The sequence below is a fragment of the Silene latifolia genome, chromosome X (assembly GCF_048544455.1).
Source record: "Silene latifolia isolate original U9 population chromosome X, ASM4854445v1, whole genome shotgun sequence".
In the NCBI taxonomy this organism is placed as follows: domain Eukaryota; kingdom Viridiplantae; phylum Streptophyta; class Magnoliopsida; order Caryophyllales; family Caryophyllaceae; genus Silene; species Silene latifolia.
In genome coordinates this window covers 343,492,439-343,564,180 of record NC_133537.1, presented here as the reverse complement: position 1 = coordinate 343,564,180, position 71,742 = coordinate 343,492,439, and the positions used below count along the sequence as shown (strand labels likewise).

Here is a 71,742-nt window from a genome sequence, read left to right as displayed (position 1 = left end):
TTTGGTTTGTGGCACACCGGCACCCCCAAATGTCTTCCGTTGGTGCTCAAACTTTGCGTGGCTGCTTTATCTGACCCGAGGAACTTTCTATGTGATTTCCCGATAATTTTATTCCGGACCCCGAAATTCAAAACCGTTTATTATACACTTCAATTTCACCGTTCGAAAGGTCGTAAATCTGAACTGTTTCTTTTTCTTCTTGTTTTTCAATTACGCGTCCGAGCTCAATTCAGGAATCAACCTGTTCGATTTCAGGAATCAACCTGTTCGATTTCAGCCTCAAATAACGAGCTTTAACACATTTTTCACGATAATCCGAGTTTCGGCGAATGCTGGTTTGTGGCACACCGGCACCCCCAAATGTCTTCCGTTGGTGCTCAAACTTTACTTGGTCGCTTTATCGGCCCGAGGAACTTTCTATGTGATTTCGGGAGAATTTTATTCCGGACTCAAAAATCCCGAAAAACCGTGTATTATACACTTAAATTTCAAATTGTTCGGAGGGTCGTCATCGAACTGTTTCTTTTTCTCCCTGTTTTTCAATCACGCGTCCGAGCTCATTTCAGAATCAACCTGTTCGATTTCAGAATCAACCTGTTCGATTTCAACCTCAAATAACGTGCTTTAACACATTTTTCACGATAATCCGAGTTTTGGCGAATCTTTGGTTTGTACACACGCACCCCCAAATGTCTTCCGTTGGTGCTCAAACTTTGCGTGGCTGCTTTATCTGACCCGAGGAACTTTCTATGTGATTTCCGGAGAATTTTCTCCGGGACCCCATTAACCCGAAAAATCGTGTATTATATACTTCAATTTCAGCCGTTCGGAAGGTCGTACCGGAACCTGTTTCTTTTTCTCCCTGTTTTTCAATCACGCGTCCGAGCTCATTTCAGGAATCAACCTGTTCGATTTCAGCCTCAAATAACGTGCTTTAACACATTTTTCACGATAATCCGAGTTTCGGCGAATCTTGGTTTGTGGCACACCGCACCCCCAAATGTCTTCCGTTGGTGCTCAAACTTTGCGTGGCTGCTTTATCGACCCGAGGAACTTTCTATGTGATTTCCGAGAATTTTATTCCGGGACCCGGAAACCCGAAAATCGTGTATTATATACTTCAATTACAAATCGTTCGGAAGGTCGTCACGAACCTGTTTCTTTTTCTCCTCGTTTTTCAATCACGCGTCCGAGCTCATTTCAGGAATCAACCTGTTCGATTTCAGGAATCAACTTGTTCGATTTCAACCTCAAATAACGAGCTTTAACACATTTTTCACGATAATCCGAGTTTCGCGAATCTTGGTTTGGTACACCGGCACCCCCAAATGTCTTCCGTTGGTGCTCAAACTTTGCGTGGCTCGCTTTATCGACCCGAGCAACTTTCTATGTGATTTCCCGATAATTTTATTCCGACCCCAAATTCAAAACCGTTTATTATACACTTCAATTTCAAATGTTCGAAAGGTCGACTCGAACCTGTTTTTTTTCTTCTTGTTTTTTTCAATTACGCGTCCGAGCTCAATTCAGAATCAACCCTCGTTTCGATTTTCCTCAAATAACGTGCTTTAACACATTTTTCACGATAATCCGAGTTTCGGCGAATCTTTGGTTTGGTACACCCACACCCCCAAATGTCTTCCGTTGGTGCTCAAACTTTACTTGGTCGCTTTATCTGACCCGAGGAACTTTCTATGTGATTTCGAAAATTTTATTCCGGACTCAAATCCCGAAAACCGTGTATTATACACTTCAATTTCACCGTTCTCGAAGGTCGTACTCGAACCTGTTTCTTTTTTTTTCCCTGTTTTTCAATCACGCGTCCGAGCTCATTTCAGGAATCAACCTGTTCGATTTCAGAATCAACCTGTTCGATTTCAACCTCAAATAACGTGCTTTAACACATTTTTCACGATAATCCGAGTTTCGCGAATCTTTGGTTTGTGGCACACCGGCACCCCCAAATGTCTTCCGTTGGTGCTCAAACTTTGCGTGGCTGCTTTATCTCGACCCGAGGAACTTTCTATGTGATTTCCGAGAATTTTATTCCGGGACCGGAAACCCGAAAAATCGTGTATTATATACTTCAATTCTGTACTGTTCGGAAGGTCGTACCCGAACCTTTTTCTTTTTCTCCCTGTTTTTCAATCACGCGTCCGAGCTCATTTCAGAATCAACCTGTTCGATTTCGAAAACAACCTGTTCGATTTCACCAAATAACGTGCTTTAACACATTTTTCACGATCCGAGTTTCGCGAATCTTTGGTTTGTGGCACACCGGCACCCCCAAATGTCTTCCGTTGGTGCTCAAACTTTACTTGGTCGCTTTATCTGACCCGAGGAACTTTCTATGTGATTTCCGGAGAATTTTATTCCGGTACTCCGAAATCCCGAAAAACCGTGTATATACACTTCAATTTCAGCCGTTCGGAAGGTCGTACCAGAACCTGTTTCTTTTTCTCCCTGTTTTTCAATCACGCGTCCGAGCTCATTTCAGAAATCAACCTGTTCGATTTCAGGAATCAACCTGTTCGATTTCAGCCTCAAATAACGTGCTTTAACACATTTTTCACGATAATCCGAGTTTCGCGAATCTTTGGTTTGTGGCACACCGGCACCCCCAAATGTCTTCCGTTGGTGCTCAAACTTTGCGTGGCTGCTTTATCTGACCTGAGGAACTTTCTATGTGATTTCCGAGAGAATTTTATTCGGGACCCCTAAACCCGAAAACCGTGTATTATACACTTCAATTACAAATAGTTCGGAAGGTCGTCACCGGAACCCGTTTCTTTTTTTCTCCCTGTTTTTCAATCACGCGTCCGAGCTCATTTCAGAATCAACCTGTTCGATTTCAGAATCAACTTGTTCGATTTCACCTCAAATAACGAGTTTTAACACATTTTTCACGATAATCCGAGTTTCGGCGAATCTTTGGTTTGGGCACACCTACCCCCAAATGTCTTCCGTTGGTGCTCAAACTTTGCGTGGCTGCTTTATCTGACCTGAGGAACTTTCTATGTGATTTCCCGATAATTTTATTCCGGACCCAAATTCAAAACCGTTTATTATACACTTCAATTTCACCGTTCGAAAGGTCGTCACGGAACTCGTTTCTTTTTCTCCTTGTTTTTCAATTACGCGTCCGAGCTCAATTCAGGAATCAACCTGTTCGATTTCAGGAATCAACCTGTTCGATTTCAGCCTCAAATAACGAGCTTTAACACATTTTTCACGATAATCCGAGTTTCGCGAATCTTTGGTTTGTGGCACACCGACACCCCCAAATATCTTCCGTTGGTGCTCAAACTTTGCGTGGTCGATCGCTTAATCTGACCCGAGGAACTTTCCATGTGATTTCCGGAGAATTTTATTCCGGGACCCCGGAATCCCGAAAAATCGTGTATTACACTTCAATTTCAGCCGTTCGGAAGGTTGTACCGGAACCTGTTTCTTTTTCTCCCTGTTTTTCAATCACGCGTCCGAGCTCATTTCAGGAATCAACCTGTTCGATTTCAGGAATCCACCTGTTCGATTTCAGCCTCAAATAACGTGCTTTAACACATTTTTCACGATAATCCGAGTTTCGGCGAATGCTGGTTTGTGGCACACCGCCACCCCCAAATATCTTCCGTTGGTGCTCAAACTATGCGTGGCCGCTTTATCTGACCCGAGGAACTTTCTATGTGATTTCCCTATAATTTTATTCCGGACCCCGGAATTCCGAAAAACCGTGTATTATACACTTCAATTTCAGCCGTTCGGAAGGTCGTACCGGAACCTGTTTCTTTTTCTCCCTGTTTTTCAATTACGCGTCCGAGCTCAATTCAGAATAAACCCGTTCGATTTCGATTCAACCTGTTCGATTTCACCTCAAATAACGAGCTTTAACACATTTTTCACGATAATCCGAGTTTCGGCAAATCTTTGGTTTGTGTACACCGCACCCCCAAATATCTTCCGTTGGTGCTCAAACTTTGCGTGGTCGCTTTATCTGACCCGAGGAACTTTCTATGTGATTTCCGGAGAATTTTATTCCGGAAACCCGAAAAATCGTGTATTATACACTTCAATTACAGCCGTTCGGAAGGTCGTACCGGAACCTGTTTCTTTTTCTCTCTGTTTTTCAATCACGCGTCCGAGCTCATTTCAAATATCAACCTGTTCGATTTCAGGAATCAACCTGTTCGATTTCAGCCTCAAATAACGTGCTTTAACACATTTTTCACGATAATCCGAGTTTCGGCGAATGCTGGTTTGTGGCACACCGGCACCCCCAAATGTCTTCCGTTGGTGCTCAAACTTTGCGTGGCTGCTTTATCTGACCCGAGGAACTTTCTATGTGATTTCCGGAGAATTTTATTCCGGGACCCCGGAAACCCGAAAAACCGTGTATTATATACACTTCAATTACAAATTTCGGAAGGTCGTGCGAACCTGTTTCTTTTTCTCCCTGTTTTTCAATCACGCGTCCGAGCTCATTTCAGAATCAACCTGTTCGATTTCAGGAATCAACTTGTTCGATTTCACCTCAAATAACGAGCTTTAACACATTTTTCACGATAATCCGAGTTTCGCGAATCTTTGGTTTGTGGCACACCGGCACCCCCAAATGTCTTCCGTTGGTGCTCAAACTTTGCGTGGCTGCTTTATCTGACCCGAGGAACTTTCTATGTGATTTCCCGATAATTTTATTCCGGACCCCGAAATTCCGAAAAACCGTTTATTATACACTTCAATTTCAGTTCGAAAGGTCGTCTGAACCTGTTTCTTTTTCTCCTTGTTTTTCAATTACGCGTCCGAGCTCAATTCAGGAATCAACCTGTTCGATTTCATGAATCAACTCGTTCGATTTCAGCCTCAAATAACGAGCTTTAACACATTTCTCACGATAATCCGAGTTTCGCGAATCTTTGGTTTGTGGCACACCGGCACCCCCAAATATCTTCCGTTGGTGCTCAAACTTTGCGTGGTCGATCGCTTTATCTCGACCCGAGGAACTTTCCATGTGATTTCCGAGAATTTTATTCGGGACCCCGGATCCCGAAAAATCGTGTATTACACTTCAATTTCACCGTTCGGAAGGTTGTACCGAACCTGTTTCTTTTTTCCCTGTTTTTCAATCACGCGTCCGAGCTCATTTCAGAATCAACCTTGTTCGATTTCAAAATCCACCTGTTCGATTTCACCTCAAATAACGAGCTTTAACACATTTTTCACGATAATCCGAGTTTCGCGAATCTTTGGTTTGTGGCACACCGCCACCCCCAAATATCTTCCGTTGGTGCTCAAACTATGCGTGGCCGCTTTATCTGACCCGAGGAACTTTCTATGTGATTTCCCTATAATTTTATTCCGGACCCCGGAATTCCGAAAAACCGTGTATTATACACTTCAATTTCAAATTTCGGAAGGTCGTCTGGAACCTGTTTTTTTTCTCCTGTTTTTCAATTACGCGTCCGAGCTCATTTCAGGAATCAACCTGTTCGATTTCAGGAATCAACCTGTTCGATTTCACCTCAAATAACGAGCTTTAACACATTTTTCACGATAATCCGAGTTTCGAGCGAATCTTTGGTTTGTGGCACACCGGCACCCCCAAATATCTTCCGTTGGTGATCAAACTTTGCGTGGTCGCTTTATCTCGACCCGAGGAACTTTCTATGTGATTTCCGGAGAATTTTATTCCTAAAACCCAAAAATCGTGTATTATACACTTCAATTACAAATGCTCGGGAAGGTCGTAATCGGAACTGTTTCTTTTTCTCCCTGTTTTTCAATCACGCGTCCGAGCTCATTTCAGAATCAACCTGTTCGATTTCAGAATCAACCTGTCGATTTCACCTCAAATAACGTGCTTTAACACATTTTTCACGATAATCCGAGTTTCATCGAATGCTGGTTTGTGGCACACCGGCACCCCCAAATGTCTTCCGTTGGTGCTCAAACTTTGCGTGGCTGCTTTATCTGACCCGAGGAACTTTCTATGTGATTTCCGGAGAATTTTATTCCGGGACCCCGGAAACCCGAAAAACCGTGTATTATACACTTCAATTACTGAAATAGTTCGGAAGGTCGTATTCGAACCTGTTTCTTTTTCTCCCTGTTTTTCAATCACGCGTCCGAGATCATTTCAAGAATCAACCTGTTCGATTTCAGAATCAACTTGTTCGATTTCAAATTTCAAATAACGAGCTTTAACACATTTTTCACGATACCGAGTTTGTGAATGCTGGTTTGTGGCACACCGGCACCCCCAAATATATTTCGTTGGTGTTCAAACTTTGCGTGGTCGCTTTATCTGACCCGATGAACTCTCTATGTGATTTCCGGAGAATTTTATTCCGGGACTCCTGAAACCCGAAAACCGTGTATTATATACTTCAATTTCAAATAGTTCGGAAGGTCGTACTAACCTTTTTTTTCTCCCTATTTTTCAATCACGCGTCCGAGCTCAATTCAAGAATCAACCTGTTCGATTTCGTGAATCAACCTGTTCGATTTCACCTCAAATAACGAGCTTTAACACATTTTTCACGATAATCCGAGTTTCGCGAATCTTTGGTTTGTGGCACACCGGCACCCCCAAATGTCTTCCGTTGGTGCTCAAACTTTGCGTGGCGCTTTATCTGACCCGAGGAACTTTCTATGTGATTTCCGGAAAATTTTGTTCCGGACCTCGAATCCCGAAAACCGTGTATTATACACTTAAATTTCAAATGTTCGGAAGGTCGTACGACCCTGTTTTTTTTCTCCCCGTTTTTCAATCACACGTCCGAGCTCATTTCAGAATCAACGTGTTCGATTTCACCTCAAATAACGAGCTTTAACACATTTTTCACGATAATCCGAGTTTCGCGAATCTTTGGTTTGGCACACCGGCACCCCCAAATTTCTTCCGTTGGTGCTCAAACTTTGCGTGGCTCCTTTATCTGACCCGAGGAACTTTCTATATGATTTCCGGAGAATTTTGTTCCAGACCCCGAAATCCCGAAAAACCGTGTATTATACACTTCAATTTCACCGTTCGGAAGGTCGTATCGAACTCGTTTCTTTTTCTCCCGTTTTTCAATCACGCGTCCGAGCTCAATTCAGGAATCAACCTGTTCGATTTCAGCCTCAAATAACGAGCTTTAACACATTTTTCACGATAATCCGAGTTTCGGCGAATGCTGGTTTGTGGCACACCGGCACCCCCAAATGTCTTCCGTTGGTGCTCAAACTTTACTTGGTCGCTTTATCTGACCCGAGGAACTTTCTATGTGATTTCGGGAGAATTTTATTCCGGTACTCCGAAATCCCGAAAAACCGTGTATTATACACTTCAATTTCAGCCGTTCGGAAGGTCGTACCGGAACCTGTTTCTTTTTCTCCCTGTTTTTCAATCACGCGTCCGAGCTCATTTCAGAATCAACCTCGTTCGATTTCGAATCAACCTTGTTCGATTTCACCTCAAATAACGTGCTTTAACACATTTTTCACGATAATCCGAGTTTCGGCGAATGCTGGTTTGTGGCACACCGGCACCCCCAAATGTCTTCCGTTGGTGCTCAAACTTTGCGTGGCTGCTTTATCTGACCCGAGGAACTTTCTATGTGATTTCCGGAGAATTTTATTCCGGAACCCAAAAATCGTGTATTATACACTTCAATTACAAATGTGTTCGGAAGGTCGTACCGGAACCTGTTTCTTTTTCTCCCGGTTTTTCAATCACGCGTCCGAGATCATTTCAGGAATCAACCTGTTCGATTTCAAGAATCAACCTGTTCGATTTCAGCCTCAAATAACGTGCTTTAACACATTTTTCACGATAATCCGAGTTTCATCGAATCTTTGGTTTGGCACACCGGCACCCCCAAATGTCTTCCGTTGGTGCTCAAACTTTGCGTGGCTGCTTTATCTGACCCGAGGAACTTTCTATGTGATTTCCGGAGAATTTTATTCCGAAACCCGAAAACCGTGTATTATACACTTCAATTACTACTGTTCGGAAGGTCGTACGAACCTGTTTCTTTTTCTCCTGTTTTTCAATTACGCGTCCGAGCTCAATTCAGAATCAACCTGTTCGATTTCGTGAATCAACCCGTTCGATTTCAACCTCAAATAACGAGCTTTAACACATTTTTCACGATAATCCGAGTTTCGCGAATCTTTGGTTTGTGGTACACCTAAGCACCCCCAAATGTCTTCCGTTGGTGCTCAAACTTTGCATGGCTGCTTTATCTGACCCGAGGAACTTTCTATGTGATTTCCGAGAATTTTATTCCGGGACCCCGAAACCCGAAAAACCGTGTATTATACACTTCAATTACAAGTTCGAAGGTCGACTCTAACCTGTTTCTTTTTCTCCCTGTTTTTCAATCACGCGTCCGAGCTCATTTCAGAATCAACCTGTTCGATTTCAGGAATCAACTTGTTCGATTTCAACCTCAAATAACGAGCTTTAACACATTTTTCACGATAATCCGAGTTTCTGGCGAATGCTTTGGTTTGTGGCACACCGGCACCCCAAATGTCTTCCGTTGGTGCTCAAACTTTGCGTGGCCGCTTTATCTGACCCGAGAACTTTCTATGTGATTTCCCGATAATTTTATTCCGGACCAAAATTCGAAAACCGTTTATTATACACTTCAATTTCACCGTTCAAAGGTCGTGACGAACCTGTTTCTTTTTCTCCCTGTTTTTCAATCACGCGTCCGAGCTCATTTCAGGAATAAACCTGTTCGATTTCAGAAATCAACCTGTTCGATTTCAGCCTCAAATAACGTGCTTTAACACATTTTTCACGATAATCCGAGTTTCATCGAATCTTTGGTTTGGTGGCACACCGCACCCCCAAATGTCTTCCGTTGGTGCTCAAACTTTGCGTGGCTGCTTTATCTGACCCGAGGAACTTTCTATGTGATTTCCGGAGAATTTTATTCCGGGACCCCTTAAACCCGAAAACCGTGTATTATACACTTCAATTCAAATAGTTCGGAAGGTCGTATCGAACCTCGTTTCTTTTTCTCCCTGTTTTTCAATTACGCGTCCGAGCTCAATTCAGGAATCAACCTGTTCGATTTCAGGAATCAACCTGTTCGATTTCACCTCAAATAACGAGCTTTAACACATTTTTCACGATAATCCCGGTTTGCGAATCTTTGGTTTGTGGTACACCGGCACCCCCAAATGTCTTCCGTTGGTGCTCAAACTTTGCATGGCTGCTTTATCTGACCCGAGGAACTTTCTATGTGATTTCCGGAGAATTTTATTCCGGGACCCCGAAACCCGAAAACCGTGTATTATACACTTCAATTACAAATTAGTTCGGAAGGTCGTGACGAACCTGTTTCTTTTTCTCCCTGTTTTTCAATCACGCGTCCGAGCTCATTTCAGAATCAACCTGTTCGATTTCAGGAATCAACTTGTTCGATTTCGCCTCAAATAACGAGCTTTAACACATTTTTCACGATAATCCGAGTTTTCGCGAATCTTTGGTTTGTGGCACACCGGCACCCCCAAATGTCTTCCGTTGGTGCTCAAACTTTGCGTGGCTGCTTTATCTGACCCGAGGAACTTTCTATGTGATTTCCCGAATATTTTATTCCGGACCCCGAAATTCCGAAAAACCGTTTATTATACACTTCAATTTCAGCCGTTCGAAAGGTCGTACCGGAACCTGTTTCTTTTTCTCTTTGTTTTTCAATTACGCGTCCGAGCTCAATTCAGGAATCAACCTGTTCGATTTCAGGAATCAACCTGTTCGATTTCAGCCTCAAATAACGAGCTTTAACACATTTTTCACGATAATCCGAGTTTCGGCGAATCTTTGGTTTGTGCACACCGGCACCCCCAAATATCTTTCGTTGGTGCTCAAACTTTGCGTGGTCGCTTTATCCGACCCGAGGAACTTTCCATGTGATTTCCGAGAATTTTATTCCGGACCCCTAATCCCGAAAAATCGTGTATTACACTTCAATTTCACCGTTCGGAAGGTTGTACTTAACCCGTTTCTTTTTCTCCCTGTTTTTCAATCACGCGTCCGAGCTCATTTCAGAATCAACCTGTTCGATTTCAGAATCAACCTGTTCGATTTCAACCTCAAATAACGTGCTTTAACACATTTTTCACGATAATCCGAGTTTCGGCGAATCTTTGGTTTGGGCACACCGCCACCCCCAAATATCTTCCGTTGGTGCTCAAACTATGCGTGGCCGCTTTATCGACCCGAGGAACTTTCTATGTGATTTCCTATAATTTTATTCCTGGACCCCGAATTCCGAAACCGTGTATTATACACTTCAATTTCAAATGTTCGGAAGGTCGTACTCGGAACCTGTTTTTTTTCTCCATGTTTTTCAATTACGCGTCCGAGCTCAATTCAGAATCAACCTGTTCGATTTCGTGGATTCAACCTGTTCGATTTCAGCCTCAAATAACGAGCTTTAACACATTTTTCACGATAATCCGAGTTTCGGCGAATGCTGGTTTGTGGCACACCGGCACCCCCAAATATCTTCCGTTGGTGCTCAAACTTTGCGTGGTCGCTTTATCTGACCCGAGGAACTTTCTATGTGATTTCCGGAGAATTTTATTCCGGAAACCCGAAAAATCATGTATTATACACTTCAATTACAGCCGTTCGGAAGGTCGTACCGGAACCTGTTTCTTTTTCTCCCTGTTTTTCAATCACGCGTCCGAGCTCATTTCAGGAATCAACCTGTTCGATTTCAGAATCAACCTGTTCGATTTCAAATCAAATAACGTGCTTTAACACATTTTTCACGATAATCCGAGTTTCATCGAATGCTGGTTTGTGGCACACCGGCACCCCCAAATGTCTTCCGTTGGTGCTCAAACTTTGCGTGGCTGCTTTATCTGACCCGAGGAACTTTCTATGTGATTTCCGGAGAATTTTATTCCGGACCCCCTAAACCGAAAAACCGTGTATTATACACTTCAATTACAAATGTGTTCGGAAGGTCGTACCAGAACCTGTTTCTTTTTCTCCCTGTTTTTCAATCACGCGTCCGAGATCATTTCAGGAATCAACCTGTTCGATTTCAGGAATCAACTTGTTCGATTTCAGCCTCAAATAACGAGCTTTAACACATTTTTCACGATACCGAGTTTCGGCGAATGCTAGTTTGTGGCACACCGGCACCCCCAAATATATTTCGTTGGTGTTCAAACTTTGCGTGGTCGCTTTATCTGACCCGATGAACTCTCTATGTGATTTCCGGAGAATTTTATTCCGGGACTCCGGAAACCCGAAAAACCGTGTATTATATACTTCAATTTCAGACGTTCGGAAGGTCGTACCGGAACCTGTTTTTTTTCTCCCTATTTTTCAATCACGCGTCCGAGCTCAATTCAAGAATCAACCTGTTCGATTTCAGGAATCAACCTGTTCGATTTCAGCCTCAAATAACGTGCTTTAACACATTTTTCACGATAATCCGAGTTTCATCGAATGCTGGTTTGTGGCACACCGGCACCCCCAAATGTCTTCCGTTGGTGCTCAAACTTTGCGTGGCTGCTTTATCTGACCCGAGGAACTTTCTATGTGATTTCCTGAGAATTTTATTCCGGGACCCCGGAATCCCGAAAAACCGTGTATTATACACTTCAATTTCAGCCGTTCGGAAGGTCGTACCGGAACCTGTTTCTTTTTCTCCCTGTTTTTCAATTACGCGTCCGAGCTCAATTCAGGAATCAACCTGTTCGATTTCAGGATTCAACCTGTTCGATTTCAGCCTCAAATAACGAGCTTTAACACATTTTTCACGATAATCCGAGTTTCGGCGAATGCTGGTTTGTGGCACACCGGCACCCCCAAATATCTTCCGTTGGTGCTCAAACTTTGCGTGGTCGCTTTATCTGACCCGAAGAACTTTCTATGTGATTTCCGGAGATTTTATTCCGGAAACCCGAAAAATCGTGTATTATACACTTCAATTACAAACTTCTCAAGGTCGCATCTGAACTGTTTCTTTTTCTCCCTGTTTTTCAATCACGCGTCCGAGCTCATTTCAGGAATCAACCTGTTCGATTTCAGGAATCAACTTGTTCGATTTCAGCCTCAAATAACGTGCTTTAACACATTTTTCACGATAATCCGAGTTTCATCGAATCTTTGGTTTTGGCACACCGACCCCCAAATGTCTTCCGTTGGTGCTCAAACTTTGCGTGGCTGCTTTATCGACCCGAGGAACTTTCTATGTGATTTCCGAGAATTTTATTCCGGGACCCCGAAACCCGAAAAACCGTGTATTATACACTTCAATTACAAAATAGCTTCGGAAGGTCGTATCGAACCTGTTTCTTTTTTCCCTGTTTTTCAATCACGCGTCCGAGCTCATTTCAGAATCAACCTGTTCGATTTCAGGAATCAACTTGTTCGATTTCGCCTCAAATAACGAGCTTTAACACATTTTTCACGATACCGAGTTTTGCGAATGCTAGTTTGTGGCACACCGGCACCCCCAAATATATTTCGTTGGTGTTCAAACTTTGCGTGGTCGCTTTATCTGACCCGATGAACTTTCTATGTGATTTCCGGAGAATTTTATTCCGGGACTCCGGAAACCCGAAAAATCGTGTATTATATACTTCAATTTCAGCCGTTCGGAAGGTCGTAACTCGAACCTCGTTTTTTTCTCCCTATTTTTCAATCACGCGTCCGAGCTCAATTCAGAATCAACCTGTTCGATTTCAGAATCAACCTGTTTCGATTTCAGAATCAACCTGTTCGATTTCAGGAATCAACCTGTTCGATTTCAGCCTCAAATAACGAGCTTTAACACATTTTTCACGATAATCCGAGTTTCGGCGAATGCTGGTTTGTGGCACACCGGCACCCCCAAATATCTTCCGTTGGTGCTCCAACTTTGCGTGGCCGCTTTATCTGACCCAATGAACTTTCTATGTGATTTCCGGAAAATTTTGTTCCGGGACCTCGGAATCCCGAAAAACCGTGTATTATACACTTTAATTTCAGCCGTTCGGAAGGTCGTACCGGACCCTGTTTCTTTTTCTCCCTGTTTTTCAATCACACGTCCGAGCTCATTTCAGGAATCAACGTGTTCGATTTCAGCCTCAAATAACGAGCTTTAACACATTTTTCACGATAATCCGAGTTTCGGCGAATGCTGGTTTGTGGCACACTGGCACCCCCAAATTTCTTCCGTTGATGCTCAAACTTTTCGTGGCTCCTTTATCTGACCCGAGGAACTTTCTATATGATTTCCGGATAATTTTATTCCAGGACCCCGGAAACCCGAAAAACCGTGTATTATACACTTCAATTTCAAATTGTCGGAAGGTCGATCGAACCTGTTTCTTTTTCTCCCTGTTTTTCAATCACGCGTCCGAGCTCATTTCAGGAATCAACCTGTTCGATTTTCACGATTATCCAAACTTCGACGAATGCTGGTTTACGGCATACTGGCACTCCCAAATCTCTTCATTTGCTACTCAAATTTTGCGTGGCCGCTTTATCTGACCCGAGGAACTTTCTATGTGATTTCCGGAGAATTTTGTTCCGGGACTCTGGAATCCCGAAAAACCGTGTAATATACACTTCAATTTGAGCCATTCGGGAAGTCATTCCGGACCCAGTTTCTTTTTCTCCCGGTTTTTCAATCACGCGTCCGAGGTCATTTTGGGAGTTAACCTATTCGATTCGGCCTCAAATAACGAGCATTAATCCATTTTTCACGATTATCTGAGGTTCGACGAATGCTGTTTATGGCATACTAGCACTCCCAAATGTCTTCCGTTGCTACTCAAATTTAGCATGGACGCTTTATCTGACCCGAGCAACTTTCTATGTGATTTCCGGACAATTTTGTTTCGGGACCCAGGAATCCCGAAAAACCGTGTATTATACACTTCAATTCGAGCCGTTCAGGAGGTCGTACCGGACCCAGTTTCTTTTTCTCCCGGTTTTTAAATCACGCGTCCGAGGTCATTTCAGGAGTTAACCTATTCGATTCAGCCTCAAATAACGAGCATTAATCCATTTTTCACGATTATCGGAGGTTCGACGAATGCTGGTTTATGGCATACCGGAACACCCCAAAATGTCTTTCGTTGCTACTCAAATTTTGCGTGGCCGCTTTATCTGACCCGAGGAACTTTCTATGTGATTTCCGGAGAATTTTGTTCCGGGACCTTGGAATCCCGAAAAACCGTGTATTATACACTTCAATTTGAGCCGTACTGGAGGTCGTACCGGACCCAGTTTCTTTTTCTCCCAGTTTTTCAATCATGCGTCCGAGGTCATTTCAGGAGTTAACCTATTCAATTCAACCTCAAATAACGAGCATTAAACGAGCATTAAACCATTTTTCACGATTATCCGAGGTTCGACGAATGCTGGTTTATGGCATACCGGCACCCCCAAATCTCTTCCGTTGCTACTCAAATTTTGCGTGGCCGCTTTATCTGACCCGAGGAACTTTCTATGTGATTTCCGAAGAATTTTGTTCCGGGACCCTGGAATCCCGAAAAACCGTGTATTATACACTTCAATTTGAGCCGTTCGGGAGGTCGTTCCGGACCCAGTTTATTTTTCTCCCGGTTTTTCAATCACGCGTCCGAGGTCATTTCGGGAGTTAACCTATTCGATTCAGCCTCAAATAACGATCAATAATCCATTTTTCACGATTATCCGAGTTTCGACGAATGTTGGTTTATGGCATACCGGCACCACCAAATGTCTTTCGTTGCCACTCAAATTTTGCATGGACTCTTTATCTGACCCGAGCAACTTTCTATGTGATTTCCGGAGAATTTTGTTTCGGGATCCTGGAATCCCGAAACACCGTGTATTATTATACACTTAAATTTGAGCCGTTCGGGAGGTCGTACCGGACCCAGTTTCTTTTTCTCCCGGTTTTTCAATCACGCGTCCGAGGTCATTTCGGGAGTTAACCTATTCGATTCAGCCTCAAATAACGAGCATTAAACGAGCATTAATCCATTTTTCACGATTATCCGAGGTTCGACAAATGCTGGTTTATGGCATACCGGCACCCCCAAATGTCTGATGTTGCTACTCAAATTTTGCGTGGCTGTTTTATCTGACCCGAGGAACTTTCTATGTGATTTCCGAAGAATTTTGTTCCGGACCCTGGAATCTTGAAAACCCGTGTATTATTATACACTTCAATTTGAGCCGTACGGAGGTCGTACCGGACCTAGTTTTTTTTTCTCCCGGTTTTTCAATCACGCGTCCGAGGTCATTTCAGGAGTTAACCTATTCGATTCAGCCTCAAATAACGAGCATTAAACGAGCATTAATCCATTTTTCACGATTATCCGAGGTTCGACGAATGCTTGTTTATGGCATACCGGCACCCCAAATGTCTTCCGTTGATACTCAAATTTTGCGTGGCAGCTTTATCTGACCAGAGGAACTTTCTATGTGATTTCTGTAGAATTTTGTTCCGGTACCCTGAAGAATCCGGAAAACCGTGTATTACACTTCAATCTGAGCCGTTCGGGAGGTCGTACCGGACCTAATTTCTTTTTCTCCCGGTTTTTCAATCACGCGTCCAAGGTCATTTCAGGAGTTAGCCTATTCGATTCAGCCTCAAATAACAAGCATTAAACGAGCATTAATCCATTTTTCACGATTATCCGAGGTTCGACGAATGCTGGTTTATGGCATACCGGCACCCCAAATGTCTTCCGTTGCTACTCAAATTTTGCGTGGCCGCTTTATCTGACCCGAGGAACTTTCTGTGTGATTTCCGGAGAATTTTGTTCCGGGACCCTGGAATCCCGAAGAACCGTGTATTATACACTTCAATTTAAGGCGTTCGGGAGGTCGTACCGGACCCAGTTTCTTTTTCTCCCGGTTAATCAATCACGCGTCCGAGGTCATTTCGGGAGTTAACCTATTCGATTTAGCCTCAAATAACGAGCATTAAACGAGCATTAATCCATTTTTCACGATTATCCGAAGTTCGACGAATGCTTGTTTATGGCATACCGGCACCCCCAAATGTCTTCCGTTGATACTCAAATTTTGCGTGGCATCTTTATATGACCCGAGGAACTTTCAATGTGATTTGCGGAGAATTTTGTTTCGGGACCCTGGAGTCCCGAAAAACCGTGTATTATACACTTCAATTCGAGCCGTTCGGGAGGCCGTACCGGACCCAGTTTCTTTTTCTCCCGGTTAATCAATCACGCGTCCGAGGTCATTTCAAGAGTTAACCTATTCGATTTAGCCTCAAATAACGAGCATTAAATGAGCATTAATCCATTTTTCACGATTATCTGAGGTTCGACGAATGCTTAGTTATGGCATACCGGCACCCCTAAATGGCTTCCGTTGCTACTCAAATTTTGCGTGGCCACTTTATCTCACCCGAGGATCTTTATATGTGATTTCTGGAGAATTTTGTTCCGGGACCCTGGAATTTCGAAAAACCGTGTATTATACACTTTAATTTGAGCCGTTCGGGAGGTCGTACCGGTCCCAGTTTCTTTTTCTCCCGGCTTTTCATTCACGTGTCCGAGGTCATTTCAGGAGTTAACCTATTCGATTCATCCTCAAATAACGAGCATTAAACGAGCATTAATCCATTTTTCACGATTATCCGAGTTTCGACGAATGCTGGTTTATAGCATACCGGCACCCCCAAATTTCTTCCGTTGTTACTCAAATTTTGCCTGGCCGCTTTATCTGACCCGAGGAACATTCTGTGTGATTTCCGGAGAATTTTGTTCCGGGACCCTGGAATCCCGAAAAACCGTGTATTATACACTTCAATTTGAGCCGTTCGGGAGGCCGTACCGGCCCAGTTTCTTTTTCTCCTGGTTATTCAATCATGCGTCGGAGGTCATTTTGGGAGTTAACCTATTCGATTCAGCCTCAAATAACGAGCATTAAACGTGCATTAATCTATTTTTCACGATTATCCGAGGTTCGACGAATGCTGGTTTATGGCATACAGGCACCCCCAAATGTCTTCCGTTGCTACTCAAATTTTGCGTGGCCGCTTTATCTGACCCGAGAACTTTCTGTGTGATTTCCGGAGAATTTTGTTCCGGGACCCTGGAATCCCGAAGAACCGTGTATTATAGACTTCAATTCGAGCCGTTCGGGAGGTCGTACCGGACCCAGTTTCTTTTTCTCCCGGTTTTTCAATCACGCGTCCGAGGTCATTTCGGGAGTTAACCTATTCGATTCAGCCTCAAATAATGAGCATTAAACGAACATTAATCCATTTTTCACGATTATCCGAGGTTCGACGAATGCTGGTTTATGGCATACCGGCACCCCCAAATATCTTCCGTTGCTAATCAAATTTTGCGTGGCCGCTTTATCTGACCCGAGGAACTTTCTATGTGATTTCCAGAGAATTTGTTCCGGGACCCTGTAATCCCGAAAAACCGTGTATTATTATACACTTCAATTCACGATTATTCGAGGTTTACCCAATGCTGGTTTATCGTATACCGGCACCCCAAAATTTCCTCCGTTGATTATCAAATTTTGTGTGGCCGCTTTACCTGATCCTTGAAACCTTCCGTTTGACTTCCGGAAAATTTTGTTCCGGGATCCTAAAATCCCGAGAACCGTGTATTTTACACTTCAATTTGAGCCGTTCAGGAGGTCGTACCGGACCACGTTTCTTTTTTTTTCCGGATTTTCTACTACATGTTTGAGGTCATTTCAGGAGTTATTCTATTCGATTTCAGCCCCAAATAACGAGTATTAACCCATTTTTCACGATTATCCGAGGTTCGCTTAATGTTGGTTTATCGTATATCGACACCTTAAAATGTCCTCTGTTGGTTCACAAATTTTATATGGCCGCTTTACCTGACCCGTAGAACCTTCCATGTGACTTACGGAGAATTTTGTTTCGGTACCCTAAATCCCAAAAACTGTGTATTATAAACTTCAATTTGAGCCGTTGAGGAGGTCGTACTGGACCAAATTTCTATTTCTCCCAATTTTTCAACCACGTGTTCGAGGTTCTTTCTGGAGTTCACCTAATCGATTTCAGCCCCAAATTACTAGTATTAATCCATTTTTCACGATTATCCGTGGTTCGAAAAATGTTGCTTTATCTCATACTGACACCCCCAAATGTCCTTCGTTGCTCCTCTAATTTTGTGTGGTCGCTTTACCTGATCCGTGGAACCTTCTGTGTGAACTCAGGAGAATTTTGTTCCGGGACCCTAAAATCCCGAAAACCGTGTTGTATACACTTTAATTTGAGCCGTTCAGGAGATCGTACCGGACCACGTTTATTTTTCTCCCTGTTTTTCTACCACGTGTTCAGGGTTATTTCATGAGTTAACCTATTCGATTTCAACTCCAAATAACGAGTATAAATCTATTTATCACGACAATCCGAGGTTCGCCGAATGCTAGTTTATCGCATACCGGCACCCCCAAATGTCCTCTATGGTTTCTGAAATTTCTTGTGGCCGCTTTATTAGATCCGTGGAACCGTTTGTGTGTCTTCCGGAGAATTTTTTCCGGGACCCTTGTAACACCCCCGTACTCCAAGTGCCTTACCAGGACCACTCAGGTATAAGAATGCTACCATCTCGGTTACCCGAGGCATGATATTCATAAGACAATAACGAAACAACTTTAAATAATATAACTTTAGTGAAAAGTATAACTGAAACCAAATCCCAAAATACGGGTACAAGTTCTCAAACCAATCGTCTCTCTGAATTAATCAAAATGTTATAAAACTAATAAAACTACAAATGGAAGACTTCTATCGTCGACGGTGGCACATCCCAATATCCCAAGATTTCCAACTCAAACCTGCTCAATTACTGCTCACCATCCCCGAATTGATCACCGCAGGTTTACAAAACAACAACCGGGGTCACTACTAATCACACAACTCAATATATCAACAATAAGATAAACAGACAGCTTAACCGTCACACACACACACACAACCACGCCAATCCCAACAATCTCAATCACCGACTGTCCACTGGACCAGCCCTGTCAGTGGGGGACCGCAGCCGTACCCACCAAATCCCCGCTCCTCATAATGAGCGACATCCCTGTCCATTAATGTGCACATCCCCTTCCGTGGCGGGTTCCACGAAGGGCGAAACTAGGGCGTGAAGCCACTCCCGCAAGTGACTCCACTCAGCCGAGAACGCATCTCGAGAACCATGGACAACAATCACAATCACAACCACAGCCGTCACAATACAATTACTATATCAAACAATCAATCTCAACACATCAACAATCATCCCATTATGGGACTAATACTGAGTAGGAAATCCTACCTGAAAAGCATAACTATCAGACGGTCTCTACAGCTGTATCAAAAAGCCTCTTCTACGAAACCTCCTCCTATCATACAACATACAAATGCTACCAAATCACAAACTACTCAAAAACCCCCAAATCCCTAGATTAGGGTTTAACCAATTTAAAGGAAAGACAATAAAAAGGGTACATAGATCTTACCCTCGGCGCAAGGATCTCAACGGTATAACAAACGATGAAAACCGACCTTCCAAACTCCGGGATTTGCTAACAATGCGATTAAGATGATGAACGTACTTGCTTTCTCTCTTTGACAGTAAATTAGGTTTTGAAAAAGTGTTTAGAATGATGACGGAAAAGGTTATATATCTTAATCGCATAATTAACAAAACCCGAAAAACTCCCCAGAAACCGCTTACTCGATCGAGTATCTAAGGTACTCGATCGAGTACCCCCTTACTCGATTGAGTATCCTAGCTACTTGATCGAGTACCCAACAGGTCAGAAACTATTTTAAAACGCAACTTACCCTTACTCGACAGAGTAAGGCCTACTCGATAGAGTACCCAGAGACTCATAAATACGGAGTATTACAGTCTTCCCTCCTTAAAAAGAATTTCGTCCCCGAAGTTCAAACCACTACTAAACAAAGGTACTCCCACAACACTTCCGACTCAACAACCAAAACAAAACTCAACATAAAACATGTCACTAACCCAACTCATCCCGACAAACATACCGACACAACATACAAAAAGGGTATAAAACTCTTAAAAACTCTTCGCGATCATCTCCTACCCCCCTAAAAGAAACAAGGTTACGTCCCCGTAACCATACATACCTGATCAAAAAGAAAAGGGTAACGCTCTTTCATAGCTTCCTCTGGCTCCCATGTAGCTTCCTCAGTCTCGTGGTTAGACCAAAGGATCTTAAGAAAAACTGTCTCACCACTCCTAGTCTTCCTAACCTTTCGGTCAAGAATCTGCTTAGGCACCTCAAGATATCATAAGGAATCATCTAGCTCTAAGCTCTTTGCCTCTAACACATGTGACGGATCACTCACATACTTCCGCAGCTGCGATACATGAAACACATTATGCACTCTCTCTAACGCAGCTGGTAAAGCCAGATGATATGCAACTTCCCCAACTCGCTCTAAGATCTCATAAGGTCCGATAAACTTCTGACTTAGCTTGCCTTTCTTCCCAAATATCATAACCCCACGCATAGGAGATACTTTCAAAAGAACCTTGTCCCCAACCTGAAACTCTATATCCCGGCGATGTAGATCTGCATAACTCTTTTGCCTATCCTGAGCTGCTCTCATCCGTTCCCTGATCATCTTCATCTGTTCAACCATCTCTGGTCCTAGAACCACTGCCTCAGCACTGTCGTCCCAACAAATCGGACTCCTACATCTCCTCCCATATAAAGCCTCAAACGGTGCCATACCAATACTAGTGTGATAGCTGTTGTTGTAAGAAAACTCAATCAAGTCTAACCTCTGTTCCCAGCTACCACCAAAATCCATCACACAAGCTCGCAACATATCTTCAAGTGTTTTGATCGTTCTCTCAGTTTGTCCGTCTGTCGCAGGATGAAAAGCTATACTCATCTTCAAAGTTGTTCCCAACGATTCCTGCAACTCTTTCCAAAACCTTGATATAAATCTCGCATCTCTGTCAGACACTATGTCCTTAAGGACTCCATGTAACTTAAGCACGTTCTTTCGATAGGCCATAGCCAATTGTGCTTTAGTCCATGTATCTTTCATTGGAACAAAGCGAGCTGACTTGGTCAGTCGATCCACTATCACCCATATCATATTGTTACCTTGTTGACTCTTTGGCAAACCCACGATAAAATCCATGGAAATGGATTCCCACTTCCACTCAGGTACCGTTAAAGACTGAATCTTACCTTGTGGTCGTCGCTGTTCCCCTTTAACTCTCTGGCATGTCAAACAACGGGCCACAAACTCAGCTGTCTCTTTCTTCATTCCAGGCCACCAAAACGTATTCTTTAAATCCTTGTACAACTTATCTCCACCTGGATGAACTGAATATGGTGTGCAATGCGCCTCTGTCATGATAGTCTTTTTCAACTCCTCATCATTAGGAACACACCACCTACCATCAAACCTCAAACTGCCGTCTGTATGAATAGAAAATCGGGACACTGTCCCTTTCTCTACTCCAGCTCTCCACTCCACTATCTTAGGATCCAACGCCTGCTTACCCCGAATGTCATCATAAAACTCAAGCTGCACTGTCAGATCACCCATGGCATCCCCTTTCTGCATCATATGTATCCCAAACCTCGCTACCTCATCTCTCAGCGTCATCAAAGATAGAGCTGTACACAAAGAATGTAAACTCTTCCTACTCAAAGCATCAGCAACTACATTGGCCTTCCCTTCATGGTAGATAATTTCCATGTCATAATCGCCAATCAACTCCATCCACCTCCTCTGTCTCATGTTCAACTCCTTTTGAGTGAAAATGTACTTGAGACTCTTGTGATCAGAAAATACCTTAAAGATTGCTCCATAAAGGTAATGTCTCCAAATCTTGAGAGCAAACACCACTGCACCTAACTCCAGATCATGAGTAGGGTAGTTCTCCTCATACGGCTTCAATTGCCTCGAAGCATAGGCAATCACCTTACCGTTCTGCATCAATACACAGCCCAACCCATTCTTTGAGGCATCTGTATAAACCTCAAAGTTCTCGATCCCTTCAGGCAATGCTAAGATGGGAGCTGTGGTCAAACGCTCCTTTAATGTTTGGAATGCTTTCTCACAACTCTCATCCCAACGAAACCTGTTCTCTTTCCTCATCAACGCTGTCATAGGTCTAGCTATCTTGGAGAAATCCTTCACAAACCGTCTGTAGTACCCAGCCAAACCCAGAAAACTCCTGATCTCAGCAACATTCTTTGGTGCTTCCCACTTTGTCACTGCCTCAATCTTCGTCGGATCCACAACTACTCCCTCCCTAGAGATCACATGCCCCAGAAAAGCAACTTTCTCTAACCAGAACTCACACTTAGATAGCTTAGCATATAGCTCATGCTCCCTCAAAGTCTGCAACACAACCCTCAGATGCTCCTCATGCTCCTCCTTAGTCTTGGAGTAGACTAAGATATCATCGATAAACACCACTACAAACTTGTCCAAAAACTGTCTAAAGATCCTATTCATCAAATCCATAAACACTGCCGGCGCATTAGATAACCCAAACGGCATCACCACATACTCATAATGGCCATACCTCGACGTGAAAGCTGTCTTTGGTATATCCACCTCTCTAATCTTCACCTGATGGTACCCCGACCTCAAATCAATCTTGGAAAAGACTGATGCACCACTCAACTTATCAAACAGGTCATCTATCCTTGGCAAAGGATACTTGTTCTTCACTGTCACTCGGTTCAGCTCCCTGTAATCTATGCACAACCTCAAACTCCCATCTTTCTTCTCCACGAAAAGAACTGGTGCTCCCCACGGCGATACACTAGGTCTAATGTATCCCTTCTCTATCAAATCATCCAACTGTTTCCTAAGCTCCTCCATCTCCTTAGGACCCATACGGTACGGTGCCTTAGAGATTGGCCCCGTACCTGGTTTCAACTCAACGGTGAAATCTATCTCCCTCTTCGGTGGCAACCCCGGAATTTTCTCTGGAAACACATCCTCAAACTCTCCCACCACTGGTATCTGATCAACTGTCGGACCCTCGATCCGGTCATCTCTCACATGGCACAATATCAAAGGACATCCCTTCCTCAGATATGACTTCAAGGTAACAGCTACAATCAACTTAACTTTGGGTTTGACTAGAAACCCACGATAAGACACACTAACACCCTTAGGACCTCTCAAGGACACTCTTTTTTTATGACAGTCTATCTTAGCTTTATACTTCCCCAGCCAATCCATCCCAACTATCATCTCAAAACCGTCAAAAGGAAACTCTAGCAAGTCTACAGGGAAAACAACTTGCCCAACTATCATAGGTACATCCCTATATAACCTCCCACAAGATACAGACTCACCCGAAGGTATAAAAACTTGCTCACTAACAGACTCATACACCCTCCAACCCAACCGTTTAACATGACTCGAAGATACAAACGACTGAGAAGCCCCCGAATCAAACAAAACAAAGGTATGAATACCATTAACAAGAAAAGTACCGGTGATAACGTGTGCATCCTCCTCAGCTGCTTTCTTCTCCATCATAAATAACTTTCCACTAGTCTTCTGCCCACCTCCCTGGACAGTACTGGCTGATGTGGCCGGCTTAGCACCCGACCCTTGATTGTTGTTGTTGTTCGTTGGTGGTTTCTGATAAGAATTACCGCCGTTGCGGTTACCCCCACCCTGATAGCTCTGACTTCCCCGGTTTGCCCACGACCCAGCCGGTCTATTGCTCGCGTAGCTCTGCGCAGGTCTCTGGAAAGTTCTCGGTGCACTTGTGCACTCATGTCTCTTGTGACCTACACCGCCACAACTATAGCAGGTCACTCCCCAACTACCACTAACACTTCCACGGCCACGCCCAAAGGAAGCCCCAGCACTGAACCCTGACCCAAAAGAAAATCCTCTAGACTGATTGTGGTTGCCTTTCTTGTGATTAGATTGGCCACTACCCTCGCTCTCAGACTTCCTTTTCTCGCCACCTAGCCTCTCCTGAGCCATCTCCACTAACCTCTCAGCTCTCCCAGCCCTCTCATAAGCTTCCTTAACATCAGTAAGGACTCCCACGGGTAACTTATCCATAACCTTAGGGGTCAACCCCCTCTCAAACCTCGCCGATTCTCCTCATTCAAACCCATATCCTCATCATACCTAGACTTCTCATTGAACTGCTGTAGTACTCGGCCACGTACATCTCAGCGGTCATCTTAAAACTGTCAAACTCCTCTCTCAACTTACTCCTCACATGTTCCGGTACAAACTCTTTTCTCACAGCTCTACGAAACTCTTCCCAAGGTATAGCAGGTAAACCTTGGTCCGCATATATCTCCTTAGCACTCACTTTCACCGTATCCCACCACTTGCCAGCTGCCTCTCTCAGATAGAACGCAGCCTGTTCCACTCTCATCTCATCAGGACAGTGAACCAAATCTAATATGTTCTCCATCTCTCTAAGCCAGCTATCAAGAAGGTTAGGCTCCCCAACTCCCTTATACTCTTTCGGGTTAAACCTCGCTATATAGAGGCTGATTTTAGAATGATCAACCTCTTTCTCCTTATCTTTCCCCACAGTCTTTAAAGCCTCAGTAAGAGCATCCTGATGCTCCAACATCTTAACGATGTCATCTATGTTCATAAGCTCAGCTCTCGCATACAACGCATTCTTCTTGGGCGGCATCTTGAAACTATATCAGAAAAAGGGGTGGATATAAACATACGCGCCAAAACCTCAAAACACGAAAACAAGCTGCCCATACCCTACTCGATCGAGTTCCCAAACATACTCGATCGAGTAACAGGCTACTCGATCGAGTGCCCACCATACTCGATCGAGTGCCCCAACATCAGACCCCAAACAGACCTTCTAATCTCTAACATACTCGACCGAGTAGACCCCCTACTCGATCGAGTGCCCTAGGTACTCGATCGAGTGCCCAAAAACACGATTCTGGACTCAAAATCGTCAAAAACCCACCCGATCAAGTCAGTCCCACTCGATCGAGTCATGCTAACTCAGAAACGCTACCCGCATGCTATATCATATTCTAACATGCTAAAAACTTTATAAAACCAACGTTATATCATAACTAAGCATATAATGCTACACATCTTTTCATACGATCTACGAAATCATTATATCATGTTATTAAACGCCACATTGTAAACATCCATCATGTTTCTCATCCCCAACAACAGTTCTACATATACCATCAACTTTTCTTTCACATGCTCAACTTTCTACTGCAAACATCCAATAGTTACACACACTTCATCACATTCACACACAAGCTATCCAAACAATGCATACGACCTTGACATACACCCCCCATGTGACCGGTTCAAAATTGTAGGGTGAGTTCGCGACTTCAGGACGTCTCCCAAGCCTTTGCATTAGCTCCTACAACCTTTACCCCGGGTTCATTTTAATTGACTCCCTATGTTCATTAGGTTCATTGGTTACAGGTTTCAGGATCGTCGCTCTAATATCCCGAAAACTGTGTATTATATATACACTTCAATGTGAGCCGTTCGAGAGGTCGTACCGGACCACGTTTCTTTTTCTTCCGGTTTTATACCACATGTCCGAGGTCATTTCAGGAGTTAACCTATTCGATTTCAGCCCCAATTACGAGTATTAACTCATTATTCAAGATTAACCGAGGTTTTTTGCTGAATGCTTTTTTTATCTTATACCGACACCCTAAAATGTCCTCGTTGGTTCTAAAATTTTGTGTGTCCGCTTTACGTGATCCGTGAAACCTTCTGTGTGAGTTCCGGAGATTTTTTTCCGGAACCCAAAAATCCCGAAAACTACGTATTATAAACTTCAATTTGAGTCGTATAGGAGGTCATACCGGACCAATATTCTATTTCTCCTAGTTTTTCAACCACGTGGTCGAGGATATTTCAGGAGCTCACCTATTCGATTTCAGCTTTAAATTACGAGTATCAATCCATTTTTCACGATTATTCGAGGTTCGAAGAATGCTGCTTTATCTCATACCGGCACCCCCAAATGTCCTCCGTTGCTCCTCAAATTTTGTATGGCCCCTTTATCTGATCCGTGGAACTTTCTGTGTGACTTTGGGAGAATTTTGTTCCGGGACCCTAAAATCCCCAAAACCGTGTATTATACACTTCAATTTGAGCCGCTCGGGAGGTCGAACTGGACCACGTTTCTTTTTCTCCCGGTTTTTTCTACCACATGTCCAAGGTTATTTAAGAAGTTAACCTATTCGATTTCAACCTTAGATAACGAGTATTACTCCGTTTTTCACGATTATGCGAGGTTCGCTCAATGTTGGTTTATCACATACCGGCACCCTAAAATGTTCTCCATTGCTTTTCAAATTTTGTGTGACCGCCTTACCTGATCTGGAATCCTTTTGTGTGACTTCCGGAGAATTTTGTTCCGGGACCCTAAAATCCCGAAAACCGTCAATTTGAGCCGTTTGGGAGGTCGTACCGGACCACGTTTCTTTTTCTCCCGGTTTTTCAAACACGTGTACGAGGTCATTTAAGGAGTTAACCTATTCGATTTTAACCGTAAATAACGACCATTAATCCATTTTTCACGATTGTCCGAGGTTCGAAGAATGTTGGTTTATTGCATACCGGTACCCCAAATGTCCTCCGTTGCTCCTTAAATTTTGTGTGGTCGCTTTAGCTGCTCCGTGGAACCTTCTATGTGATTTCCGTAGAATTTTGTTCCAGGATCCAAAAATTCCGAAAACCGTGTATTATATACTTTAATTTGAACCATTCGGGAGGTCGTACTGGACAACGTTTTTTTTCTCCCGCTTTTCTACTCCGTGTTCGAGGTCATTTTAGGACGTAGCCTATTCGATTTCAGCCCAAAAAACGAGTATTAATCTATTTTTTACAATTATCCGAGGTTCGCCGAATGTTGGTTTATCGTATACCGACACCCCTAAATGTTCTACGTTGTTTCTCAAATTTTGTGTGACCGCTTTACCTAATGCGTGGAACCTTTTGTGTCATTACTGGAGAATTTTGTTACGGGACCCTAAAATCCCGAATACTTCAATTTGAGCCGTTCGACAGGTCGTACCGGACCAAGTTTCTTTTTCTCCCGATTTTTCTACCATGTGTCCGAGGTCATTTCAGGAGTTAACATATTCGATTTCAGCCACAAATAACGAGTATTAATCTATTTTTCACAATTATCTGAGGTTCGGCGAATGTTGGTTTATCGCATACCGGCACCCCCAAATGTCCTCGGTTGTTTCTTAAAATTTGTGTGGTCGCTTTACCTGATTCGTGGAACCTTCAGTGTAACTTCCGGAGAATTTCGTTCTCTGACCCTAAAATCTCGAAAACCGTGTATTATATACTTCAATTTGAGCTGTTGGGGAGGTCGTACCGGACCACGTTTCATTTTCTCCGGAGTTTTCTACCACATGTCCGAGGTCATTTCAAGGATTAACCTATTTGATTTCAGCCCCCAAATAGCGAGTATTAATCCATTTTTCACGATTATTTCTGGTTCTTCGAATGCTAGTTTATCGCATACCGTCACTACCAAATGTCCTCCGTTGCTTCTCAAATTTTGTGTGGCCGCTTCAGCTGATCTGTGCAACCTTCTCTGTGACTTGCGGAGAATTTTGTTCTGGGATCCTAAAATCCCGAAAACTGTGTATTTATACACACTTCAATTTGAGCTGTTCGGGGGTCGTACTGGACCATGTTTTTTTTTCTCCCGGTTTTTTAACCACGTGTCCACTGTCATTTCATGAGGTAACCTATTCGATTTCAGTCCCCAAATAACGATTAATAATCCATTTTTCACGATTATCTCAGGTTCGTAAAATGCTGGTTTATCGCATGCCGGCACCCCCAAATGTCCTCCGTTGTTCCTTATATTTTGTGTGGCCGCTTTACCTTATCCGAGAAACCTTTTATGTAATTTCCAAAGAATTTTGTTCCGGGACCGAAAAATTCCGATAACGGTGTATATAACACTTCAATTTGAGCCGTTCGAGAGGTCGTACCGGACCACGTTTCTTTTTCTCCCGGTTTTTCTACCACGTGTTCGAGGTCATTTCAGAAGTTAACCTATTCGATTTCAGCCCCCAAATAGCGAGTATTAATCCATTTTTCGTGATTATCCGAGGTTCGCCGAATGCTTGTTTATAGCATACCGGCACCCCCATATATCCTCCGTTGCCCCTCAAATTTTGTGTCGCCGCCTACTTGATCCAAACAATCTTTTGTGTGATTTCCGGAAAATTTTGTTCCAGGACCCTCGAATCCCGGAAATCGTGTATACACTTCAATTTGAGTCGTTCGGGAGGTCGTACCGGACCACGTTTCTTTTCTCCCAGTATTTTTACACCATGTTTGAGGTCATTTCTGGAGTTAACCTATTCGATTTCAGTCCCAAATAATGAGTATTAATCCAATCTTCACGATTATTCGAGGTTCTACGATGCTGATTTACCTCGTACCGGCACCCCCAAATATCCTCTGTTTCTCAAATTTTGTGGCCGCTTTATCTGATCCCTGGAACATTCTGTTGACTTCCGGAGAATTTTGTTCCAAGACCCTAAAATCCCAAAAAATGTGTTATATACAATTCAATTTGAGCCGTTCGGGATGTACTATTCGATTTCGGACCTAGATAACAAGTATTAATCCATTTTTCACGATTATGCAAGGTTCGAAGAATGCTGATTTATCGTATAACGGCATCCCTAAATGTCCTCCGTTACTCAAATTTTATGCGGCCACAACACGGACTAATTAATTTGGGACACTCGTATTCTATCATATTGAGTTGTTGACTTGCCTCTCTCACTCAGAATTAAATCCAACTGGTATACACCATAGTTAGTAATTTTAACTTGAGAGTAAATATAAGACTCTTACTCTTTTTAGGGGTCGTTTGGTTGAGTACTTAGGACTAGAACGGATTGAGATGAGAAATCATAGAAGTATTGGTTTCAATTCCATATCTTTCAAAACATGTTTGGTTTATTAGAAGAATAAACATAAAGAAATGGAGTTTAAATCCATGAGTAGGAGGTGGGTATGGGATTCTAAGGGATTGTAGTTGAATGAGAATCCACTAGGACTCCCAACCAAACACTAGAATGACTATAATCCATTCCATTCCATTCCATTCCAAACCTCCCAACCAAACACCCCCTTAGTCTTCTTGATCTATTTACATTTTATTAGTAAGTTATGTTCAGCAATGAGCAAGTATGTGGAGTTTGAGTTCTAAATCTCCAAACTCCCTCGACTACGGATGTAGTATCTCTTCACCCTCAGATTACCATAAGCTATCATTCATCAGAAACCCAAGTTACATACATCGTTACAAAATGATAGTCGTAAATATTGCGCAGTCCAAAAACAGACAATTCAGCTTCAGAGCATGGAACTAGGACACCATTACTAATAATTCCCTTTCAAAAACAAAAGGGTTACAGCATGCTTTTCATCAGGTTGTTTAGCAGTAATACTGACTAAAGCAAAGGATTAGCCGCCCCGGGCTTCTCTTCGAGTGGCATCATGAAGCAATTCAACATCAACTCCATCCGGTGGCAGCTGGACGTACCGGACTACTGAACCTCTTATGAAGCAGTTCCTCACTGACATCTGCCCATTTAATCACAAAATTTGTTAATATGAGGGCCTCAACAGTAAAAGCACAAATAAAATATACAGACTCGTAAAACTAGACATTCAAACTACCCAAATTAGAACAAGCACTCCGGACATGCATATATGAATCTTCACCAGCACCAGCAACATCTAAACATCACTGCGATGAGTGCCTCAAAGGGGCTTCCCGCCTTCACCTCCTAATTCCTATCGCACATTAAGAGGTCTGATGTAGGAGTTTTACCATGTTGAAACCAAGCGGTATTTTTGAATGAACAATCAAAAAAACTGTTTAGAATTGCACTGATGGACTACTACTTCACAGTTTACAATATAGTATAAGCAGCAAGGATGGTGTTAATTAAGCTAGGAGAAAATTAATGGTAAAAGACAGCAGGTTGGAGATGAAGGAAGAAAGATCTGTAACAGACTATTTCCCGGTCATTAGCATCACTTTTAGACTTTTAACGATTTAAAACATCTTTCAAAAGTTCAAGTTTTCAAAGAGCTTGCGTTAAGCAGCAACAAACTTGTACTCAACTTAGGTGAAAGAGTTACAAACTGCAAGATCGACTCTCCTATACACTATACACAAGGGATGAAATAATGAAAGCAGATTAGTGAACATCAATGGGATAATAACAGGGAATACCGGAAACAAAATCAAACCAAGGGACAAGGAGTCAAGGAGACAGGGAATACCATGTGGGGATACTTGTCTTGGTCAACAACCCTAGTGTTTTCCAGCTTAATATTCAGATACTGATCAACCGAACGAAGGGTGCCCCTGATGGCTAAATCATTCTTCAGCTCCACGACCACTTCTCTCCCCACAATTTCCTTAAAGTATGAGAAGAACAGCTACCAGTCCGAACAACAAAACATAAAATTTAATTAGATAAATATAAGTGGCTACTGCAAGGGTCAAAAAAGGGGGATTTTCTACCAATACCCTTGTGTTTTTTATGTTTCTACCATATACCCTTGCCTTTACTAGCTTTCTACCATATACCCTATTAACTTTATTATTATGTTATTTAACATTGATTAATTGATTAATGAATAATGAGTACCTAAATACCCCATCACATTAATTTCATCCCCTTCCCTCCTCTCACTGAACCGTACACCATGACCACCAACCTCATCCTTGCCACTGACCCACCACAAAACCAACCAACTATTTCAACCGAGACAAACACCCTACCACAATCATGCCACCAATGATGTCGACATATCCCTGCCGTTGGGTCCAGACCACACCCTAGCCACTGCCACCGCCACCACCCCCACCTCTATCCACACACCCAAAACAACCTCATCATAAGGCAGAACTATGGGTGGGGAGTGGGCTTTGGCGGAATTTCAGCGTAAATGACTCAATAGCTGGGGAGTCTGACACGCTCTTGTTACATCGTGGTGGTGGTTGTGTCGTCGAAGAAGTATGAGTGTGGAGTAGTGGCGCTAGGGCAGTCGTGCTGATGGGTTTCCGAGACATTATGAGGGCAATCTGGACCACAAATAATGGTGGTCGTAGTGTGATTGGTGTTTCAGTGGTGGGGCGATTATTTGTGAGTGATTAGTGGTGACTGGTGGTGTTTATGGATACACTAGATGAGGAGGGTGGATGTTGAGTTAATTGATGATAATGGTAGATGGTAGAAACTTAGAAGACTTAGGGAGTATGTGGTAGAAAGATAGCAACAGGAGGGGTATATGGTAGAAACTTGAAAAATATAGGGGCAAAAAAAAAAAACCATATTACCATTTTTCCGCAGTTTCCTTAGTACTTCACACTCAAATCAATCTGAGGACAAATGTAGATAGTTTATCAAATCAGTAGTTGAATAAAACAATCGGTATGGCATTAAGACAGATCATGTCAACAAGATCAGGCCTCGGGTGATCAAATAAATTACTCCATCTGAAATATGCAAGCGCTACAAAAAGAAATGTGCTCAGCAGCTCAAGATCTTAAAAGTCCCACAAACTAGAAGCCGATCGACAGATTACGATAAAAATAGAGGCAAACAGCAAGTCAAGATGCCGCCGATATACAGAAAATGTTAATTACCCTACAAGTCACTACCACCAAATTCCTAATGGTGTTCGATTTAATTAACTACCAAACACAACTGAACCACCTTAACATTGTTTCTTCAAGCCACAAGCCACAACAAATAACCTTCTCCTAAAAAAGACTTCTATTAGACTACTATGTGCAGCAATCTATTTTTTCACAGTATAAGCTATTTACCGTTCAAAAACGAATAAACAACGAGCCTGTTGGGTATGGAAAGCACACTTAAAACTTAAAACCGAGAGACGAGATTATCAACAACGTATCTAGTGTTCTCTGTTCAGCACGCTCGACAGCTCGAGGCTTCTTAACAAAATGGAATCCAATGGACAATTCAACTAAACCTAACAATGTGATACGGTCCAAGTCTTATACCAATACAACATTACGCCGATGCCTCAAGATTTCAAGGGCTCCCTCAAAATTATGGAGCCAGGGAAGTCGAATGTACGCAGCCTTTACCTCGTGTTCCAACTTCCAAGACAAACACAACATGAAAATTGTGTCGAGAATTGAATACCCGTCAAAGGGCAAAACTACGCTCTATCGACTCGTAAATTCTCTTAAAAAAAGATCGAAACAAAGAATTGTAATGAAACCCATTAATCAATTATCCCCTATTTCAATCCTTAACTAGTATTTTTCAAGAACAGCAACATATAAATAAATTAAATTAAATTAAGCAATTAAATATACAAAGTACTACAAAAAATACAGCAATCGATAGAGGAAAATATGAAGATGATAACGCAAGATTTTTGAATTAGTTATAGGAGATGAATTAAAGAGAGTACCTGCTGTTGATTACTTGATATGCTGCTATTTTTCGCGATCTAAATAATTCTACTTTTTGCGTTTAATTTTCTAGGGTTTTGAGAGGGGGTTTGTCTCGTGTAAAGAGAGGGAAGGGGAGGGAGTGTGAAGGATTGTAAATTTGTAATGATGGTGTGTCGTTATTAGAGGTCGTCTTATACGGTCAGACGGTCTTATTATGGACCGGTTTAAATTTGTAGAAAAGAATTTAAATAATATGGGTTGATGAATTTTGAAATGTTATTTTCTTTATATTTAATTAATTAATTAATTAAAGTGTCGATTTATCTATGAAAATATTCATAATTGTTTTTGGAATGTAAAACACGCGTGAATGTCCTTGTGTTTCTTAAGTGGCTCGTCTCTACTCCGTTCGGGTAGGCTCAGTCCCATTTGCATGTTCTAACAACCAATAAGTCTTGCTTCAAACAATCTGAAACAAGACGAACCAAACGTCACCATTTTTTTAATAGAATATAACCATTTAATGACAAAATGTTAGAACTAAAGTTGTCACTTTTTCCCCTGAAAATGATGGTAACATTTTATCAGAAAATAGTACTCCGTAACATTTTATCGTAAAATGACTACATTTGGTCCGTCTTATTTCAGACGGAAAATAGCCCGTCTGAAATAAGAATTTACGAACAATTATTATCACCCGTCTTCAGCCTGTGACGGATATGCTCGTCTTCAATGCAAGGACAACAACGAGGTCTTAAAGTCTTGCGACATAAAAGCCTTACCCAAAATGATGAATATAACCTTTATGTGTGTATAGTTACTGACTCAATTTTTGTTACTGTCGGTCACCAAAATGTAACAAAACTTCAATTCTCATCAACAAAATTGCGCGACTACAAACTGATATATTCCTCTAGTCGTACAAACATTCAGAGAGCTACAATTTTTTTTCATGTTACATGTCCTTCCATTGCTCATAAACGGCTGCATAAGTCCCTTATTTTGCCTTTTCGCTTTCATGAGCCTTCCTCCCCGCCTCAACTGCTTCTCTGTTATGACAAAACATTGCAAAAATTCAAGAAATTGAGATATGTTATTATTTGACTGACTGATTTAACAGCAAGTCTTGCTATAGACGGATATATCCATCTATAGCAAGAGACGGGTCAAATATCCTTAAAGTGGTGACATTTTTGGGCCCCACTACGTAAGTTGTTTGTTTTATGCGTAATGTGGTATGTTACTTGGCCCGTCTTTAGTTATAGACGGATAGTTGCCGTCTATAATGAGATTTTGTGCTGATTTAAATACAAAAATGAAGAACTAATTCCATGTGAATCGAGAATTAAACATACAAAGATGGAGAACAAAGATCAGGGAATTACCTGAAAGATCTAACTAGTTCCATATTTTCAGGGTCGAGCTGCACGCCTTCATAAAATGCATTGGCCGCATCTTCAAACCTCTGTAGTGAAGTACACACAATGAGGAGATAAGCAAGCATTACTGTGCATAGTCGGGGAGTACAAGTTCAAAAGAAAAAAATTCAGCTTTGGCTCAGAGGTTCGGGTAATTTTACTTCGGAGAGCTGCTTTTGAATTATAGGTTTGATTTTCTTTTTACCCTTTTTTATGGCCGACAAAACGAAGAACTTTTCAAAACTCCGTCGTTAAAATGTAAAAAGCTCAAATCTCACTCAAAATTAAAAACGGAAATCACCATACCAGCAGTAAACGTAGAGCCGCACCCTCACGAAAGCAAGCCTTAGCCCAGTTTGGCCTTAGAGATCTGCAGATCTTAGCATCAGTTAAAGCTTGATCAGCCTGCCCCATACGAAGCAAACAGAGACTTCTATTGGAGAATAATGCCGCATCAGTTGGGTCTAGGTCAATAGCCTGTGACACCAACAAAATAAAATTAAGCAATAATAATAATAAGATTTTCACCTGTTAGCAAGGCTTTCCCAAGGACATAACTGCGGTAGAAGTTCAAACAAATCTCGATAGAGTGATAGCAGGCAAACTAGAGCAGCGAGTCTTGTATGACACGGTCTCACATATGGGACCAACCCAAACATCTATGTATTCTTAATTTGATTACATGGTTAATGTGTTGGGTTTACCTCTAATACCGCCTCGTATATATTTTTGTGAAATTTACAGCAGCAAAAGATCACAACGCTTCAGCTTCCAAGAGATAGCATCAAAGTCACTCGCACAATCCAGGCATGAAATACGAAAAGACTACTAGAAATCTCAAGTACCTATCTTTCTATTTCTAACTTTTAAGAACCTGAAATACGCATTGTAATGCTTTCTACGGTATAAACCAAGCATGAACCTTAGAGGAGAGCGTAAACAACACACATGGTAGTAGAACATAATAAATTTACATAGCAACGCTTTCCAAGTTACAACAAAGCATGAAAACAAACAACACCCACGGTACTAGTACCCAATAAGTTTCCATTGACAAACATATACTAATATACAACAGTTATGAGGACGAAATTCACAAGTTCATAGTGTGTACTCCAGTAAGCATGCACACAAGAGTGGTGGTTATTCAATAACGAAAGCCAGGCAAAAAGAAAGTTCTGTTTCATTTATAATGAATATCTGCCAAAAGATAAGATGTGTTTTGTGAAAACATGTTGGATTTGTAATGAATTGCTGATATTGACATGATAAAATTATTTCACTTGTCAGTCATCAAGGAAAATATCAACATTTCTTACTATTAAACAGCAGGAGTTCGCTGAAAAGTTAATTACCTCTGTGTATGCATCTATAGCTGATGCATAGTCCTTCCTCCTGAAAGCATCGTCTGCTCGTGCCTTTGCTTCTGCAGCTTTCTTCTTTGCTTCAGGAGTCACCTAAAGATGGTTGCCTTAGCTTTACTATTACATACAATGGGTCTATTTTCCCATTTAAACTACTTGAATATCTAATTCACTGATTTTCAGGAGTTCAGCCTCTTGCTTGGATGTGATCTACCCAAACAGAAGAAGTTTGGTGTCTTTGCGAAGTAAAACTACGGTTTTAAGAAGACAATGCATAACAAAAAAACTTAGGTCAGAATACTGGTTTACAGGAATTCAGCCTCTAGTTTTGGTCCGATCCACCCAAACAAAGAAATTTGGTGTTCTAGCAAAGCAAAACTACAGTATCAAGAACACAAAAGCTAAAAAAGTCAAAAATATAAATTCTGCTTGGTAGGGTCTGAAAAGCAAAGATGGTACGACACAACTTGTTACAAATGGGACCAAAAACTAATGCTGCAAATGATTAGAACTGTCAATCTCAAATTACATTTCAAGAAACACAGGGGCCAAACAAAACATAAAGCAACACAAGCTGACTAAGATATACCTCAGGTAAAGCTTGCTTCTGCAAGCCCTTATCGCTCGTCAAGCTGGCTTCTTTCAAACTTCTGCCAAGATCCTACAATAAAAGAAGATAAATAAATAAGGCAGAAAAGGTACTTGCCAATCTAAACATTACGGAATGAGGTAATAATGTGAAAGTCGCAATTGCCAAAAAACCCTAAAAAAAATTTCTTATTCACTGACAGCATAAAATTCAATTCTATACAGCAGCAAAAGTGTTATCTAGACAGTACTTCAACAAACAGAAACAAGGTATAGACTTGAATTATTTATAGTCTATGTTACTCTGACTTGGCTACGAGTGTCGGACACAGCACACGGGTACATATCCGAGTGTTGGGTTCGGCATGATTAAAACTTTGAGGCACAGAGACCTTGTCCTAAAATGAGGATAAAGGTGTGGGGACATGTCAAAGCAAGAATACACTTCTACATTTGAAATAATCCAATTTTTTTAGTATATTGGAAATAAATTTGACAAATAAAACTTAGAACCATTAAATTTAAGTATATAACACTAAATGCCTTATAAACCTATCTTCCTCTACCTTTTTGGTGTGAGCCTCACTAATTCAGGTCTCCTAGGAGAAGTCTCAGACTAGTAAATGTCGGGTACGGAATCCATACTCATAAGTCATATCCATGTCGTGTCGACACGGTCACACGGGTACAGTTTGAAAAGTGAAAGTTCGGAGCAACATAGCCTATAGGTGGCCGTGCCTCAGGGTAAAAATTTGGGGTTAAAAAACAGTAGCAAAAATGTCCACATAAACTGACAGTTTTACAACTGCAATAAATGCAGCGGTTTTGCCAGAATTCCACAGGCCACATAAGAAAAAACAATTACAATAGCATACATAAGAAGAGATACCTCTTGTCTTTGTGTTTCAGATTGCATATGATCTAGTATTCCATCAAGGCTCCAATTACGAATAGATTGCACAGGGGTAGTCAATGGAAAGAGAATCTCGACTGCGCTTCGGTTGCCTCTTGCTGCAGCAACTTGAATTGGCTTTAGACCATCCTGTGTTTTCAAAGAGAAAATTAACAGTAATTATGCAAGCCAATCAATTAATCATACGTTTACTTCCATACTATAACAAATTGCAGCATGAAATGGAATATATCTAAATTGAACTCAGATTTAATGCAAGCCAATCAATTCCTCCTCATATGGTGGTTACTGGCAGGCATTGCACATATAAACAAGGGAACATTTCCGATTCACCTGCTAGTCCAGCCAGCTCAGACTAAGCGAAGAACTTCTAAGTTCTAACATCACGTGATTATATCCAATTGTGATTGTTAGACAAACAATTCCCGCTTTTGACTAAAAAGTGTGCTCAGACTCTGTTATCACAATCAACCACATTCCACGATAGATCTAACAGTCAAGACTAATTATGAAGTCCATTATGTGAAAGTAAACAATATACAAAACAATTTACACTTTGACCAATGAAGCCTAAAATACCAAGGAAATACTACACACATTTAAAGCACGCGAGTGAACTAGATGGAATATTCAGGTGCTGAACAACAGATCTTGGACAATTATTCATTAAAGAGCACACACTTCTGAATAATCAAATCATTACTCAAAACAAGACTAAGGTGGAATAAATAATCATACACTAAAAAAAAAACACTTTTTCTTTTTGTCGCCTATAAATTACTAAAATCGCCCGACCAAATGACTAAATTATCCTTTAGTAATCCATTTCCCCTCCCACCCTAATTCATCTCCAACCAGTTAAAAAATTAAGGTAAGCCATTACTCCTGAAATTTAAATCCATGCAATATAAATTGTCGTTTTTTGTACAGAGATTATGCACTCAGGTTTGGAAAAGAGAAATTAGATCAAAATTAGGCTAAATATCTGAAATTAATTGAATACTAATCACAAATTTCTGCTAATTAGATTATCGAATCCGCTTAATCAAAGTCCCCCTAACCATCAATTTATCACTACTGAACTGATGTTAACATCGTCGTCATCACGCACAAGACCAAGTGTGTCCTTCTCGAGAACATCCATCGCCCTCATCATGCCCTTCCTGCGAACTTGACGAACACATCACTGCCATGGCAGATCGTGCGCCACACACGACACAACCATGGCTTGTTCCTCCGCTACTCAAGACACGTCCATGGATTGTTCGTGCGCAGAACACGACCACGGGGCGGTGATGACAAAGCGTTTTACACGACTCAGCGGTGGTGGTATTGAGCCACTCACACGAACATCCCAACTACTCTTAATCCGTTATGATAGCCCCATCATCATTCATTGCTTATGAAAATTTACTCTTTGTATGAGACCGTATGTCAATTATTGATTCAACAATATGCAGCAAACATGTTATTTGGGTGATTTATATAATTATTTTTCATGTTGATTGGGGTGATTTAATTTTTTATTATATGAAATTAAATCGTACATCCATATGCTTTGTTTTTGTGGGGGTAACGAACTAATGATGATGGAGTGATTTAATTTAGTTGTAATAATAATAATAATTGGAAATAACATGTATCATTCAAATGTAGATGACGGAGGAGGAATACAAATCTCGACTTAGGAATTCAAAAAATTTATAGATTGTTGTAGTGTTGTACAATATTAGTAAGATAGAAATATAGATAAGAAAGGGTAGAATTGGAAAATTCATGTCATAATTTGGGCGACATTAGTAAAACTTGGGCGACAAATAGCAGCTCCCAAAAAAAATCATTGAACCCAGTTCAGACAAAAGAAATCTGTAGCCAGTGAGGAAAATTGAAAGAACATCCTACATTAGACATAAAAGAGGTAGAATGGATTAACCTCATCCATGATGTTTGGATCAGCTCCAGCTTTTAGTAAGCAATTGAGAATATCTAAGCTGCCAAAATCTGCAGCTATGTGTAATGGAGTGGCACCGCCTGCAGAGATGTTCACATTTGCATCTGCCTGCTCAAAATATGAGTAGCAAGTATCAGTGGAACGTTAACATATTCAAGAGACAAAAAGAAATATGTCCCTGAAGTAATGTCCCATGATTCCCATCTGCAAGGCTGTTAAAAGGTATAATTACAATTTTTTTTTACAGGAGGGGAGAAGTGGAAGAGAATGAAAGCTAGCGTGAAGCCGTTGAGGAGAAACTCGAAGTATACCAAACGATAGTAATATAAATAATGAGTATCTTGACCTGAATTAATTGCTCTAAACAAGCCAGAGAACCAGCTGCCACAGCTGACAGCAACGGGGTTATACCATCATCAGTTTCAGTATTAGGCTGCAATACAAATACAAAAATTAATACAAACACCAATTAAATATTAATGAGTCCATAACCTTATTATCGATACTCTTGAAAGATGAAAACACTTGGAAACTAATTGCAACAAACAATGAAATCAACACTTACATTCGCATGATTCTCCAAGAGAACCTTCACAGCATCTGTTTGACCATGCCCAGCGGCCCAAATCAAAGGAGTGCCAGAGTCACTTTGTGAATCAATAGCAGCTCCCTTTGAAAGTAACAATTTTATCAACTCAATATTTCCTACGCACGGAGGGGTTTTTAGTAAGCACACATCCAAAGAGCAAGCACAAAAAAAAAAAAAAAAAAAAAAAAAAAAAAAAAGTAAAAGGCTTAAGGTTTCATGAAAACCCCCAAAAAGAGCCTCATAGCAAACACCGCGTGCTTGTTTCATTCGCCAATAGGAGCATTGAAGGGTATGATAAAATAGGACATGCCAATCGCATTCTTTAATTCACTCGAGCTGATTCTGACAGGCCAGTGGAACTGTGTCCCAGAAACTGCCATGTACAAGGCCATACTGATAGTATAATATGAGCATTGTCTGTAGAGCATATGTCCATCCCAACCCACCCCCAAAGAAAGTAAAAGCGTGCAGAAATTCCTCCGAATGCTATGTGCCAAGTGATCACAAAAACTATACCTATGCCAGCAGCATGGTGTAAAGCTGTAGCCCCCAAGTCACTAGCACGTGCAGGGTCAGCGTCGTGCTCGAGAAGAAAACTGACTGTATCCACATGACCTTGTCTAGCTGCATGAACAAGAGGCGTCTCCCCTGTAACAAACAAGATGTCAGGATCATCACTATGTACTTCAATTTCGGTCTTTGTTAACTGTTCAAAAAGCCTTTCGTTTATTAAACGTCACATCAGCAGATAAGGCTTCAAACACACACAGACTACAGGTCTTCGTTATCAGCTAAAGTATACTGAGTATTAAATCTTTTAACGAGTGATGAGATACAACCTAAGCTACAGCAAATATATAACAAGGTATTAGCGACACTGATAAATACTCATATAACACGAGTATACAACAGGCGAACCACTCAAATATGACAAGTACAAGGGAATGCCCATAATATAATACTAATGGAAATACACATATTAAAAAGCTACTAACACCACCACACATCCGTATCAAAACTCCATACTCCATCAGATACCTAGTTTGGGGATGGCAAATGAAAAATCAATCGAGACAGCATAAACCAATTATCAAGTCTAGACCTAGTAATATACACAGCCATATTTCAGTTCCTTATACCGAAGCAGCGGGAAAGAAACAAAACAGGTCAGTTAAAAACACATATGGCCGGGAAAAATCATGCCAAATGACAACCGTAAGTTTGGGTGAACACGGTACTTCACCATTTACTGATATCCTCCTCCATTACCAAATTTCATATTGAATGACCAATATACGCTAGTTGCTAACATAGATATTCCTTGCAGGCTCAACACAATTGTTGCATAAAATGTGCAACTACACTAACATAAAGCATTTCACTAAAGCTTATAACATAATTTAGCCCAAAGTACAAACCGCCAACACATCTTCTTAAATGACAAATAACTAAATTTAGGGTATGTTTGGATTGAGAGATTTGGAGGGAAAAGGAAGGGAGGGAGAGTAGGGGATTTAAAATCCCTTATTTGGATAACAAATAAGGGTGGAGGGAAATGGAAGGGGAGGGATTTGGAGGGATCCATTTTCCCTCCTCAAAGGCAAATCAAAATCTCTCCACAATAGGCAAGATTTGGATGGAAATTGTATCCAAACACCCATTCCCCATTCCCCCTCCCCTTCCCTCCCTTCCCTTTCCCTTCCCTCCTTCCCCCTCCCTTCCCTTTCCCTCCACTTTTGCTATCCAAACACACCATTAAGGTTCAAACTCCAAACACATGAACTCAAACGAATAACAAAATTCCGGGTAATATAAAAAGAAATGCGTACTATCAAACTCAAGCACTCAGCATTGACACCTTCCAAATAACAAACAATCACGTAAACTGTCTAACCTACAACAACAACAACAACATTACCCTAGTGCCTCAATGGCTCCCGTAAATTGCGGGGTAAGGGGGGGTCGGATGTACGCAGCCTTACCCTTGTGTTAGCAACACAAAGAGGCTGTTTCCGAATGACCCAAGATGGAAATTGCATCGAGAACAGCATCGAAGGACCGCTACTTCACAAAAGAAAGAAGCGCAACCACTTTAGTGAGCCATTTTGATTTATTCCATATAATCCATAACCAAAGAGTAATGAGTCTTTGGCTCCATTGGAAATATGGAAAAGTAAACTATCTAACCTAATTACATCAAAAACATTCGAAATGCGTAAAAAAATTAACAAATTACAAAATATAGAACAAATTGCAAACCATCAGCATCTTTAACATTGACATCAAGCTTCAATTCCTCCAGCAAATATTTGCAAACTTCCGTTTTCCCTTCCCTTGCCGCAAAATGAAGCGCGGTTCGATCATTAGCATCCTTAATATCCGCCATTGTTTTCGACAAACCTTTACCATCATCTAATTGCTTCGCGAACTCTACGATTAATTAAAAAACTAAATTAACAAAAGAAAAACACTATACACCATAAAATCAATTAAAATTTACTCAAATTTACTTTTTAAGTCATCGATGTTTCCTGTAATTGCTGCGTTTAGTAAGTCCTGCACTTTCTGCCTCACTGTTTATTGAAACGAGAAAAAATCAGCAAAAAAAACAGTAAAAATCAGCAAAAAAAACAGTAAAAATCAGTTAAAAAAAGATGAATTGAGTGAGGAGATGAAGGAGAAAGAGGACCTGCAAGAGCGACAGAAGCATCGGACGCCATTGATGGAGCTTGAAAGAGAGAAAAGAGAAGAGAGAAACCCTAGAATTGACGAAGGTTTTTCTGGAAGTTGATAGTAGAAAGCTGCGTAGGGAACTCGAACTTGCGACTTGGAAGATTCGAGCGCGCAAAAGGAATGAATTTCGAGTGACTTGATTCGAAATGACCCGACTCGACCGGACCGACTCAAAGTTGAACGGATTTGAAAAGTACGATTCAAAGTTTTTTTTTTTTTATAAGTTCAGAAAATTAGATTGATTATCTGTAATAAGACCAACATATCTCATCTTTTCGAATAATCGAGTTAAGTTGAAATCACCTGCTTTCAAACCACATCGAAAGATGTACGATTCAAAGTTGATTCGTATTGTAGAATAGGTCGAATTGAAATGACTCGATTTGAAATAAACAAGGCTAATAAAGGTTGAATTAGAATAAAATCTTTATAATTAAGGGCTTGCTTGAAATGTGAGTAATTATTAGGAGAGTAATGATAGCTAAAATAAGAAGAAATTGGAGGAAATTGGTGTTTTGTGGTGGTTGTGGAGGGTGGAAAGAGGAGGTCAGGGAGAAATTATTACCTCCATATGGAGGACGGAGGTAATGCATTACTTGAGGGGGAGGTGGGAACAATTACTCCCTTAATTAAGGGACTATTACACTATATTTCCCCATTTCTATTTCCAACCCTCATCCCTCCCCTCCATTCTTTAGTTCATTTTAGCTCTATTACTCCCTTAATAATTACTCACATTCCAAACAAGCCCTAAGAGTGAACTACATTGTAAGAAGTTTAATGACCTAATTCAAGTTGACTCGTACTTGAATTGTGAACTGAAAATGTCACGGTTTAAGATGATCTGAAATAAATTAACCCGATTCATGGAAGTATACTTCGTTACATGTAGTGGAAAGTACTTCACACGAGGTGTCGAGGGTAAACAATCACATAGGACCGTTATATGCATAATAATTTTTTTTATTTTGTGTTAAGTATCTTAATTTAACAATATCATAATACGTGCAATGTATACTTCATCTATTCCATTTGAGTATGTTTTTGAAACTCATGTACGTTCTTCAAAATCATTCATACGGAGTATTATATATAATCTCAAAATAATTGGTCTTTTATAACGCGGTCTTACGCTAATATGTTGGATACCACTTGTTATTCTTGTAATAATAATAATCATTGTAATCGTGTTGGCTTTATGAGGATTTTATTCACAATATCCTCAATAGCTGGAAAATCAACTACCTTACAAAAAATGTAATTTAGCTACCAATACTTCTCTAAAAATAGTCTTTCTAAATTCAGAAGATATAGTAAAATTGATGGCAATAACATTCATGCATTTTAACGAATAAGCGTAACAATCGCACATATATGTCACAAACGAGCACCCTCTTTTGCATTAAACCTTTCATCCCTTTTTTCCTAACATTTAGTTGGGTTTCTTGTTGTCCCGACTTCTCTTTCTCCTCAAGAAACCCAAAACAAAAAATTCACAAATTACAAAAAAACAATTCTGTAGCGGTAATAATCGCTCATTTGACCTACAATTTTATTAGTAACATTACCCCGGGATCCTTAATTATCTTAGATATTACAAACTATTAACATATAAACTCTCTAAATAGTTCTCATTTTTTCCTTTGGCCGCGGCAGCATCTCATGCTGCCACGGCTAGTCTTGTACAATCAATCAAATAAAATTAAATGGACTCGAAATCATTGGCCTTACGACCACCATCACCTCCACCACCACCTCCACCCCCGAAAGTTCCCACATCAATCACCCAAAAAACTTTTATAGAATCAACCGAGTCAGAGGAACTGCAACGTTTAGTCCATGCACCACCATTTTGGAAGAGCAAGAAAAAATTGTCTAAACAACTATCAATGTGTGAGACACCAAGGGATAAAGCATGGGAAAAACGTCGTCGAAACCAAATAATAAAACAGGAACGAAAAAAGAAATTAACAGTTGAGGTAGAAAAAATAACAGATGAAGATTTTAAGGAGTTAAAAGGGTCCATTGAACTTGGTTTTAGGTTTAATGAACAGGGTGGTCAAAAACTTTGCAACACATTGCCTGCATTAGACCTTTATTTCGCGGTTAATCGTCAATTGTCACCAAGTCCTGTGTCCACCCCTAGCTCTAATGGGACTCGATCCTCGGTCTCCGATAGTCCAACTAGTGAAGACTCTTGGAAAGTTTGTGGTCCAGGTACGATTTCTATCTTAACCGAGCCGTTTTAAGTTCTTCAACATTATATTTTTTCGAATTAATAGCGTTCATTATTAATCATAAAATAATTTCATCAAACCTGCGAGCATCATATTCGCTCTTCTGGGTCTCTTTACACCAAAACATATGCATTATTCATGAAGTCCTGTACAAATTCTGAAAATTTGCAATTTTACATAATATTTTGCATGCAAATTCTTATTTCAGACGGGCTATTATCCGTCTAAAATAAGACGGGACCAAATGTAGCCATTTTACGATAAAATGTTACTATTTTCTGATAAAATGTTACCATTAGTTTTAGGGTAAAAAGTGTCAACTTTAGTTATAACATTTTGTCATTATAGTTACATTTTATTAAAAAAAAGGTGACTTTTAGTCCATCTTATTTCAGACCGTCTGAAACAAAACTAATTGTATTTTGTAGGCGATAGTCCACAAGAAGTGAAGACCAAGTTAAGACATTGGGCACAAGCTGTTGCATGCTCTGTGATGCAGTCATTTTAGTTTTGGGTTGACATGTACATACATACAGGAAAATACAAGAGAGAAAGAAAGGGATTTTACCATATGTAGAATTCGGTTAGAGGGACGACAAGAAGGTTAACACTCGTAGTAAAACCGCCTCGCTTATCATTTGATCACAAATTCTTGCTTAAGGCGGTGCAACGTCCAAGTCCCGGGGAATACTACTAATGTAGGTCACTCGAAAGCCGAATAATGGCTTTTTTGTTTTGGTGACTAATCAATATTCGTTTTTTTTTTTTTTTTTTTTTTTGTAATTTTTTTTGTGAGGAGTTGATGTATTCGCCTTTCCGATGACAGACATCCTACATTTACAAAAGATTTCGATGCTAGGGCAGTCGGCTTGTAACAGTATCATGTAAGGGTCATATGAAATAATGTAGTGTGTAGTGGATAGATGAATATATCTTCCCGTTTACTCCAAATGTTCTTGTTCTTCAATCCCTTCCCCTTATTCTACCAGTAAATATACGAATTGCGACGCGTTTTGACCATTGACGCGTTTTGCAACAACTACACTAAGGCTCTGTTTGGTAAAACTAACTGAAAAGCTAGCTGAAAACTGAAAAGCTAATTGAACTGATAAGATAGCTGAAAATTATGAACTGATAAGGTAGCTGATTATATAAAAAAGTGTTTGGCAAAATAACGTAAAAGGATATGATAATTATTTAATAATGTAAATTTAAGGGGTAAAAACGGAACATTAAAGCAAATCAGGAACCTGAAATCTTAAATGCTACTCTAGGTAGCATTTCATTTCAGGTCGTTAAATAAGCTACTTGGCAAACGCTTACAAAAAAAATAAGGTACTTGAAATTTTGGTCAAATAAGCCACTTTGACCAAATCAGGTACCTGAAATGTCTTGCCAAACGGAGCCTAAAAACCTTACAAGGCCAATTTATTCGACAAGCAATGGCAAAGAGACGAAACTCATCAGTTCTTCCTTCCGATTCTGCATTGCATTTCCAGGGAATTGAACTCGATACCTCAAGTTCAATTCTTTACGGGATATTAACACTTTACCGGTTAATCTAAGTGCTTACCCTTCTTGAGCAATGCGATTCGACTTGCACAAGTAAAATGACAGCTCCCAAGGTTCACTCATTCACTGAATCACTGTACTTCAGGAATTGATCAAAAACCAATTGTGCAGTGATCTTTCTTGTCATCAGAGAATTCGAAAGCAGCCATTTTCAAAAACAAGCACCAAAATAGAGCATGCAACAATAAAATCAGATGACAGATTTGTAAATATTGACATCTTTTAAGAACTAAACAAAAAGGATCAAAATTCAGGATCAAAATTCACCTCAGAAACAAAAATGTCATGTAAAAAAAAAAACAAAAAAAAAACAGAGCTAGTAGTATATCATGATTCATGAATTCATGCATTTCTGCAAATCGCATTCATTCATGGAACGATATCAAAGTCTAGTAGAGTCAAAAATCATAAGATCTACGAGTATTGTCGAGTTGAAGCTCGTTATACCTATGACTGTATGAAATCAAAGGAGACTAAGCTTGTTATACCCAACTAGAGAAGATGATGCTCTCTAATCCTGTTGCAAAAGACGCGAGACCATAAAATATGGCAAACTAGCAACAAGTGCTATTCCATTTACAAAACTCAGGTCGGAACCAAACACACCAGGTAGGACACACGACGACAAAGTTCTTCTTTCTGAGTTTTAGCATTCTGCATTGCATTCCCAGGGAATTGAACTCGATATCTTAAGTTTAATTGGTTACGGGATATTAACACCTTACAAGTTGATCTAAGTGCTTACCCTTCTTCAGCTATGCGATTCCACTTACACTGATTCACCTCAAATCCGAACTCACTGTACTTCAGGAATTGATCAAGAACCAATTCTGCACTGATCTTTCTTGTCATCAGAGAATTCGAAAGCAGCCAGTTTCAAAAACATGCATCAAAATGGAGCATGCAACAATACCATCTGCTTTAAAGTAAAATCAGATGACAAATTTGTAAATATTGACATTTTTAAGAACTAAACAAAAAGGATCAAAATTCAGGATCAGATCATTGATTCACATTTCGAGACACTCAGTTCTCTTTTTCCGAACTCATCATGAAAATAAAACAAATCCATGAATTTCTGCAAATAGTATTCATTCATTCATTCATGCAACAATAGTTACACTTCTAGTACAACCCTACAACATTCTTAATCAAACTACTACATTAATTCCATTTTTCTAAATTCTAATTCATCTATATTTACAACAACAAAAAAAAAAACAGCAAAATGAATCATCATTCATCATTTTTCATCCAAAAAAAGATGACATCTTTGATTACCCCATTTCCAACCAAAAACCAAATAATCCGTCTAACCCGATCATTTGTTTACCTTTGATTAAAATACTCTTCACAAAGAACATGGAAGATAAACAAATGACAGAGACAAAGGAGCTAATTCTCCGTCTTTCTATTTTCTTCCCATTTATCAAAAATTCCGTCTTTCTGATTTCTTCCCACTTCTCAAAGACTACTTATTGTTTTATGTAACGGAAAATCCGAAAAATGGGAAGAAAACAGAAAAACGATCATCAAAATCCAAGATCAACCCAGATGAGTAAACACTAATCCGATCAAAACCCAAATTCCAGAATCACAAATTCAAGTTTTAATTGATCTCTTTCTCTTACATCGATCCTTGAGCTTCATAGATTGTTGCTTTACCTTACCAACAACAATCAATTCATCTTCTTCATCATTATTACGATCATGTTCAAGGTGTTCTTGAATTTGAGAAGAGATTAGAATCGGATTGAAACGAATAGCAGGTTTACGACGGCGAATAACGCGGCGTTGAATGTAAGGAACTCCGATGACTGAACCGGCGACATGGTAGACGGCGGCTTTAACGAGAAGGTCTAGGCCTATGCAGCGCTGTGGTACGGTGGTTTTTTCGGTGGTTGTTGCGGTGGTGGTGGTGGATGAGCAAGAAGAAGTGGTTGTAGTTGAAGAAGATGAAGGAGATGATGAAGAAGGAGAAGGAGAATTGGGGGAAATTGAGATTTTCATTGGAATTTAGATTGAATTGGTGATTTGAGATGGGTTTTTGACGAATTGAATTGGGTTTTTGAGAGATTTTGGAGATTTTGAGAAAAGAGTGTGTAAAAATGGTGAGATTGAGAAAAAATGAGAGTAATTAATGGAGGGAGGGATGGAGGAAAAAGGGAAGAAGGGTGATTTTATGGGCGGCTTGGGCCTTGCATAGTTTGGTTCTAGACCTCGCAAAACTGATCCGATAATCTGATATAATTAACCGACTCGTATTTGATTTGCATCTTGATAAAGGATTTGTGTTAGACCTCGCAACATTGATCTGACGATCTGATATAACTGAGTGACTCGTGTTTGATTTGCATCTTGCTAAAGGATTTGTATTTGACCTCGCAAAACTGATCTGACAATCCGATATAATTGACCGACTCGTATTTGATTTGCAACTTGATTGAGGATTTGTATTTGATCGGCAATCTGAATTGACTCGAACCATTTGATCCGACCTGGATGATTATTTTGTTGTGTTGCCTACTGGACACCCTAAGTTATTTGGTAACACGCCTAAAATGATCCGTTTTAAAATTGACTTGGATGCTTGAAAACCTGACTCGTACTCAACTCGATTGACTGTTCTGTTAGGTTTAGTGTCGTGAACTATCACAAATTGTTTTGTAAGACGGTTCTATACTTAAGATAACTCAATAAAGAGAAACTTAGTAGTGAACGTTTGTAATTTATTTTGATTTTACTTTAATAATTTAATACTCCGTAGGTTGGTTTGCATCTTGATTGAGGATTTGAATTTGATTGGCAATTTGAATTGATCCGACCTGGATGATTATTTTGTTTGTTGCTTGTATGCTGGACTTTATCCTAAGTTATTTAGTAATAGCACAACTGAAATGATCTGACCCGATTTCGACCTTTATGCTTGAAAACTTGACCCGTACCTGTTAGGTTTAATGTCGTGAACTAACTTAGATCGCAAATTGTTTTGTAAGACGGTGTTATACTTAAGATCAACTCAATGAAGAGAAACTTAGTAGTGAACATTTGTAATTTATTTTGATTTTATTTTGATACTAATACTCGGTGGCGGAGCCAGGAATTCACCCAAGCGGGGGCGAAAAATTTCAGCGACAAACTAAAGAGTACATTACGATAAAAATCATTTAAACTTCGGTCTAAATTAGATCATGTATGATAAATTGTCATTTTTCTGATTAGATTGACAACATTTTGACTATTAAATTTCAAAATATGAATAACAATGGGTTAAGGATATACAATTGAAATGTAGCCACCATGTAAAAATTGATTTGGGAAGACAAATATTTGGTAAAAACTATGAAATTGAGTGAGTATATGATTTAATCTTTGGACTGCTTTTATTCATTGATTTATTGGAAAGTTGGAGATAAATCACCCTCTTCAATCACATTGAGATAAACTATTGCAAAGCTTTGCCCAAATTGGTGTAATAGCTGCTTGTTTAATCATCTCTGTCACTGGAAGAATTCTGCTTAGTCTTCACCTTATTCTGAACCATGCAAATACATTTAGTAATAATAATTATTATTTTATCAAATATTTGAAAGTATTTATATCGAAAATAGTTGAAAATGGTAGTTAAGCAAAGATTGAAAAACCCGTGTTATAACTTACGATCTCATATATGTGAGACCTACTCATTAACCGTGTAACAAAACTGCGTCCATGAAAACTTGGGTTGATCTCATACGTAAAACTCTCGTGTATTAGACTCACTGTTAACAATTACCATAGATGGGTAACAAATAAATCAATGTCAAATGAAAGAAAATATTTGTATTTCACCAAGATTAATTCAAGCACATCATTTAAAATACATATATTTTCTTTTCAAAAATGGTTTTTAGTAAAGCCTTTTAAGACGAACCCCACCCGAGATCAAAAGTAAGCATGCTTTAATAATCACCCAAATTATTATATAAAACCTTCTGCAGATAAGATCAATTTCATTCCACCTTTTTTATTAGGAAACTCGCAATCGCTACCTCTTTATCACGCGGTGAACCTCTGAGCATACGTGATAGCATGCAAACCGCTCTAAGTCGAGAAATAATCTCATTCCACTTTGCATGCCAGATGTTGGCAATAAACTCAAATCCATGTCTAAAGCAAGAGGTTAGTTCCATCATCATTGATCTCACAATCAAACATAAAGTACAAGGGTTTGGCAATTCTTCTTATATGGTTATGATATGTACTAACATAAGTTACAGAAATATACAGCACATATTTCAAACATTGCAAAAACTCAGTCAAAAATCAAGTTAAACATAAAACATAGAAAGGAAGGCTCAAGCGAAAATGTCTTTTTTTTTTTTCTGGTCATGCACCCTTTTTCGCCTTCCTCACGCTTTCGTTTCTTCGAAAGAAACAATCTAACATCAATAAATTCCCAAAGCTCAACCAAATCTAAAACAGTAAGCAAACTGAGATCAAGAATGAACAGCAATGTCTGGGTTGGTCTGATCAGTGATCTTAGGAGGAGTTTGTTTTGTCGTCTCCTTTACCGACTTCAACCGGTCCTTGGGTTTGGAGGCACTCCCGACTAGCGAGTCTTTCCTCTTAGGTGTGCTAGTCAGTGTCGCGCGTACCTTTTGACTTTGACTGCCTAGGCTGTGTCGGAGTGAACGTCCAAGTACCTTTTCTTCAGGAGAGGACCTGATTACTGCATCATTGAAGCTCTTTCTACGACCAAAAGTGGGTGACACGGCCCGAGTTGTTGGAAGCTAGGGTAGAATTCAATATGAAAGTCGGTTATTTATACCCAACAAATGAAAGCCAAGGTTATCCACATGGTGAGAGCTTGAAATGTTACGAGTTTCACTTTGGTTGTTTGGACTTAGGAGGGTTTATTTCTTATGGTATTAAGAGACACCACAAACATACCGCACCGTAGTTCCCAACAGATGACAGGCAAATGTCAGTCTAATATCTAGTTTCGATTCTTTGAAAAGAAAAAAAAAAAAGCACAACGTAACAAAGTTGAAAAAGGAATGTTTTTTTTTTTTTTGTGTAAACAGTCGTAAGGAACAATTATGTGCTTACGAGTTTCAATCTCAGGTCAGGAATATCACATCTTAAGAACTTTACCGGCTATAGCATGAGTTGGAATCATAAATGGCGTATGAAAAGAAGAGTAGGGCATCGTAAGAAGATACCATCATGAGAAGAGTAGTATCAATGTACTGTTTTAAAGAGCGAAGAATAAAATGATCATATTTGGCAAGTCATAGGTTTATACCCTTGGGAAACTTCAGAAGGGGCATGAGTATGACTGCATGAACGGTTGGTTTAGGGTGCTACGAGCCAAAGGTAAGTGGCGGAAGGAGAATGGAATGTACTTAGAGGCTAAGGAGAAGAGAAAGCAAATGAAATTGAAAGAATTTTATGAAACCCGACTTCTGATAGCGCTTAGCATAATCACAAAATAAAAATCCAGCTGACACACATTGAGAGGGAACTTCCAATAACACAACCAAAAGAGAGATAATGAGATCTAAAAAGAGTTGCAATGTACCTTCGCGAATTCCTTCTTGGGTGGAGGCTTCTCATAATAAAAGCTCGGAACTGGATTAGCCTTGAACTTCATGTTTTTCCTGAGCTGCTTTATAGCAGCTTCTTCCTCTTCCTGAAAATCACAATGATTGAAAGGAAATCATGGAAATTATCTACAGAGTAATAACTCCTTTTCTAGGGTTCTTGATGTTTTCTTTTTGCGAGGAATCACAATGATTTTATGTCGTAGTCTCTAAGAACACAGTCTTTCCTATTCATTAACACAACGATCCTAAGAATTCTGAAAATAAAACATTTTTAAACAATGACAAAAGACAAATGTTATACCTTAGTCCTTGCCTCATACTCCCGTTTCTCTGCCTCTAGAGCTTTACGCTTTTCCTCTAACTTTGCATAGTACTACGATGAGAAACGTCAAAATTAATAATATCAAGACTCTGAGTTTGTCTAAACCAAGGAGTATGAAAAAAAAAAATCAGAAGCTCACCTCTTTTCGCTTTTGTAAGCGGTCAGATATCGAAAATGAAGGGGCTACTGGAACAGTAGTTCTGGATCTCGTAGTCCGAACCGATGCACTACTTCAGGTTAAGAATTAACATGCTTCATGGATTTTTAGGAGTCTAAAAATGTTATCAAACTATTTTAATATTCAAACTTTCAGGAGTAAAATTCCGACTATTAAGAAATGCACAAATTCTTGTTTCAGACAGATAATTTCATCTTAACAAAAAGACGGGATTTTGTGACTATTTTATGGTCAAATGTAACCACAATGGTCCATCTAGTGTTACAATTTATGGTAACTTGTTTTCCAAAAGTGGTCACATTTGGCTGTAAAATAGTCTCAAAATCCCGTATTATTTTCAGACCAAAATAACCCGTCTTAAGGGAGACCAACTCTAAGAAATGAGAATATTTACTCTCATCATTGTATATTTATCTGTTATAACAAGTGAACCGCTAACTAAGTCTTGTTACTGATGACATTCCAAGCAGGATATCCAACTTATATAGGAAAAGCATTTACGTCTCTGAGAACATTCTTTTGCCTTTTAAATTTATTTTGAACTTCTTGCCATAATCTTTAAACATCATATTTCATTGCTGGAATTAAGGCTACAAAAATTACAATTGTGAAATTACGACTAATAAGCTGAGGCAATAGAATGTAAATAAAGAAAAGGATACGAAGATGTCATGGACCAATTATCCTCTTCGTCTACAAGCTTTCTTGTCATGATCGGAGTACTTGGCTGCAGACAGTAGAAAGGTTTACGACATTATCAGAGCTGCCAAACGTGAGAATTGACCCAAATAGTTATCAACTACAGAGTATAAAACAGATATTTAGTTGAAAAGCATTGTTAGTTACTCCCTCTCTTCCTTTTTGAGCCGTCTGAATACTCCAATAGGTTCTGTGTATCTCAGAATGTTGGTAAGCTTAGGAATGTTATGATTTACCAAGTTTAAAAATAACCAGATTAACACCCCTTTGTCCCACCCACTACTTTTCTCTAACCCACCCCACCACCACCCAAACGCTCATCGAAAGCCTCCAACTCGACAAATACCCAGCCACTCACCACTTCTGGCCTTCCACCAGAAAAAGGCCCAAAAGCTATCGACCACCTCCATTACCTTTCAGACAAACTACAACAAAAAAAATTATTTTTTCTTCAAACAAATTATTAATAGTTGATACAGGAATCAAGGCTCAGCTCTCTTCAAAAGAATTAACTAGAACGTTGATTTGTTTTTTCAAACCACAAGTTCCGAATCAAATTAATGCCAAACTACCAAAGACTGAATATGAACTCTCAGCTTTCCACCAGTACAAATAAATTCTCCAGGTTGTCATAATAATAATAAATTCTCTAAAAGATGAGGCACACGCAGAGGCAAATAATATCGACACATTTTTATTAACATTTTCTCAAGAGACCAGTGTGAATAACTATACAAACACGAAAAGCAAAAAAGATTTTTTAAAAAAAGGCAGGAAATAAATATAAGCTATATACTTGAGAAGTTAAAATTTTCAAGTTGTGTGAATTTAACTCTTTCAATACTATGCATAATGACGCAAAAAGAGCTCCTTTTAAAAAAAAAAATACAGAAGTCAAACACAGAATCACTGAATCAGTAAGAGCATAGCGATTTACAGTATCTTTAAACAACTTTCCAGCATACTTGACTTCAAAATACCACAACTGTGACCTACATCACTGCAAGTCATAAGTGAGACTAAGACGACCCGACCAGAGGAGCGATGTTGACCTGACAAAACTTGAACCCACCATGAGTCATGACCCGACCTTAAACCGAGCGAACTAACGCGAAATAACCCAAATGCCACCTCAATAAAGCAGTTGTAACTTCATCTAAGAGAACAACTGTTATATCATAAATAACAACATCCAAGTCGAGCACTGAGATCGTGAGATACGTACACTGACTTGTGATTTCTTGCCAGAAGAATCAGGAGACTTGGACTTTCTTCCAGATGGAGAAACAGGGGTTTCAACAGCGCTTGGGCTACCACAGACTTGCTTATCAATTGTCACGTCAGATGGCTTCTGCGGTGTGTTCTTTATCTTCAAGTTTTCAGTGGAAGATGATGGTTTTCCAGGGGAGCTAGACTTTTGATCCTCGGATTTAGGAGATCTCATCTCGGGATTTTCCGACTCAGAACTGATACTATTTTGCGCTCGGGGGGCCTCTGATGTGCACTCCTTTACCTCACAGTCTTTAACTTCCTTGTTTTCTTCAGATGAGCTAGGATCAACTTCTTGGTTGCTTTCTGCAGCAATTTTCGGTCTAACTTTGGCATAAGGTGAGTTACTCTGCTCTCCACGTACACCTGTGATATCCCTTCCCATTGTACTGCACACATAAGATCAAAATGTTACTTAATTCCCTGCATAACTTAATGACCGAAAAAATTACACAAGAATCTAAAAGGAACAATGTCGAGCATGCAAATGGGTTACAAACCCTTATAAGAATATAAGTACAGCAGGACCCAAAGTATACGGAAATGATTATGTACAACACTAATCGTGATCGTTTATTCTTTGTAGAATTGCTTACATCCAAGAGTTCATTTATGTTAGTAATCAAATCACAGGAATTCAAACAAACCAAGTAAGATCAAAGTAATTAGCAGGATCCCAAATACGTATTTCCTCCTAGTAAATCAAATTTAAGAGGCATTTGGGATCCTTTTTGAGAAAAGGTTTCAAAGCAATGAAGTTGGAATCAATCAACCGCGGTCAATTCATCTAAGCATCAACACAATTATAAAACTATACAGAAAAGGTCCGTGATAGAAACATTCAAAATTTTCTAAAGCCTTACAAAGCATAATTTGACATTTTAAGATCGCGAAATGTAAAAAAATAAGATAGAAGAACAGCAAATGGTTGAAGAATTCCTAAACCACAAAGAAAACCGCCTCTTTCAATAAATAAAACAACAACAAAAATTTACAATCGGTCAAAAAGTTACAATCTTTCACAACAAATCAACAACCAACACGAAAAAAAAAGGCTATTTTGCTATACAAATGGTAAGGTTGCGTACGTCAAACCCCAATATCCCTTCTACACTAGGTACAAAAGTCAAATGTTTCGGGTAAATGAGCTTTGTTCATTGAAAATTAAGGAGGTTTGAATATAAATATAGATCATGAGTTCTACTTTACCAAAATTCAACAGATGAAAGAAAAATGTGAAAAAAAAAGGCTATTTTGCTATACAAATGGTAAGGTTGCGTACGTCAAACCCCAAAATCCCTTCTACACTAGGTACAAAAGTCAAATGTTTCGGGTAAATGAGCTTTGTTCATTGAAAATTAAGGAGGTTTGAATATAAATATAGATCATGAGTTCTACTTTACCAAAATTCAACAGATGAAAGAAAAATGTGTTGGAAAGGTTACAACTTTCAAAATGTAAGGATATTCCATATTCTAGTAGTTACCAAGCTTTTTTCGGATTCATCTCCAATTAGAATTATTCCCCAAAAAACAAATAAATGTAGAAATGAACAAGAAAAATAATGTCATGAATTATAACCGAGTAGCACAATAACTCGAAAGGGATGATTAAATCTATGTAAGAATTTTAAATTGACTACAAGAATAGAAGCTCAAATTTACATACGACATCGACATCACCCCAGTGCCTAAATAGCTCCTGCAATTACAGGATAAGAGGGACTGAGGAAGTCGGATGTACACAACTTTACCCTTATGTTAGCATTACAAAAAGGCGGTTTCTGAATGACCCAAGATGCATGAATTTACATAATAAGAAAAATTCAAATTCCCAAAATAACATGCAAAGTGCAAACCCATTAACCAGAAATTACAATCAAACACAATGTTACATAAAATCAAATACCCAGAACTTCAATTTGTAGGGAATTAACAATGCCAGCTAAAAGATCAAACCTTGATTGATTTCTCACATACCCAGAACACCAAATCAACTTTACATCACAAATTTACAAAGTTAACAACAAAATTAGGGCAAAACACAGCTAATTTAGCAGTAAAAATGCAGAAAGTTTACACATTTGTAACAATAATTACCTAAAATAATTAAATCAAGCAACATTATAACAAATTAAACAAAACCCCATGAAAAAAAATTGAAAATTTACAAAATAACAATTAAAATATAAAATAAAATAGCTAATTAAGCAACAAAAATGCATAAAGTTCAAACCTTTCTAACAATAATCAAATAAAACATTAAATCAAGCAACATTATAACAATTAAACAAAAACTCATGAAAAAAATGAAACTTTAACAAAATAAAATGATCAAAAAAATTAAACATACGCTTTAGAGCTCGGATCTGAGGAAGATCTCGAACTTCAAGCTTTATTTTTGTTGTTGTTGTTCTTGTTTAATTGTTCTTCCTTTTTTTTTTTGTTTCTTTGTCTTTATTTGTTTGAGGAAAAACAATAAACAACCAGTAAAATTAATGGGGTATAGCCTATATTTTTGGAATTTGATTTTTTCTCATTTTTAGAAATTGTATTTAATAATAAAAATATTTTTTTAGAGAAAAAATGAGCTCCAAAAAAAAACCTGAAATTTGTTGGGTGTGTGATTATTTATACGAGTAGTTAATAATTTACAGATTTTTTTTTGTCTTATTTATTTGGATTTGATTTGATGTTGTAGTTTGGTTTAGGTTAGCTTAACTATGGTTGTTTAAAAGGTCTTAAACCCTTAATTGTAGGGTCTTCTTTGAATTTTTCTTTTTGATAATTTATTGGGTATTGTGGATTAGTGGGTTTGTCATGATTTGGTCAATTAGATTGTTCAATTTAGATCTTAATTAGAGTATTTTATGTTATAAGTTTTGTTTTATGTGATTGTTTGAAGGGATAATGTTAGATTTAGGGACATTATTTTGTTGAGTTAGCTCATTATAAATTGTTCAAATTAGATTTTGAGTGTACTTTATGTTATAGTTTTTGACTTGTGTGATTGTTTTAAGGGATAACATTATATTTAAGGATCTTAGGATTTCGTTTTTAGTGAGTTAATTCACTATACCGAATATATTATTGGATGGGTAATCTCTGAGAAATCATTAGTAAATGTCAATAATCACATAAATACATATGGGTGTTTAAAAGGTGACAAGGTCAGAACTAGACATATTGACGCCAATTTTCTGTCCATAAAAACATAGTGAACGGTCTAGTAAAAAAAAATGCCCTTCATAGCAAACTTGTCCTATCACAACCACGTCCCCTCCTCGTTAGCCTGGTCTCCACTAATCCATATTCATCCGTGTCTTACGTTTTGCGTGTACAGACCCCTATTAGGATCAACCTATAGAGGAGTACTATTAGGGAGGACGATGATCAACCTGACTTTAAACTACTCGTTTGTACTCAAGTTAGCGCGAATGATAAACGCGCATAAACAAAGACACATTAGTAAGACATTCTTCATTGCCTAGCATATGCCATTTGTTGTACTCATTTAGGTTTAGAGAATTTTTGTATTAACCAATAACAATAGGATTAAGGTTATTATTAAAATTAGATACTTAACTAAACATGTAGATGACGATAGACTCACAAGGGCGATAACACACATGACAAACCGAAGATTGTTAACAATTTCTCCAAGTTTCAGATTTTTTTTTTGATTTATGAATGAAGAAGAGATTAAAAATCTGATTTGTGAAAATTATAAAATTAATGCATAAAGAATAGGGCAAAAATTCAAATGGAGTTATACCAATGATGTAATTGTTAAATTTCCTGATATCTCTATTTTAAAAACGCGCATTAACACGAGATCTATACCAGTTAAATTATAATTATAATTAATTTGCGACTCACAATTAACTTGGCTATTACACCCATCTAAAATATCCAATACAAAATTTATTTATTAAGTCTGGCCCATTAATCAGTCACAAACTCGCTAACTCGATATTTTGGACCAAAAACTAAACTTAAGAGTCGAGCCTAACCCATATCCGACCCAAACGTACATTTGATCACCTCTAATTAAGCCTAATGGATTAGCCATTTAGCCATGATCACCTTCTCAAATACAAACACAAACACCATTTGAAGAACAACAATTTTCTTCCCCAAATGCAATGCTTCAACACTACTCCAAACAATCACTACCATCTTCATCATCTCTTCCAAAATCTCCATTAAACCCATTAAACCAATCACTAATTGATCGAAACAACTTTCGCCATATCTGCGACCTCTTACATTCCTTCACTCGGTTTCGGGTTCTTCCGAAAGGCCTTCAACTCCATACCCATATTCTCAAATCAGGTTTTCAATCAATCCCTCTTGTTTCCCATCATTTAATTAACTTTTATTCAAAATTACAACTTCCGCAATTTTCCCGCCAAATTTTTGAAGAAACCCAATTCAAATTTACCGCTACTTGGAGCCCCGTGATTGCTGCATTTGCCCAAAATGAGCTTCCTTTGATTGCTCTTGAGTTCTTTCGGCGTATGATTGTTGACGGGTTTCGACCCGATGATCATACGTACCCTAGCGTTTTGAAGGCGTGTGGGGTTCTTGCGAGGGTTGATATCGGTAGGATGGTTCATGGGGTTGTGTTGCGTACTGGGTACGAGTCGGATTTGTTTGTTGGTAGCTCGTTGGTTGATATGTATGCGAAATGTGGTGGGATTTGGGATGCACGGAAGGTGTTCGATGAAATGCCTCAAAGAAATGTGGTGTCTTGGAGTGGGATGATTTTTGGGTATGCTCAATTAGGTGAGAATGAGGAAGCGATTCTGTTGTTTAAGAGTGCGTTGGAGAAAGGAGTGGATGTTAATGATTTTACGTTCTCGAGTGTGGTTCATGTTTGTGGGAATTCGACGCTTTTGGAATTAGGGAGGCAAGTTCATGGACTATGTTTGAAAAAGAGTTATGATTCGTCGAGTTTTGTAGGGAGTGGTTTGATATCGTTGTACTCGAAATGTGGGATCATTGAAGGTGCTTATCGCGTGTTTGATGAGATAAAGACTAAAAATGTCGGGATGTGGAATTCAATGCTTATTGCGTGTGCTCAACACGCGCATACATCAAAGGTGCTAGATTTGTTTCGTCAAATGGAAAATAAAGGGACAAAACCCAACTTTATCACATTCTTATCGTTGCTTTACGCTTGTAGTCATGCAGGTTTAGTCGAGGAAGGAAAATCTTACTTTAACATGATGGAGAAGTACGGGATTAAACCCGGACACCAGCATTATGCCACCTTAGTCGATTTATTGGCCCGAGCTGGAAAACTTGAAGAGGCCCTTTCCGTCATAAAGGAAATGCCAATAGAACCGACAGAGTGTGTCTGGGGCGCTCTCTTGACTGGCTGCCGGTTACACGGCAACACTGAATTAGCAGCGTATGCTGCTGACAGGGTTTTCGAGTTTGGAAATGTCAGTTCTGGCCTTTTTGTGATCTTAACTAATGCTTATATGGCTGCCGGAAGACTTGCAGATGCTGCCAAAGCTAGGATGATGCTTAGGAATAGCGGCGTTAAGAAGGAAACAGGGTTAAGCTGGGTGGAAGAAGGAAATAAAGTTCACTCTTTCGCTTCTGGGGATAGACGCCACCCTATGGCGAATGAAATATATCAGAAGTTGACGGAATTGATGGAGGAAATGGAGGCGGCTGGATATGTTGCTGATACTAGTTATGTGCTGCAACAAATGGATGATGATGCTAAGAAGCAAGCGATTCAGCATCATAGTGAAAGACTGGCAATTGGGTTTGCGCTTATCAGGTTTCCACCTGATAGGCCTATTCGGATTATGAAAAACTTGCGGGTTTGTGGCGATTGTCATACTGCAATCAAGTTCATGTCAAAGTGCACTGGAAGGATTATTATTGTGAGAGATAATAATAGATTTCACAGATTTGAGGACGGGAAATGTTCGTGTGGAGACTATTGGTAGCTTAGTTCTGCAGCAAAATGTTCCGCAGTTCACAAAAACTTATACGAGAAGGTCTTACATTTGATACCAACTCATTAAATCTATGACTGAATGCAGAGTTTAGACCGTCTTTTACAAGACTCACAGCCTGCAGTTGTCGAACAATTTTTGGAGGGTTTGAACGTACATTCTGAATCGAATTGGGAGTTACTTTCAGGTGATGATTTCTCTCCCACAAGCTTTTCTGCAATACATTCCGAGTCAACAAGGGTTTCAGTTCATGTGTACATGCAATCATGCATACTGCAATCTTTTCACGAAGACATCCTGAATGATACTCGGTAAATGATTTGCACGATTCCTGTCTAAATCACCTTGGCAGATCGTCATGATATTGTCATTTACAGATTCTTTCACGCGTTTTTAAAATAATCAGAGAAGCTGTAATATCAGCTATGAAACAAAATACAGCTATAATAACCACAGTTAAAACTGCACTGCATGCAATTTCATTCAGAATGGTTATTTTGTACCGATTTCAAGTGAATTTCTTATATGGTTTGATATTGACGACCTTGACAAGTTCACAGTTGTATCGACATCAATCTTGATGAGAAACGATGCAGTAATGTTGATAAAATGATATAGAAAGTAGAAACTGATTAATCTAATAAGCTTTCGGAATCTCTTCCATAATATGCTAACAGTTCATCTTTTCTAGCATGTTCTCACCTTTCTTGTGATCAAAGATAACAGTAATGGTGGCAATCTGGCATGGTGCTTACTAGTATTTGAGACAACTAAGAAAATTCTTCAACTTTTAGCAAAGTTAAGTATAGCTGGAAATTTCTTGTCATAGGGGACAATTAGTGGAGCGGGGATTTGAACCCGTATTCATTTGTCTATTCCTTCTCCTTTAAAATGTGAGAAGTTGCCTTACTGTAGCTTAACAATAGTGCATTCCCTTATGAATAGTAGTAGCTCTTAGGAATAGTATCTAATCCTGGCCATACACTTTTCCCATAGCGCGATCATGTCCATCCATTGTGGTCAATTTTTCCTTTTCCTCTTTGGTCAACAAATCCATCCTAGGCACTTCTTTTTTGCGCAAAAATCCATCCTGACCACACACACAACTGATTATATCCCTCTCCAACTGCAATTTTAACACCAAAACCTTCACTTTCACTGCCAACAACATGAACAAATCTGGTTGTTTTCATATCCTTAGTGGTCTAAATCATCTACTATTAGACCATCCCCAAGCAAGGGTCGCCTTAACTAGGTCACCATCCCATTTCACTCTTAATCACATCTTATTAATCTCGACCCACTTTACCCTCCCAAGCAGAAAGTCACGACCTAGGTCACCAACCCAATCATTTTTTTACTTTCCAACAATTCTAATCATTTCCCACATTCTTTACCCCACCAAAACCTCTCACTTACTTTTCAATTATTATTTACTAAGAAATTATAAATAAGTTAATTTTTTGATTTTTTAAATTTTCTCTTAAAATGTAAGAAGTTGCCCTTTTTTTCTTATGAATAGTGATGCTCTTATGAATAGTCCTTAGCAATAGTGCTTGGCCATTCAATCTAGGCCACTCATTCACCCTCTCACATGTAAATTGTGCACGATCCTAGCCGTACAAAGCACCTCTCATATGTAAATTGTTCACGATCCTACCCGTCCAAGACATTTCTTATCCTAATCTCAACCTCCCGGATCATTCATTGCCCCAAATTATAAAAACTTCACTCATCTTGGTAACCATTCTCGCAACTTCCGATTATTGTTGTCGATGGGTTTCGCGATTTTCAGTGATTATTGGGCTCCTCGATCCCTTAACAAGTGATTTGTGCAGTTTGTAAACAGTTGTAAAGCGAGCGCCTTTAGCATGTAGTTTAGAACAACGAAAGTATCTACTGCACTCATAATTCAATGGCCAAGCCTATCTCGACGTAAAATTGTACCTTACCTATTGCTAAACTCTAACATTGCTTAGTCTAAACTCAAACGTATTTTGCTTCGTTGTTTCTATAGCTATCTAATATGGCGAAACGACCATTTACATGTATTTAGACGAGGATGAATACAAAAGAGATGTTTGTTTGAATGTTTCAAATTCTATTTGATTTTGGGTTATTTTTTATGTTATGAGAAAATTGATGTGGTCTATTAAATGGGAAAATTGAATTACAATTTACCCAAAATAGGCAATATGCTAAAGTCAACATAAGTCAATCTAAAGATTAGACAATTACAACTTTAATCTCGGAGATAAAGATCAAATTAACGTAATCGGATACCGCGACCGTTAGGTCGAGGGCAACCAACTAGTATTCTTAAACAACCATTGTGAATATTTATCAGTGAGTAATGTGCCTGTAAATATACCTAAAATACAACTGGATTCAATCTTGTGTAACTTGGGACAAACAATTTTATCGACCTTATGGTTATATCTAGCTCATATTTGCACTTCTTCGAAGTTGTGACTTTCAAGATGAGTGATGTTTTGGACTATGAATTGGCCAGTTCAGTTCGTCCCTTCAAGAAAGTTGAGGATGAAGATGTTGGATTCCGTGTTCAGCCAGCCCGTACACAATCAACATGTGTTTGTTAACTGATGTAGTTACTTTTTCGTTTTAGCTTACGATATTAGTAGTATAAGTGCATTGGACCATATGAATCCAACACCAATTGTAGTATAGGAAAATCTTTCTTTACCGCCGTTAAAAAAAAAGGCTCATATTTGCACTCTACAGAACGTTGAAAGGAAGATAAACAAATGATTGAGACGGAGAGAATGCCATCGTTTCTTTAGGCTATATAATTGGTAAATCGATAGGCTACAATATCTTCAATCAAATGTAAACAAATAATTTAATCAAAGAAAATACCGTCATTTCTCGATTATTTTCCCTTCACACTCATAGAACACGAGGTCCCCCATACTAAAGTATCCGTTACCTTTAGAACGTTTATTTGAGCACTTAACCAATGACCATTATTTGTAACAACATTTTTTTTGAAATAAAAACTCAAAAAGTTGGACATAACATAACTTCCAAAGCACCATAAAACGTGACACCCTTGTACTTTAGTAAACGTATCAATTCTTCTTCATCTTTTTCGGCATTATATAAATCCTTCATTCATAATTCATTCAATTAACATCTCAACCACATTGTTCGAATCTCTCTATTTTCATCGTTTCTCGTTAATTTATCTCGAAAATAATACAGTAGAAAAATGGGTTTGGTGGTAGTGATATCACTGCCATTGATATTATTGTGTATACTAATGGGAATTGGGTGTTACTTTCTCGGAAGAAAAAGAGGTAGACAAGAAGCTCATTCTCATGTTTTCGGACCTCCGGCTCCGCCTCCCGGTTCATATCCTACTTCCCCTGCACCTCCTTCTTATGCCAAGCCTACTGATCACAACCATGTTTGATCACCGGTCGTGCCACATGCTCTTATATACTCTGTACTAGTTAGTCTTGTGTAAGACGGTTTTACACAAGTATTTGTGCTTATATAATGTGTGTTATATTTAATTGTGGTACGTTTCTCATGATATGTACCGTGTTTGTGCTAGTGGCTGTATTATTATTAATCTTTTGTGATGAATCATAGTGTTAATCTTTATTAAATCTGTGACGTAATCAGTGAAATATTCTTCAAAAAAAAAAAATGGAAAAAAAATTCAAATTGCGGTGAGCGTGGATCGAACACGCGACCTTCAGATCTTCAGTCTGACGCTCTCCCAACTGAGCTATCCCCGCTGTTTGTTTTATTAAGGCATCATAATTACTATATATTGAGGTCTGACAAATTTATACTAAAAAAATAATGCGGTGAGCGTGGATCGAACACGCGACCTTCAGATCTTCAGTCTGACGCTCTCCCAACTGAGCTATCCCCGCATTTTGTTTATTTAATGCATATTACTAATTTTAATCCTTTTCTCAAGTTTATATTCCATTATGAATTAATTTCTCAAATCTGTGCTGCTTTGTTTATTGTTTCAAACATTCAATTTAATGTATTATATTCTTGAATAATGAAACTTACAGCTAAAGCTCAAAACTCTTCGCGATTCAAAGCCATACACATATCACATAAAGACGCATTAAAATTAACTCAGAAATCATATCAATGCATTGTATGTAATACATTGAATTGCTCTACTAGAACACGATAATTTATTTCATACAGTATATAATATTACACCCATGCCAAACAAGTTCATACTCCCTCAATCTATCATTTACATTTCTTACCTTCTGTAAAGAATACTTTAATTAAATGTAAATAAATGATCGGAAATGAGGTAGTATAAATATAGTTACATACGAGTTTATTTGCAGGCCGCTAAAGGCGAACCGCAAAGACACCTATTGTGAGCAAAAGCATTAGCACCAAACTTATCACAATCACTAGGAATCGGACCACATAATTGATTATAACTCACATCAACTGACCATAATCGTCCTAAATCCATAGGTAACGTACCATAAATGTAATTATGGCTTATGTTAAGCATGCTAATACGTTCCGGCAACTCGATTTTGGACATATTAAAACTTATTAGATTGTTGTTTAAATTAATTTTTTCGGTCCAATATTTATTTTTTCCAAATAAAAAAGACGCGTCCCCAATTAGGTAATTAGTCGATAAATCGATCCATGTTGTACTAACCCGGCCTAGCGACTTAGGGATTAGGCCGGTTAGTAAATTACCCTGTAATTGGAGGTAGATTGTGTCGGTCAATGACCCGAAACTATCTGGGATCGATCCAGAGAATCGATTGTAAGATAAATCGAGCCAACGTAGGGTCGATAATTGTCCAAATGACGAAAGTAGTGGACCGGAAAGCTGGTTGGACCGGAGACTAAGCAGGGTAAGGTTGGATAGTAGGCCGAGAGATGTCGGGATTGGGCCGAATAAATTGTTGTTATTAAGGCTTATACTGGAAATGTTATTTCCTTGGGTCGGAAAATTAGGAATTGGACCGGTTAATTTATTGTACATGAGGTTAATTTCTTGGAGGTTCGGGAGTTGGACCAAGGACCGAGGAATTGGTCCGGTTAGTCCAATCCTCGAGAGTTGGATATAGGTTAGTTTTGTAAGTTGGCCTATACAATCCGGTATTGGGCCGGTCATGTTGGTCGTGTCAAGAGTTATTGACCGTAAGTTAGTGAGCTTACAAATGGCCGAGGCAGGGATTTGACCGGTAAGGTGGGGCATGATTGACAATTGGAGTACTTGGAGCGCCGATAGATCACCTATAGCGGGTGGGAAATTAGCAAAAATATCGTCACCAAATTGGATGGATAATTCTGTGACGCGCCCTTGGTTATCACAATTTATGGTAACCAAGGCGTAGTCAAAGTTCGACCAAGTGCAACAATCGGTGTTAGGGTTCCATGAGTCGAGTGACGACGGGTTGCCTAATTGGCTCTTGATTTGAAGAAGGGCATTTTTATCATTTGGATTGCATTGTTGTGTGCCAATAATAAAGCTAAAAAGAATTATTATTATGAACAATAGGTATGAATTTTTTGTATGATTTATTTGATCCATATTTTGTATTATTAAGAATATGATATGTAACAATTCAAGGTACAAATATTTATAGTGTTAATTTAATTCATTAAAAACAATTTAATGAAGTATGAGTGTAGTACATCTCGTTGATTCATTTACTTGACTTTGACTTACATTAGTATATGGTTTACGACTTTACGTAATTTAGTTTCGATCTAGCATATGGAAATAATGTTATAAAATTATTTCACTTCGATGGTTGACTTAGAAGTTTGCTCTATTTTCTTGGGTTGAAATTGTAATTCTAATCTCATGATTAAGAAATGAGGTAAATAACTAAGTTTTTAACACAACTAAGTTAGTTATTTAATACAGCTGTTTTAATCAACCAGTAAAAAAAATGTGTTATTTATCGGTTTATATTTCATAAGTTTAACTTTGTTTAATGTCAAACTAGTATAGTATTTTTAGATTTGTTTTATAAAGAAACTTTCTTATTAAATTAATTGCATAAATTAACTATACTTGCAGTTTATAATGTACGAAATGCTAAATATAATCTTAGTAAGAGGTAGAAAACGAAAGTTTACTACTGTCAAAAGACACTTTAAGTTAAGTTATTTGTGTCTAAACTATTTTTACTTTACTGTTAGAAATAACACTATAATGTTATATCATTACATGATATGACATTAAAGTACAATTAAGTGATGTAAGATCTAATTAAAATGTGTATTACCTTATAACGAAAACATGTAAAAACAGTATACTACACATTTAAAACGACAATTTAAAAATAAGTAACTAATATTTTTATTTTTTATTTTTATTAAAAAAATACATAAAAATTTGTTACGTCCTTTAGAAAATCATATTTAGAGTCTAACTGATGAAGGATAATATAAAAAAAAGATTTGCGTAATTTTAGACTGTAATTAATGAAAGATAACATTTATGGAAATGATTGTACAATAATTTAGGGATAATGATTGTTTCTTGCAAAAAAGGTAAAATATAAATGTAATATTGTTTCCAGGTATAGTTTTGAGAGTTATTTTTTTAGGCGGGAAAACTACTAAGAGTTTTTATTCTCTTAGTAGTAGGGGAGATTTAATTTAGATGTTACTTTACAATATATAGAAATACGACGATATTAAATTTACAATGTATGATTTGTTAAAAGAAGTCTTTATCATTTTTGATAAAAAAAAAGGACCCATCACCCATGCACCTATTGTAAATCGAATAACTGTTTATCAAATTCTTTGGTAAAATTGGTATACTGCGTTATCCGTATTCCCTAATAAATGATAAAGTTGGAATCGGCAATATTTCCCGTGAATAACAAAACATAATCCAAGTGAAATATAAAAGTTATATTCTCATCGTTTAGGACGTACAGTAATATGATACACCTGAATGAAGTTTAATTTGTACTTCACTAGTTTCAATTTTCAATATAATGAAGGGATGAAGGCAAACCATATGCTTAGTTACACGCAATTAATGGTGATCCACAAAGGCACTTATTATGCTCAAACACAAATTCTTGTTTGTGACAGCACATATTCGTCACTCTTGAGTGACGGATACCATTTTAACTCACAAAGTACCCACTTTTTCTCTCTCTGCAACACTATTCATGTGGGCCCCTTTCTCCACTAACCCATTTTGTTACCATTTTAACTCACAAAATATCCGCCACAAATGGTAACCCGTCACAAGGGAGACCAATTAATGCTCAAAAGAGCTAGCACCAAATTGATCATACCCACTTGGAATTGTGCCACAAAGTTGATTATAACTCACATCAACATTCCTTACTTTACCTAAATCTTGAGGCAATGAACCATATATATTATTGTGACTTACTACCTTCATTCAACTCCACTCTACCAATTTCATTTTTGAACACTATTCACGAGTGAGTATTCAATTTCAATTTTCTCTCGATACGTAAGTGAAAATATATTCATGTGATATCTTGTTTAATTCGTCTTTACGAGTACATTAAAAATATCTAACTTTTATATTTTTTGCAAATACGTAGCTAACGATATGTAGCGCGTAAAACACGCGTTGACAAACGTGAAAAAGGAAAGTGGTAGAGTGAAGTTGAATGGAGAAAGTATATTAAAAAAAACTATAAAGTATGGTCATAGATTCAGGTAAGATTACATTTGATAAATTGAACTTGAATCGGTTATTGTTAATAAAAATTCTTTCAACCCAACCTTTGTCATAACCGAATAAAATCGAGGCGTCTCCGGTGAGCCTATTGTTGGAAAGATCCAACCATGTTGGTTTAAGTTGGCCTAGGGACTTTTGTAATGGGCCTGTTAGGTTGTTACCGTGCAATAGTAGGGTAATTGAATCTGTTAATGGGCCAAAGGTATCAGGTATTTGACCGATGAGTTGGTTGTTGGATAAGTCAAGCCAACGTAGGCTCGAGATTAGTCCAAATGAGGCTAAGAGTGGACCCTTGAGTTGGTTATTCGATGCATTATATGTAATATATTAAATTGCTCTACTAAAACACGATAATTTATTTCATACTCAGTATATAATATTACACCCATGCCAAACAAGTTCATACTCCCTCAATTTATCCTTACATTTTTCACTTTCTATAAATCATATTTTAATCAAATGTAAACATATGATCAGAACCGAGGAGTATATAGTTACGTCGAAATTTACTAGCAGGCCGCTAAAGGCGAACCGCAAAGACACCTATTATGAGCAAAAGCATTAGCACCAAACTTATCACAATCACTAGGAATTGGACCACATAATTGATTATAACTCACATCAACTGACCATAATCGCCCTAAATCCTTAGGTAACGTACCGTAAATGTAATTATGACTTATGTTGAGCATGCTAATACGTTCCGGCAACTCGATTTTGGACATATTAAAACTTATTAAATTGTTGTTTAGATTAATTTTTTCGGTCCAATATTTATTTTTTCCAAATAAAAAAGACGCGTCCCCAATTAAGTAATTGGTCGATAAATCGATCCATGTTGTACTAACCCGGCCTAGTGACTTAGGGATTAGGCCGGTTAGTACATTACCCTGTAATTGGAGGTAGATTGTGTCGGTCAATGACCCGAAACTGTCTGGGATCGACCCAGAGAATCGATTGTAAGATAAATCGAGCCAACGTAAGGTCGATAATTGTCCAAATGACGAAAGTAGTGGGCCGTAAAGTTGGTTGGACCGGAGACTAAGCAAGGTGAGGTTGGATAGTAGGCCGAGAGATGCCGGGATTGGGCCGAATAAATTGTTGTTATTAAGGCTTATACTGGAAATGTTATTCCCTTGGGTCGGAAAATTAGGAATTGGACCGGTTAATTTATTGTACATGAGGTTAATTTCTTGGAGGTTCGGGAGTTGGACCAAGGACCGAGGGATTGGACCGGTTAGTCCGACCCTCGAGAGTTGGATATAGGTTAGTTTGGTAAGTTGGCCTATACAATCCGGAATTGGGCCGGTCATGTTGGTCGTGTCAAGAGTTATTGACCGTAAGTTAGTGAGCTTACAAATGGCCGAGCCAGGGATTTGCCCGGTAAGGTGAGGCATGATCGATAATTGGACTACTTGGAGCGCCGATAGATCACCTATAGCGGGTGGGAAATTAGCGAAAATGTCATCACCAAATTGGATGGATAATTCTGTGACGCGGCCTTGGTTGTCACAATTGACTGTAACCAAGGCGTAGTCAAAATTTGACCAAGTGCAACAATCCGTGTTAGGGTTCCATGAGTCGAGTGAGGACGGGTTGCCTAATTGGCTCTTGATTTGTAGGAGGGCATTTTTATCATTTGGATTGCATTGTTGTGTGCCAATAATAAAGCTAAAAAGAATTATTATTATGAATAATAGGTATGAATTTTTTGTATGATTTATTTGATCCATTTGTTGTATTATTAAGAATATGATATGTAACAAATCAAGGTGCAAAATATTTATAGTGTTAATTTAATTAATTGAAAACAATATTGTACATACTAAAATTTTATACTTGATTTGTTTGTTTTTTCTGCATGATGGTTCTTGAATATTTAATATTTAATTATTTATATTATGTATTTTTGTACCATATTTCTGTTATATTGCACCATATTGATTATGGTCACAGGCACTTGTGGACGAGTACAACTTGTCATTACCATACTACTAATTGGACTTTGTTTCAGGCCTTTACGTATTCCCCGTCTCAATCATTTATTTACATTTTTTTATTCTGCATGAGAGATATTTTAATCAGCGGTAAATAAACAAAATATGGACAATTTTTATTAGTTATAAATTATAACTAGACCTTCGGAATTAGACCGACTCTAAAATGAAAACATGTACGCAATTGTAGATTCGTAAATTAAATGGACCACATTAGAAATTTAAATAATGTTAAAAGAAGTCACAAGGACAGTTTTGATACTGATTACTATCGAACTATGATCACTATTGACTTTGAACAAGCTATTTGCAAGGAGGCAATGGTGAACCACAAAGACACTTATTGTGAGAAAACGCCACAGCTCCAAATTGCTCAGACCCCCTCGGAATCGCGCCACAAAGACGATTATAACTCGCATCGAATGTCGACATGTTAGCAATCTCCTTTGGTAGTGACCCGTATATCTTGTTGTGACTTATGTTAAGTATGAACAAACGTGGAGGTAGAGCCACATTTGAGAAATTAAACTTAAATAAATTGTTATTCAAAATAATTCTTTCGGTAAACGTTTTATTTTTTCCGAATAAAAATGACGCGTCTCCAATTAATCGATTGGTTGAAAGATCGACCCAATCTAGATTAAGTCGCCCTAGCGACTTAGGAATTGGGCCGGTCAATTTGTTGTTTTGTAATTGGAGGTAACTTGAATCCTTAATATAGGCGAATTGGGCTGGGATTGAGCCCGTGAACCGGTTATTGGACAAGTCGAGCCAGTATAGGCGGCTCGACACTTGTCCAAGAGACGGTAGGAGTGAACCGGTGAGTTGGTTATGGGAAACGTCAAGTACACTTAGTTGGGATAATTGTCCAAGTGACACGGGTATCGGACCGGTTAGATTATTGTAAGCAATATTAATGAAGGATAGTTCTGTAATGTGGAAATTGGGGATCGGACCCCAAAGCTTATTCGATTTTAAGTAAATTGACCCGAGTTTTGGAAGTTGGGCCAATGATGGTGGAATCGGCCCAGTAAAACCGGAGTCAGTGAGACCGATGTGCATCAATTCCTTGAGTCCACCTAAGCATCTCGGGATCCGTCCACTAAGGTTGGTGGACCCCAATGCAAGCGATGACAAATTTACGAGCTTGCAAATAGTCAAGGCGTGGATTGGGCCGTGGATTCCAGGCGTCTGATCTATCGTTAGAATCTCGAGAGAGGCGAGATCACCTATGGCTCTCGGGAATTTTGTGGTGACGTCGTTTGCTTTAACGATTGTAAGCTCAATGACATGGTCCCGGTCGTCACAACTAATTCTGACGACCTTATTGGACCATGATGTGCAACAATTTGAGGTCATGTTCCATGAGTTAGTCCCTGAGGGATTGCCAAATTGTTTCTTGATTTTGAGTAGTGCAATTTTGTCACGTTGATTGCATTGTTGTGTGCAAATGATTAGGTTTAAGAAAAGAAGGAATGAGAAAATTATGTGGGATTTTTTTGCTTTGTGGAGTTGATTCATTGTTAATGAATGGAAGTTTGCAATGTTTGTTGTGTCACAAAGTTATCTATTTTATATAGCAAAATATTTCGAAAATAAAGTACATATATGATTCGAATCTAGATTTTATAAGATAAGTAAGTTAAGTCACTTTCTGTTCGGCTGAAAGGAGCTGAACTGAACTAACGTAAAAACTAATTTGTGAAAAAATGACCTGAACCGAACTAAACTGAACTGAAATGAACTGAAATCAAGTCCAAAAAAACAGAGCTTTAGTATCACTAGGTGAAATTGAGCACAAATAACATTATACCTCCAGTGGTATAATAGCATCATACAACCAAGTTATATCTTATCGAGCTTATGTGTAATTTTATTGAGCTTTTTTAAAATTAATTTTTTTTATATTTAAGTGAGTAAATTCAAAAATTTTATGGTATACCTCGACTTCTTTAAAACAAAACTCGAAAACTTTATTATATAGCTCGGGTTCTAGAGTATATAACTGGGTACAACTGGTTGTAGGATCTATTAACCGGAAATTGAGTCTCGGCAGTCGATAACACGCTCTTATATACTATTAAGGATTTATTAAATAAATATTTTAATAAGTATTTGAAAAGATGGTACTGAAACTTGATATCGATCCATACCAGCTCATCGTTGTCTTTTGAAATTTGTCAAC

General features: G+C 39.1%; 6 protein-coding genes and 2 non-coding genes across 10 annotated transcripts; 3 read left to right on the top strand and 5 right to left on the bottom strand.

Annotated features, from left to right (window-relative positions):
* Positions 1-29,248: 29,248 nt before the first annotated feature.
* LOC141619694 (sm-like protein LSM2) lies at positions 29,249-32,606 on the bottom strand. The gene is made up of 4 exons (XM_074436716.1): positions 32,460-32,606; positions 31,351-31,392; positions 30,288-30,446; positions 29,249-29,579 (listed from the first exon to the last, which is right to left on the bottom strand). The coding sequence occupies exons 2-4, from the start codon at positions 31,351-31,353 to the stop codon at positions 29,460-29,462; spliced, it is 282 nt and encodes a 93-aa protein (XP_074292817.1). The 5' UTR covers positions 31,354-31,392; positions 32,460-32,606; the 3' UTR covers positions 29,249-29,459.
* A 617-nt stretch (positions 32,607-33,223) lies between these two features.
* LOC141619692 (uncharacterized) lies at positions 33,224-42,147 on the bottom strand. Of its 2 annotated transcripts, XM_074436712.1 has the most exons (13): positions 41,955-42,147; positions 41,776-41,838; positions 41,525-41,695; positions 39,782-39,913; positions 39,242-39,381; positions 39,023-39,109; positions 38,659-38,784; positions 36,702-36,854; positions 35,814-35,885; positions 35,216-35,317; positions 34,167-34,337; positions 33,828-33,907; positions 33,224-33,491 (listed from the first exon to the last, which is right to left on the bottom strand). In XM_074436712.1, the coding sequence occupies exons 1-13, from the start codon at positions 41,983-41,985 to the stop codon at positions 33,440-33,442; spliced, it is 1,380 nt and encodes a 459-aa protein (XP_074292813.1). In that variant the 5' UTR covers positions 41,986-42,147; the 3' UTR covers positions 33,224-33,439. The 2 variants fall into 2 exon arrangements, with proteins under 2 accessions (XP_074292813.1, XP_074292815.1); XM_074436714.1 differs by lacking the exon at positions 35,814-35,885 and having other exon boundaries at positions 41,955-42,142.
* A 1,475-nt stretch (positions 42,148-43,622) lies between these two features.
* LOC141619693 (uncharacterized) lies at positions 43,623-45,171 on the top strand. The gene is made up of 2 exons (XM_074436715.1): positions 43,623-44,215; positions 44,664-45,171. The coding sequence occupies exons 1-2, from the start codon at positions 43,705-43,707 to the stop codon at positions 44,741-44,743; spliced, it is 591 nt and encodes a 196-aa protein (XP_074292816.1). The 5' UTR covers positions 43,623-43,704; the 3' UTR covers positions 44,744-45,171.
* Positions 45,172-49,953: 4,782 nt separating this feature from the next.
* On the bottom strand, positions 49,954-56,566 carry LOC141619691 (protein WVD2-like 3). 2 transcript variants are annotated; one of them, XM_074436711.1, is made up of 7 exons: positions 56,216-56,566; positions 53,826-54,252; positions 52,558-52,622; positions 51,857-51,944; positions 51,697-51,768; positions 51,371-51,481; positions 49,954-50,579 (listed from the first exon to the last, which is right to left on the bottom strand). In XM_074436711.1, the coding sequence occupies exons 2-7, from the start codon at positions 54,246-54,248 to the stop codon at positions 50,286-50,288; spliced, it is 1,053 nt and encodes a 350-aa protein (XP_074292812.1). In that variant the 5' UTR covers positions 54,249-54,252; positions 56,216-56,566; the 3' UTR covers positions 49,954-50,285. The 2 variants fall into 2 exon arrangements, with proteins under 2 accessions (XP_074292812.1, XP_074292811.1); XM_074436710.1 differs by having other exon boundaries at positions 53,820-54,252; positions 56,216-56,498.
* A 1,344-nt stretch (positions 56,567-57,910) lies between these two features.
* On the top strand, positions 57,911-60,370 carry LOC141619689 (putative pentatricopeptide repeat-containing protein At5g52630). The gene has a single exon (XM_074436709.1). It carries the CDS (start codon positions 58,008-58,010, stop codon positions 59,829-59,831), a length of 1,824 nt encoding a protein of 607 aa, XP_074292810.1. The 5' UTR covers positions 57,911-58,007; the 3' UTR covers positions 59,832-60,370.
* Positions 60,371-62,863: 2,493 nt separating this feature from the next.
* LOC141622727 (uncharacterized) lies at positions 62,864-63,376 on the top strand. Its single transcript, XM_074438729.1, has one exon. It carries the CDS (start codon positions 63,070-63,072, stop codon positions 63,271-63,273), a length of 204 nt encoding a protein of 67 aa, XP_074294830.1. The 5' UTR covers positions 62,864-63,069; the 3' UTR covers positions 63,274-63,376.
* A 155-nt stretch (positions 63,377-63,531) lies between these two features.
* Positions 63,532-63,604, bottom strand: TRNAF-GAA (transfer RNA phenylalanine (anticodon GAA)). The gene has a single exon. It is a non-coding gene; the product is annotated as a tRNA-Phe (tRNA).
* A 68-nt stretch (positions 63,605-63,672) lies between these two features.
* Positions 63,673-63,745, bottom strand: TRNAF-GAA (transfer RNA phenylalanine (anticodon GAA)). Its single transcript has one exon. It is a non-coding gene; the product is annotated as a tRNA-Phe (tRNA).
* Positions 63,746-71,742: the final 7,997 nt, after the last annotated feature.

Bases quoted from the DNA above. Each gene is read 5' to 3' on its own strand.
- LOC141619694 (XM_074436716.1), bottom strand. The intron at 29,580-30,287 runs GTATTCCCTGTC...TTAAATGGGCAG, and splicing joins AAGACAAGTATCCCCACATG to ATGTCAGTGAGGAACTGCTT.
- LOC141619692 (XM_074436712.1), bottom strand. From the start codon at position 41,985: ATGGCGTCCGATGCTTCTGTCGCTCTTGCAG. The intron at 39,110-39,241 runs GTAAGTGTTGAT...TTTGTATTGCAG, and splicing joins TCTTGGAGAATCATGCGAAT to CCTAATACTGAAACTGATGA. The intron at 36,855-38,658 runs GTTAATCCATTC...TTGAAAACACAG, and splicing joins ATCCAAACATCATGGATGAG to GATGGTCTAAAGCCAATTCA.
- LOC141619693 (XM_074436715.1), top strand. From the start codon at position 43,705: ATGGACTCGAAATCATTGGCCTTACGACCACCATCACCTCCACCACCA. The intron at 44,216-44,663 runs GTACGATTTCTA...TGTATTTTGTAG, and splicing joins TTGGAAAGTTTGTGGTCCAG to GCGATAGTCCACAAGAAGTG.
- LOC141619691 (XM_074436710.1), bottom strand. From the start codon at position 54,248: ATGGGAAGGGATATCACAGGTGTACGTGGAGAGCAGAGTAACTCACCT. The intron at 51,945-52,557 runs GTATCCTTTTCT...AACCTGAAGTAG, and splicing joins AATTGGTCCATGACATCTTC to TGCATCGGTTCGGACTACGA. The intron at 51,769-51,856 runs GTGAGCTTCTGA...TTCTCATCGTAG, and splicing joins GCTTACAAAAGCGAAAAGAG to TACTATGCAAAGTTAGAGGA.
- LOC141619689 (XM_074436709.1), top strand. From the start codon at position 58,008: ATGCTTCAACACTACTCCAAACAATCACTACCATCTTCATCATCTCTT.
- LOC141622727 (XM_074438729.1), top strand. From the start codon at position 63,070: ATGGGTTTGGTGGTAGTGATATCACTGCCATTGATATTATTGTGTATA.